Here is a 71,253-nt window from a genome sequence, read left to right as displayed (position 1 = left end):
CGAGGTAGCGGCCCAGGTGGGAGAGGAGGAACACGGCGCTGCCGTCCTCTCCAGTCTGCTCCAGGGTCCAGGTCTGCTTCTTCTTCAGGCTGCTGGCCGAAGCGTTGACTTTGAAGCCGAAAGTCTCCGCCGTCAGATATTTCCCCTCGCTATTGATGAGTCCCAGAGGGATCTGCAGCAGGTCCCCGTCGGCGCCGTTTGAGGACATGATTGCCGTTTGTCAAGAAGAGAAAATAAAAGAGATGTTGTGCCTGTTAAAGAGACGGATAGAGTGATTGTGGGGGTGTCTGACAGAGAGAGGCAGAGAGAGAGAGAGAGGACAGAGAGAGCTGCTTTGTGCTGACTGATGATGATGAGTGTCCCCTGACTGCAAATCCAGACTGCCTCGCTGGAGCTGCAGGAGTTGCAGGACTGGGAGTTTTGTTTTGCAGTACACGCCCCAGATACAGGCAGAGGAGCTGTAGGGGATTACTGCAATAGGGGCTACTGTCAAACTACCCCACCCCTGTTCATCTACAAACATATGTAGCCTAATCAGTATCATCCAAGCCTTTTGTAATATCTAATTTCCTTCACATCCATATTTCCCCCCCACGTTCCCTCTCTCTAATTGAGATCTGCTCACCCACAGTTCCACATGGATAGAGCCATTCATCAACTGACAGAACAGTGTTTGTCTTCAGGGCTGTGCTTGTTGGGTTGTCTAAAGATAGTGAGGTAAAGTTTATCAGAAGGACACGATCTAAGTAAAAGTACAGACTACAAAAGTATGCAAGTCTGTTCACTTATATACTTACTGACAATGAATGGAAATCTACTGTAATAGAGCATTATGATATTTCAGACCATAGTGTGCTTCCAATTGTGTGTCCAAGATTTTGGGTTGTGTTTTTTTTTCCTTTTTCAACATGACTGTTTCCAAACAAAAAGCCAGGTCAGACTCAGAGCCCTGACCTCAACCAAATCCAACACCTTTGGGATGAATTAAAATAGATATGCACCAAACTAAGCTCTCTGGACCTCTTGTCTCTTTCTCTCTTCTCTCTGCGCTGTAGGATGAGTGTATGTCTGTTATATCTCTCTCCTTTGTCAACATTTTATCATTGCATCATTAGCCCTGGAAATGAAACGCTATAGCCTACTTGGAAGGACTGTGTTGAATTCCTATCAGTGCAGGTAATGAATAATATTGTGTTTGGGAATACACACATAGAAATCTGATGTCGAGAACAAAGTTATGGTTAAGTATGGGTTTCTGTTTTCGGCTTCAGTTGTTTCCTGACTTTGTTCTCTTCCTTGTGTTTTCACACCTTTTCACTCACTCACTCAGCCCTGCCTGTCTCTTCCGTCCTACTCCCCAGGGCTCTGGTGTGCTTATATTTTCCTCAAACCTATACAATATTAGCAGGCTAATACAAAGACCAATGAGAAGCCAATTTATCCAGTTAAGCCTTTTGAGCCATTTGGTTTGTTTCTTCTCCTGCGGCAGTCTATAACTCTGAATCGGATTATGTTAATGTGCTGTTTTGACTGTGTATTGAAATATCGGTTGCAGATTAGTGTTTTACAGAGTTATCTGCCTCAGTGGAAGAATGCCAGTGGAGTGGTGCTTTACAGCCAGCACACTGTTGTGTCCTGTAATGTCCATCCTCCTCACCCACAAACACGTTATTTTTTGTGTTCTTTAGAGGGTCAGAACTCGTCTGTAAAACTTCAACATGTAATGTGAGGATGTATGACACACTTTTCACCCTGTTTCCCATTACTGAAAATTCTACAGGGAGGGTTCACGGGTAAGCAAATTTGCAGACCTGTACATGTTTTGTCAATGTTTATGCAAATGACTGTCCTGCAAAGCTGCGGGATACATGCGAGTGTGTGTTTGTATATGTGCACATGCCTCTGTGTGTTTGTGTGCATGATATAGTGCCAATCAACTGAAAATGAATCATTGACAGTTTTGATCATTTATTAAATGTTTAAAACACATATCCAGTAAAAATGTCAAACAATGATAGTAAGAGCTTGCAAAGTGTTGATGTATTCAGGTCAGTCTAACTTGAATACCTTTGGAGGTTTTGACTGCAATACAGACAAAATAAGAAATTCTACCATAATGCTTTGGGCTCTTGTAAGCTTGGGTATTTATCGTTAGTTTGGACATTGTACAGATAAAAGGATTAATTGATTAAATATTAATATTGTCACTTTGTAAAATACAATAACTGTCATTTGCAGCATTCACCTGGTACCCAGATAGCCTAAACAAGAAAGACAGGTAGCAACAGAGAAAAGCATCCATGGCCTAATTTGACCTAATCCTCAATTAAATGAATATTCACTGAATAGAAAAGGCAGGTGAAGAGCTGTGTCCAGAGGAAACTGTACTTTTGCTTAGTCTCTTGCTTCTCTCATGATTTATGTACGAGGTAATAGTTTTCTAAACGCTCTCTCTCATCTTTATAGATGAGTGTCTGGGTAAAATATCTGCAGAAGAGTTTGCCTGCAATTTGCCAGAGAAGTGATGGGAAAGGAGACACTGGGGATGGAAGATCAAGAGAAGTACAGAATAAACGTAACACATTTCTTACGAGACTGGGGGAGTAGGACTTCTCTGCTTGTCTGGTGGTGGACAGGACACAGAGACTCGACTGGGACTAATCCTGTGAAGGAAGTGAAGGGTTGTAAAAAGCATGGCTTGGGCCTGGGCTGCTTGATTCTGGATAACATTCAGCTCAGACCACATCACCCCCATCTGGGCATTCAGAGAACAACAGCAAGAACATGGGACAGACTAAATATGCCATGTGCAGCCTTAAGGGAGTGTCTCTTGTATGGCCATTCCTCAGGTTTCTTCCATTTCCAGTTAAAGAGTATTTTTCATCACTAGCTTGAGGAGAATCCTTGTCACACTCTGCCTTCCAGACCGGAGTTGGTTACTGGGTGCTACATGGGTGGTGCCCACTCCGAATATATTTTTAGGATGGTGCAAATGGAGAAAGTCAGTTTCCTTTCACAGGGATTAATAAACCTCAGCTTACTCTGGATGCAATCAATCTTTAATCTTTCACTTATCAAATATAATTTACAGAAAACATTTGGAAGCTCTCTGCTGTAGTTTGAAGATCATATATTTTATCTGGCTGATATCTTCCGCACAACATAGACATTTGTCACAGCAGACATTGTCACCGTAGGAAATGCACAGGTGTTACAAATTACATTAACAAAGGCTCTGTTAAATTCAAGTGTCCTGGTAAGACATGACTCTCTGACAGTGAGCCAGCATGCACAATACCAGGACCCTGAAACTAAAGCTACTTATTTTTACACCTGTGCTTTTCCTGCCAAGACATGTCAAAGTGTCTTCCAATACAAAAGGCCCATTCGTGGACCTCTACAGCGTCATTATTTTATAGATTTATAAAACAAACTGTGTTATATAAGTTTAACATATCTATATTATAAGACATTATATATTGTGATATAGTTAAATTAGTTTGTAATGCCAGATAAATAAACAATAAAACTGACAACAGTAAAATGGTCAGGAATACAAGTTTACACGTGCTTTTATTTATTTATTGCAAGTGGGTTGAAACAGCAAAAAAGTATGTTTCAAAATAAAAGCTTTTAATTCTACATCAGCATTCCTTTAAATTAAAAATGTCTATAGCCTATATGATTTCATATCATTACTTTGGCTATGATTTAAGTTAAAGTGTATTTGCAGATCCTAAGTTGCTCCATGGTGACATGCAGTGCAGTTTGACTAACACCAGGTGGCAGACATGCTATCTCAAGCAACATTTTACACACAATTGGTGCGTTTGACTTCATGCGACTTAACGTGATGCATGCTGGTTAGAAATTGGATGTTTCTCAAAACCAAGGATGCAAAGAACGGACTTTTGTTCTTAGGGAGAACGTTCTTCTTCATGTCACGAGCACACAAAACGCTGCTGACAGTTTGACACGATGCGTTCTTGCTGGTATTGCGCAATACCCCAAGCGCAGAGGTCGCCTTCATTGCACTAAATCGCTCTAATTATTATCACAGCCAGGCTTTATCCCCCAAAACAAAAAGCTCAGAGTCAGGTTAATTGTAGGTTAAATAAAAGGCTAATTCTGTGACCACAACTCTAACACTAACAATGTAATATCTAATATAATAGCATAATAATAATAATAATAATAATAATAAAGCAAAGAGTCCACTTTTATTCTGTTTCTGTTTATTTTTTCCTAAGTTTCACATGACCAGATTTTTCTGTACATTGCCATTTTTCTGTACATCATCCAGATGTCTCTTGATATAAATTAAAATCATACAAAATTACTCAGAATGTAATGACAGAATAACAGCGGTACGAACGTTAAAACTATCTTAACAGCTGTGGGTCTTTACTCTGCCGTTGTAGCTGTACTCTGCTGTGTTGGCTGCAGTGGTCTGCGTGACTGAGGGCTCTGTGAGCGGACTGGCAGGCCGGCTGGTTAGCTTCCCCTGCGGGCTGGTTCGTTAGCTCCCCCCGCTGACGGTTGCCGAGCATCAGAACTCCAAAAACGTTTGAGCACATTTTCGATTCGCCATCATTTTTAAAACCTCGCGGGAGCAAGGCGGCTGCAGGCACCGAGTCCGGCGGCCGCTTTTTCCAAGTATATCCAGCTGCAGCCTGCAGACCGTGACGGAAGTTGAACTTCCAAATATGGTTTGTCCCAGAAGACACTGCGCACGTGATGACGTTCATCTCGGCTTACGTACATGATAGATCCTGATGCAAAACGTTTTATTCTTTAGAAGCCAACAACAGAACTTTAAATACACTTCTGAGAAGTTTTTAGGCAAGAAATCAACTGTGTAGATTTCGGAGATCGGCAGTTTTTAGAAAATTGGCAGCGAATCGAAAATGTGTTCAAACGTTTTCGGAGTTGAGAAGCTCCGCAAGTGCCGACGGGTGTTATATAGCTGCAGTAACGTTACCGGAGGCTGCACAGCAACACAATGGTTGCAACCCTATCTGCTAGTGCCGTTGTAGGGTTAAACGGTCGACATGCATATAATCAATAACTTTAGGCACATACCCTGGTTGGGGTAAGAGGAATATACTTCTGGGGGCTGTCAGGAATAGGTAGCTAGCTACGGTCAGCTCCCCCAGGCCCAGTCACACAGGCCACTGCAGCCAACACAGCAGACGTGTCCAGCAAGAGCTGATAATGTTGTACCGCTGTTATTCTGTCAATACATTCTCAGTAATGTTAGTTTTAACCTAAATCGAGTCACATCTGGCTCGTAATGTAACATTACAGAATATTCTTGGTTTGTGAAACTTAAAATCACTTTGGAAGAAAAAAATATACAACAGTGGTATGAATTGAAACATTGCTTTATTATTATCATTAGGCTATTATAAATAAGTATTTGCAGGAATTATAGTATAAATATACTATATTAATATATAAGTATAGTATAGTAAACATTAACACATAACGTACAGTGATTACTATGTTGACACATGACACCTCTTTTTTAAACGTTTTTTTTAAATTTAACAAGTATGTGTGGACCGAGCGGTCGAGGTCATCAGGTTTTGTGCGCTGTGGCTTCTGGGACAACCCTTATGTGGAAGTTCAACTTCCTCAACTTTCATCACATTTGTCTGGTTTTTATATACAGTCTATGGTTTGTCTGCGGGCTGCAGCTGGACCCTTCTCGCTTTTTCCCCGACTGCACCAAGTTGGAACCACACTTTTGCCTGGTCTCGCGGTATTTTTCTTTGCAAATGCCGCGAGATTGGTCATTGATCTCAGCTCACAGTAAGCTGCTGCAGGTAGAATGTGTCCGACTTGACGGCGCTGTTTTTATACCCCGCCCCTGCAGTCACCTGCAGCTCACGTTAGAATAGCCTATCAAGTCGGCGAAAGTCAGCCGCCTCATCTCGAACGCATCCAGAACACAGCTACACAGAAAAACACACACACACAGACTCTTAGAGGAAGATGTTGTCTGTGTGGTTGTTTGAGGACCTAAACAAAATTAGGTTTGTCACACACAAATACAGGAACCGCATCCACAACACAATTGACACTGCACAGCACTTCCACATTATTAGGTGTTGATTTTACACTAACAACTAGAGACACAAGCGCTAACAAGTGTTGTTTGCTTACTCACACAGCCAATGTGGTGACTGTTCTTCAGTAGGTGTGGACCTCTTTAAAACACGTGTTGATTTTTACAGCAACACCAACAACTATGGCGTGCATGATAATGTTAATTTTGTTTTAAAAAAGTTATGTGATGAAATCATGTTTGTTTCCTATCATCTCTGCAGATGTGGTCAAAACAGATTATGCCTTTTGTTCTAGTGACTGAGACAAACTGGAGAGGGTCTGCAGATCTACCAGTTATTCTGGACACAGCCTGTGTTTTTACTTACATGTCTCACAAATGACATGAGCAAAGCTACAGCATCAAGTGCGCCAGTTTGTTAATTCACAGAGTCAGAAAGTAGTCACATCGACTTTTCTGGGCTCACAAAAAACATTTTGTTAAGCCAACTTTTTTTTTTTAAAGAAAACAGACAATTGTATGTCTTTGTCACGTTTGAGGGTGCAAAGCAGGTGAGAACCCAAATGCAAGACAGAGAACAGAGATGCAGTTCCAGGGAACTTAATCCAGAACAAGTCTTACAGATAGTGATGGCTGACAAGATCAAAAAAAACTGTACACATATCTCCAAAGCAGGCAAAACACTCTTCATACGACAATGACCGTACAGGGACTAAACAGAAACACCAAACATATATACACACAGGGACTAACACGCAGGGTGGGAGCAACGCAGGTGACAGGGATCAGGACTAACGAGGCACAGGCAGGCAGAGAGACAACAGGGGAAAACAGAGGGAGACAGTGAGGCAGAGGGATTACTGGGGGAACAGACAGAAAACATGTTACAAAATGTCAGACAAGAATCTAACCCCAGACAATAACAGAAACCCATGTAAACAGACAAACACCGACCAACTATAACACAGGGAACCTAAATGAGAACACAGAACTAGAACACAGGGAGTAGAAAACAACATAACGGGGCAAGGCAGGACTGAAATTAGGATAAGACAGAACACCAGACAATTACAGAAGAAGACAGGAACTAGATCAAAACCAAAAGACAGGCAACAGTAAATAACCTAACGCTGGGCAGACTGAACCCAAGACAGGACTGAACACCAAAACACAACAGACCTTAATGACAGATACAAAACTGACAAATAAACAAACTCACAGAGAAACTCAGGACAGGATCGTGACAGTCTTAAATGATATCTGCAATGGGTTTGTTTGCCCATGGACAAAAATATGTTGGTCTGCCTGGCTGTGTGGCTCTGGGGGTCCACCACCTGTATAAACAGAGTGGATGGGAATATGATACAGTTACACAAGGCCACTGTGTAGAGTTTGAGAGATGAGGAGAGTGTGAAGAACAATGCATTTTACATTAGAGAAAATAATAAGTTTAGATAAATTTCTATTCATCCACATGCCCACATGTATCCAGCAATGCAGGACCTTCCCTCTGCTTATTTCTCTTCTGGGAAAAGAAAGCTAATGTGCATCATCACCTGCTTTCATTTCTCTATACCTTTATTTAACTCCCTGTTTCTACATTAAAAGGTTGCTCCTATAGGTCTAATAGGTCAAGAGATGGCAGCGTCAATGCAGTCAAGATATACTCAGAGTAAAGTGAACATTTACCCTTTGTCAATCATTCCTTCAACTGTATCTTTCCTTTCAGGGGAACAAGATGAAAATGAAGTAATGGGGAAAGATGAAAAATGCAGCATGAATGTGGCAGGTTACAAGGAAAGCAAGATCCTTGGAATAAAAATAAATGAGAACTGAAGATTTAAAAAAAACAACTGATAATTAGGAGAGAGAGAAGAGAAAATTTACTCAAAAGGAACTATCCTGCTGGATGCTTTTGTAAATTTGGTTGTAAACACATTTTGCAGGAAAAATACAACTACTATCATTGTTACATTAGGTCAAAGAAGATTCTGTGTTTTGTGTATGTTTCAGAATACAGGTGCTGGTCATATAATTAGAATATCATCAAAAAGTTGATTTATTTCAGTAATTCCATTCAAAAAGTGAAACTTGTATAATATATACATTCATTCCACACAGACTGATATATTTCAAGTGTTCATTCCTTTTAATTTTGATGATTATAACTGACAACTAATGAAAACCCCAAAATCAGTGTCTCAGAAAATTAGAACATTGTGAAAAGGTTCAATATTGAAGACACCTGGTGCCACACTCTAATCAGCTAATTAACTCAAAACACCTGCAAAGGCCTTTAAATCTCTCAGTCTAGTTCTGTAGGCTACACAACCATGGGGAAGACTGCTGACTTGACAGCTGTCCAAAAGACGACCATTGACACCTTGCACAAGGAGGGCAAGACACAAAAGGTCATTGCTAAAGAGGCTAGCTGTTCACAGAGCTCTGTGTCCAAGCATATTAATAGAGAGGCGAAGGGAAGGAAAAAATGTGGTAGAAAAAAGGGTACAAGCAATAGGGATAACCACACCCCGGAGAGGATTGTGAAACAAAACCCATTCAAAAATGTGGGGGAGATTCACAAAGAGTGGACTGCAGCTGGAGTCAGTGCTTCAACCACCTGCAAACCACCACGCACAGACGTATGGAAAACACGGGTTTCAGCTGTCGCATTCCTTGTGTCAAGCCACTCTTGAACAAGACACAGCGTCAGAAGCGTCTCGCCTGGGCTAAAGACAAAAAGGACTGGACTTCTGCTGAGTGGTCCAAAGTTATGTTCTCTGATGAAAGTAAATTTTCATTGCAGACGTGAGAAGACGCTGGCGCTATTTATTCTCCGCTTTTTCATCTGCTATTCCTTCCTTTGCTCCTGTTTTGTTAGTGTTTGTGTTCACTGTACCCCTACCTCTGGACAGCCTTTCAGCTGGTTCCTGAAGCCGCTTGGGCATCTCGACCGGACTACTGCCTCGTCGGTTTGCCGCTAGCTAGCTGCTCGTGCTCATCCAACGCGTGGTGGCTAACTCTAGCTGCATCAGCGGCTAACCTGATTTCCTAGCCCTTCTCACAGGCAACCTCCACCAGATGCGAGCTGTGACCGAGACTTTCATCTCCTCCTGGCATGCCGTGGATCATTTTGGCACTTACATCAGTCATCCATCTCTGTGTCCCTAGTCCATTGCTAGCTGCTATCACGGAGCTCTCAGTGCCTCCGCCATGTTCAAATACTCAACTCTGCAACTGGTCGAATTAATCAACCACTCCATTTCATCCTGCATCCCAGTCATCAAACAGCTCGAACTTCTTCGATGACCCCGTTACATCCACAGAAGCTCTCGCCGCAAGTTTGTTTATCTTCATCACGGACAATCCATTCCATCCATCTGGTCCCCTGCACACTCTGTCGCACCTCTCCCACATCATCATAACGCTTCCCCCACTGCATCACATAGAGCTGAGCGCACCAACAGGCTGCACAAAAAACCCGGACTGGACTACAGCGCTATTCGCACTTCACCTATACCTATTTTCCAATCATTTGCAAAGTCCCTCGCTGTCCCTCCTCAACTGCATTACCCCCCCACACGCACTGTTAACTGGGGCAACCTCAGATCTTTCCAGCCTGCCCCCATCTCACCACCCTCTCACCATGCCAACTTTGCCCTCCTCAACAGCCGATCGATTAACAATAAAGCCCCTGCCCTCCATGAACTAATCCTCGACAACACACTGGATTTCCTTCTACTCACCGAAACCTGGCAACAACCCAATGACTTCTTCTCTCTCAACCAAGCATCCCCCACTGGCTACAATTACATCTGCAAACCCCGCCCCTCCGGTCGTGGTGGCGGCCTCGCCGTCATTTACAATCAGAACTTCCGGATCACTGAACTCACCCTCCCCTCATTATCTTCATTTGAATATCTCGCCTTCAAAGCTCTTTCCTCCATGACAGTCATCCTCATCTACCGGCCACCTAAACCAAACCCTTCCTTCCTCTCTGATTTTACAGAACTCCATCCATGCCTCTTTCCCCTCTCTGATCACAAACTGATACGGTTCACCATTCTATCTCCAACCGCACGCCCCCGCCTCCTTAGAGAAATCACCTTCCGCAACCTTAAATCCATTGATCCCCACCATCTCTCTGACCTGCTCTCCACCACTCTCCACCTGGACTCAACCCTCACCTCACCTGATGATCTCACAAACCACCTCAACTCCGCTTTGTCTTCCTCCCTTAACTCTCTGTTAACATCTCGTCACCCTGGTACACACCTGCACTCCGGAAAATGAAACAAACTGGCCGCCAACTTGAACGTCTGACAAAAAAATCATCTCTCACAGTCCACCATGAAGCCTATAAACTCCACCTTATTGCCTACAAAGATGCCGTCATTGCTGCCAAATCTGCCTACCTCTCCTCCATCTTGACCAACCCCTGTCATAACCCTAGAACCCTCTTCTCCACAATGAACAACCTCATCAAGCCTCAGACCAACACCCTCCCTACCTCTTCTCCGGATCTCTGCAACTCATTCCTTCACTTTTTCGCTGATAAAATCAACACCATTTATCAGTCTCTATCCCCTGCATCTGACCTCCCAGTATCTACTCCAGCACCTACCACGGACCCTCTTCCTCCTATCCTGCCTGACCTCCCTCCTCCTCCACACTGCCTTCTCTCCCAGTTTGACCTGGTCACCACCCCTGAAATCTCTAAACTCATCAGCTCTTCCAAACCCACTACCTGCTCACTTGACTCCCTCCCTACTCCGCTCATGAAGTCATGCCTCCCCGTCCTTTCCCCCTACCTCACTAACCTCTTCAACTCCTCACTGTCCCTTGGAACTGTCCCTTCTGCTTTCAAAACTGCTGCTGTCACCCCAGTCCTTAAAAAACCTGGTCTGGATCCCTCTTCCCTTAATAACTACCGTCCAATATCCAACCTCCCCTTTCTGTCTAAAACCCTCGAACGTATAGTCACCTCACAATTATAATCTCATCTCCATGCCAATAACCAATTTGAACCCTTCCAATCTGGTTTTCGCCCCCTCCACAGCACAGAAACTGCTCTACCTTTCCAACAGATCCCACTTCATCTCTCTTTATAACCACACCTCTGCTACAGTCACAGTCACCCAAGGCATTCCCCAAGGTCCCGTACTCGGCCCCCTTCTCTTCATCATCTACATCCTCCCCCTTGGTCAGATACTCCGCCACTTCAACCTGAACTTCCACTGTTATGCCGATGACACCCAGATCTACCTCAACACCAAATCCCCCCACAACCCCCCCCTCTCCCACATCAACTCCTGTCTGTTAGCGATTAAAACCTGGATGCAACACAACTTCCTCAAACTAAACAGCAATAAAACAGAATTCCTCCTCATAGGCTCCAAATCCACTCTCAGCAAAGCCAATAACCCCACTCTCACCATCGACGGCACCATTGTCTCCCCATCTCCCGAGGCCTTCAACCTCGGTGTGATTTTTGATTCAACCCTCTCCCTTGAGCCCTATATCCGTCATGTCATTAAAACCTCCTTCTTTCACCTTCGAAATATTGCCAAAATCAGACCCTCACTCACACCCTCTGCCGCTGAAAGACTCATTCACGCCTTCATCTCCTCATGGCTGGACTATTGCAACTCACTACTCCTTGGTATCAGCTCAATCTACATAAAAACACTCCAACTGGTCCAGAACTCAGCCGCACGACTCATCACCCGCTCCAAATCCTGGTACTACATCACTCCAGTCCTAAAACAACTACACTGGCTTCCCATTTCTCACCGGATCACATACAAAATCCTGGTCCTTAACTACAAAGCCATTCACCACCTGGCCCCTTCATACCTCACTGTCCTCCTTTCCCCCTACCAACCTTCGCGGTCCCTCAGATCCACCTCAGCCAGTCTCCTCTACGTCCCCAAGTCCAAGCTCAGCAGTTTTGGGGACAGAGCCTTTTCCAGGGCAGCTCCCAGGCTCTGGAACTCCCTCCCCCATGAGATCTGCAGATGAGAAGAGAGGAGAGGCACAGAATCCACGTTGCTTGAAGTCCAGTGTAATGTTTCCACAGTCAATGATGGTTTGGGGTGCCATGTCAACTGCTGGTGTTGGTCCACTGTGTTTTCTGAGGTCCAAGGTCAATGCGGTCGTCTACCAGGAAGTTTTAGAGCACTTCATGCTTCCTGCTGCTGACCAACTTTATGGAGATGCAGATTTCATTTCCCAACAGGACTTGGCACCTGCACACAGTGCCAAAGCTACCAGTACTTGGTTTAAGGACCATGGTATCCCTGTTCTTAATTGGCCAGCAAACTCACCTGATCATAACCCTACAGAAAATTTATGAGGTATTATGAAGAGGAAGATGCGATACGCCAGACCCAACAATGCAGAAGAGCTGAAGGCCACTATCAGAGCAACCTGGGCTCTCATAACACCTGAGCCGTGCCACAGACTGATCGACTCCATGCCACGCTGCATTGCTGCAGTAATTCAGGCAAAAGGAGCCCCAAATAAGTATTGAGTGATGTACATGCTCATACTTTTCATGTTTATACTTTTCAGTTGGCCAACATTTCTAAAAATAGTTTTTTTGTATTGGTCTTAAGTAATATTCAAATTTCCGGAGATACTGAATTTGGGATTTTCATTAGTTGTCAGTTTTAATCATCACAATTAAATGAAATAAACATTTGAAATATATCAGTCTGTGTGTAATGAATGAATACAATATCCAAGTTTCACTTTTTGAATGGAGTTACTGAAATAAATCAACTTTTTGATGATATTCTAATTATATGACCAGCACCTGTACATTAAGAAGTACTCCCATTAATGCAAAAATATAGAAAAAGAAATAATTTGCAGGAAGATGTACGTTTTAAAGCTATACAACCCCTGTGTGGCTTGAAGGTGTATGTGTTGTGTCAGTACTGCAGTGATGATCTATCCATGTGCCTTTCTGTTTACGGAGATGATTGCGTGATCCTACCTGCATCTGGAACACCTGGGCCCAGTTCTCCACCTGAGATAAAAGCCACACCTCATAGATTGGCTGTCTCTCTCTCATCTTCCCTGTCAGCTCTGCACCTTTTTGGTTTTAAGTGTTTGCTCTACTTTTTACACCACAATACTTGACACCATGTTTACACATCCACACCTACACTACTGATGCTGCTGACTAATACATCCCATAGTTGATGTGTTATTTTTGTTTATTTTGTGTTATAATAAACGCAGTGTATTTCAGGCATTGTGTCTTTCCCACTTTTGTCATGGCCTTTGAGCCAGGTTATGACAGCTACTACTAGGATATTGATGTTGTAAGTTGTTATCCATGTATAATAACTAAGTGTTTTTATATATGTTTCTATATGCAGTCATCTTCTGTATATGTAAAACGTTATGTACTATAAGACATGGGAATCCCATGGGTCCCTCCGTTTAGCACCCCTTCACCAATGGCCAACGTGAGGAAACGAGTCAGAAGCAAGGAAATACAGGGAAACTATTTACACAGCCCTGTGCAGTGGTCTTAGCCAGTACCACTGTCAAGCTAATCAAAGCTCAAAATACACAACAGAATTGAATTTTCACAAAAAACTTTTATTGAAATACATGTTGCCTTATTCTTCATAATATTACAGATATTTTCTCTATTTAAAAAAAAATATAATGATAAATCTATAGTAAATTAAAAAAATATTGTACTAACCGTAATTTGACACGTTTACGTCCGTTTATTTTGTTTATACTTTAACTTTGAAGGCATCCTCGCGTGGTTTCCGGACCAACTCTGCCTTTTTCTAGCTGGTTTGACGCAACTCATTAACAGCTGCCTGCCTGGTTGCTAGACGACTCGATCTGCAACACTGGTGTGGAAACAGTAACCTATAGCTACATGGAAAGGAAACAACATTTTAACGGATTTCAGGAAGCTATGATCAACAGTGTCTGTCACCTCATCACCGGCTTCTTACGTGGAGAATATACTGAGTTGCGAAAATCCCAGTTGTAGCATAGCTAACGCCTCTTTTGTTGCCCCATGTTTTTACTACTAGCAAGAGAGGGGCGACCTGAAGTGCGCTTTTTGACTTGGAAAAAATGAGAGGATTACACACAGAGAAAGTCAAGCTTTCCAACTTAACGTAACGTTTGCTTACCAGCTATGATTAGCGCAACTGCTAAGATGTCTCTGGAGGCGAGTGATGTTCAAACAGATGAAGACTGTGAGGAGCTGGTGAGTCCTTAGCTTTGGTTAGGTCAAGAATACAACTGACTTTCTCCCTCTGTCTGTAAATTAGTTGTTTCAGTAAGTGTGAAGTACCTATTGACACACCTGTGTCCGTATTGAGCCTGTAACTCAAAACAGCACGCAACACAGTAGTTTAAATGCCAGTTGTTCACAACACTTGTAGTTATGTCTACTTGTAATGCCTTAGTTGGGATGTGTGCTGAGAGAATTTTAACCACATCCTTCTTGTTTGTTTGTCAGTTGTCTCATATGAAGGACTTTTAGAGGTCTGTAGAGGTTAAAGTGTTGAGTTAAAAATTAAGAAAAATCTCAATCTTAATATAAATAGAATATTTTGTGTAACAGAAAATTTAATCATCTTAATCATACATACCTCAGGTTTATCATGGGACCACCTGTGTGTTCAGAAACTCAGGTTGGGAACTCTGGTTTATGAGAGTTTATGAGGCATAGCCAAATTAAACATAGGCTAAACATTTCAAATCCAAATGTGCATTATTTTTTTGGATTATTGGTAATTGTGGATTAATGTTTTCTCTCTCCCCCCTTTGTCTGTTCAAAACATCCCTTTCTCATTGACATACACTGCTGCCTCACTCTTCTGTCCAACCTAGGATGGCTTCTCCTTCTCTGCTGATATTTCAGAAAAGGTAAACAAATTAACTGTTAATGATGACTTTCTGTGGCACAACACTTCATGTAGTATATCTTTGCACATTTTTGTTTTTCTGCTTGGGTCAATGTCTTGCTTTAGACTTATGTTCTGCCTCACAGAGTTAAATTGATTAATACACCTTTCTTCTGCTTTAACGGCTTTTGTTTGTTAACCATCAGAGAACATCGAGGAAGCGATCTTCTGGCAAGCCTCCTCCTTCTCCAAGTAAGCACCTGCCCAGCTGTTATGTGGATACATTTTTGCAGATACTGTAAAAAAACCATTTTCCAAATTCCATGATTATTAATATGGAGTATGTATATGTGTAGGGTCTCCATACCTCTCCAGTCTGAATGTGAACCCCCGAAGAGCAGCAGTGGCGGCCTGGAGACTGCCGAGGGCCTCCCTGGGGGACACCAGAGGGGATACGCCTGGGGACATTGGCTCAGCTTGCCTCACATCCCTCAGCAACGGCCATGGTAGGCACCTTGAAAACATAACTGAAGCTCCACAGACTGTGCCGAGGCTCAGATGGAAAAAGAAATAGAAAGAGCGAGAGACTCAGTTTGTTCAGATGATAGGTGGTTTGAGACTTTGTAGGTATCCTGCTTTGGGAAACGGATGATTAGCAACTCTGCGAGACTTAAACAATATTCCATTTGACTTGATCTTTCTGGGAAGAAAAATTCAATTCAATTACATTATGCAAACTTGTTATTGGATCCATTGTTATATTGGAAAAATGGATCGTGGAGCTTGAGGGAGTGTTCAAACTACAAAGTGTTCTCTAAAGGTATTAAATGCATGAGGCAGATAGAGTTTTTACTTGTGTTGGGAAATATCTTGAACCTTTCTCTTTACGTCCTTTTCAGATGTGTCCCAGACGCTGAGATCAGAGAGCGACGTCACGCCAGAGCTTCTCCAACAGACCTTGAGCACGAGAAAACACAAACTTCTCCACTCTGGATCCAATGGTGAGAGAATGTGTAGGTGTGTCCGAATAAGAGATTACATGAGGAAAAGTAGACACAGTTGACGCTGAAGGTCAGGTTTTGTGCTGAGGATGGGAGACGGTATCAGAAAACAGACATAGTGAGGGTGGTATTATGATATCACCACCATCAGGTGTTTCATAACTGCAAAGTGAGAATATGTCTCAGTCTGTTTGAGGGATTATTTACCATCTCCCAATTTCTCCCTCTGTGTTGCAGGTTTCACCTTTGGCACAGGTGACCACAGAGAGAAGGAGGACATGTATGATGAGATTATTCGCCTCAAAAAGGTAAAGAGTTACAAAAATTAAAGTTGTGTATTCAGTTTGTTCTCAAATTCACGTTATGCATACAGGAAAAAACACACTGATAGAAAACATTGTGTATCAGGGTGGTGTGATTTAAAAAAAAACAAAAAAAAAAACAAAAAAAAAAAACTGCGGGCGAGTTCGGCGTCACACGTCAGTGTAACGTGACGTGTGCACTGTGCCTCTCTGGTCTGCCGAAATGCATTAAATGCCTTCTAGTTCCAGTGTGCTTTTCTGTAGCTAACTTACACATTTATTCCTGCAGAAGGGGAAAATGGGAGTTTAGACAACTTTATTTAGATTTGGCATCTCAGGATTTTCTCTATAGGATATGCTCTCTTTATATGTTGTAACTTTTCATTTTATGCATTTCTTAGTGTGTGATTAATCACTAGTGCTGTTCTCTGCAGAGTCTCCAGGCACAGAAGTCTGACAACCAGCAAATGAAAGCTAAACTTCGCCGCCTGGAGGAAGAAAATGCTAAAAGAGAGAAACAGATAGAAGAACTGTTGGATCCCACTAAAGTAGGATCACTAAATTGTTTCAGTGTGTTGTTTTGAACAACAGAAACATTTGGGGGAAAAAAAGTTAAAACATTTTTCTACTGTACAGGGATCTGAATATACTCGTAGTTTGGTGGATAAGAAAAAAGAAGGGAGTGTGGTGAGTACGTCCAGTCTGTTGATGAACATGTCATATATTATTTTCATATTGATTTTATACAGATTTTAAAAAATTGATTTTATCCATCAAGGTTCTAAATGGGCTGAAACAGAGAATCCTGAAGCTGGAGCAGCAGTGTAGAGAGAAAGAAAATGCCCTCAGGTACACTTTTCCACCTTTGCATAAGTCCACTTGGTTTATGTGTGCACCAGTGTAATGTTAGGTTCTTCACTTTATGCCCCCAGTAAACTACAAAGTGAGCTGAGGACCACCAACCTGGAGGAGCTGAAGATCACAGTAGAAACCTACTATGACGAGGTAACAACTATACCTCAAAATATAAAATGTCTGCTTTTTGTTGTTTTTCCACCTAAATGTTAAACTAAAAAATCTTTTGCCATGTTACCGCATACAGATTTTCCCAAAGCAGAAAACCTAATTCAACTATCAATGTAATGAGAGTCAGAATTTTACACTAAATATTGTGTTTGGATGAAAGAAGCGCTCCGCTCTGTGTTTGCATCACTTTTACTTTGGTTGCAGAGTGTGCGAACTCAGCTGTGGAAAAGGAAATCCCACCTAACGTGTTTGTGTGGCTCGCCTTTCAGATCCAGAGGCTGAGGGTGCTTCAAGAAGCTGCAGAGAAAAGGTATGCAACTGCTTAATTTCCATGTTTGTTTATGCTAGAGGACAAATTGTGACATAGAAAGTTGTAACAAAATATTTTTACCCGTTTCAGCTCAGGGCCGTGACCCTGAATTAAACTGTATTTGTATTGACCCGAATGTGTAAAGGTGGACCATCAGACTTGGATCTGGTCCAAACTGTAATCCTGTACTTGTTTTTGGCAGTGACTTCTTCCCCTCTACTGTTATTTATCTCTTGGGTACTTTGACATGATTGTAGATTTTTGGGTGAGTGCTGGTTGTTGCATTTACTTTTCATAAGGCTATCAAATAATCAAAAGAAATACTATAAACAAGTGTAAAGATTGATTGATAAGATTTCGCTTTTGCAGAACTGAAATTAGACAGTTGTGATTATTGAGTGATTTAGATCTTTGTCAAATATATGGTGAATGAGTGTGTAGTCAGAGATTTTAATCCTGGGTGTAAGGAATGTCCACACAGATTAGTCAAAGGAATTGGGTTGCAGGATTTGTAATAACTGTTTAAAAATACTGTCATACGTGCATTTATTATCCATATCTTTCTCATGAAATCCCTCCCTTCCTCTGTCTGTCTACAGTAGTCGAGCAGAGAGTAAATGCTCCCAGAAGCAGCAGAAAGCTTTAAGCGCCACGGTTCATCGTCTGTCTGAGAACCTGAAGCAGCTCCAACAGGAGAACACAGCGCTCAGAGAGGAGCTCAACACTGACAGTCCTACAGGAGGAATCAAAGGTCTTTTCTTACGCAACAAACCCACACAGACAGCCTTGTCCCTTAGACTTCTAAAACTTACCAGATTAAAAGATATTTATTTTTTTATTTATGCGTTTAATCAATTTCTAGGTTTCTTTTGCTGGATACAGGTCTAAATGTGACACCTTTTACTCTGCTCACTCCATCTTTCTTGGTTTACTTTCCTCCCTGTTCTGCTGTGCATGAGTGCTAGTGATCACAGTGTGTTAAGTCAGTGGAAACTTACTGTGTCGAAAATTTTGTGATGTGTCGAAACAATTATGAAAGCTGGAGGTGAATAATGACATTAACAAAACTGTATTCCATACAGAGGACTGTATACAATATCAGGGAAATAGAGAAATATACTCAAATGTATTTTCCACATTGATTGCATTAGTGGATAGACTTTTAGGCTCTTCATTTCTGCAGAAAACACAACCGTATAGGGAATCAGACTTGTTAAAACTTATATTATGGTTTATCATGAATCCATAATCCATAACCATTAATCAACAATTTAATTAATCAAGTTCTATAGAGTTAACTTTGTTGTTGAGACAGAATTCGGGAATCATTTATTTAAAATTGCATCAATTTCAAAACCTGCATTAAAAGATGAAAGATCATGGAGGTGTTGTATTCTGTTTTGTAATGCTTGTGTGTGTGTGTGTGTGTGTGTGTGTGTGTGTGTGTGTGTCCCTTAGGTTACAGAGAGTGGAGTAAACAGAGACTGTTGAGACGGCTGTTGGAAGTTGAGAAGGTGAGAGAAAACTGTAACTAGTTGTCCATGTAAACACAGGCAGTCATCTGTGTCAGGTGTCTTACATGGATAGCAGCTTCATCACACGCCAACCCTTCTCTCCTCCTATCAGAGGCTGGAGGACAGCAGAAGACATGCCCAGTCAGCACAGAGCAGCAACCGATTGGATCGGGAGGTCCAGGCCGTGCCCACTGAAATTTTGGGGTTTACCATGGCAACAGAGGCAGTGGTCTCAGTGGGAACTATCACTGACAAAGGGGAGGAGTTTTCTGATCTGCGAGAGGGCCTCAGCCAATTGGAGAAGGAGAAGGTGGAGCTTCAGCAGATTCTGTCAAGTAAAGAGTGAGTGAGACCTACTCAGTTTACCTGCAGCCTTTATATATATTTTCTAGTGTATCCATTTTAATAAATGTCTCATGACATACACCAAAGGGAAAAAACCTTGGTGTTTTACCAGAATTTAGGTGGAGCTGCATTGTTTTTATTATTACATCAGTGACTGTTGCTATGGGCATAAAGTCACTGGAATTTGTTCTTGAGACTGCTGTGTTTGTGTTTTCAGTGATGAACTGAGACAGTTGAGGACAGAAAGACAAGAATTGGAGAAAGAGACCGAAAGGTGGAAAGCTGAACAGACTAAAGAACGGGACAAAGAGAAACAACAGCATAAGTAAGTTTTTAGTTGTGTGAATGTGCCATTCAGATGATTAGATGATGTGTCATTTGATTCAACTTGCCATACTATGTAGGTAACATCAGTACATCTCTACTATATAGCTCTGCTTTTTTTTTTTTAAATTCAAAAATCAAAAGGCCTCCATATACATGTACATATTCTTTGAATGTGTGGTGGCATTTAAAAGAACTGTCACCCACTGCTGTTGGCACTGACTGCTGTTGGATTTACATCTGAAACAGTCATTTTATGTGGAAATCTACTGATTCACATCCTGCAGATCACAGCTGTTGCCTTTTTCACACAAATGCTTTGTAGTTACATCAAAAATGTCCCAGAGGACACAGTTGGCATCATCATAAAGATCCACAGGAGTATTGTCTGTATTCAAATGATGTCTAAATGTATAACAGCAAGGCAAGAAAGAGAGACGACTGAAAGAGATGTGGCAGTGTGGGTGATGGTCAAATCAATATTATAAAGACATTAAATTGGAAAGAAGAGTTGTTAGCTCTTACAGACTAACATCTTCACTGCCAGCTGGAAATAGTCACTTTTAAATAGGCAGCAATGAAACTGCCAGACATGCAATTGGCAGCCAATGCTATTGCTAACCTATACTAGATGTGTTGGCTGGTGTGTCTGATATGATCAGACAGTAATTGTCAGCTCACTTGCGTCACATTATATGTGCTTCCTACCATGCTGCAATTGCCTGAAATCAAATCTGATTCCATGTATGTGTGAAAAAACCTCTCAGAAAGTAAATTTATATTTACCTTTAAACCAAAGTCATAGGTTTAGAAATCCTAAGCTTGCTAATTGTTAGAGGACTTCCACTATGGCTGCTAGTTGCGTTTTGTCATTTGTTTTTTATTGTTATTATATTATTTATATGTTTGTGTTTCTCAGACAAGAGTTGGACCAATTGTGGGTGAGGATCCAAACTCTGGAGGACAGAAGTAAAGCACAATCTGAGCTCTCCCCTCTCTCTGCCACATTGCATGAGGACACACAGGCTGGAGCAGGCCTGGAAGAGGGAGAAGAGAGGGACACTGGAGGTCAAAAAAAGGAGGAGGAAGATGATGAAGAATTGGGTAAAGATGCAGAGAAGAAAGAAAGAGAGAAAGCAGCGTTTGTCATCCAGACAAACTGGAGGGAGCACAGAAATAGGGTATGTAACTATGTAATTATGTAAAAGAAGTGATTAATGTGTGAGAGAAATATTATATAAAAAATGTCCAGACCCTTTGTCCCAGATTTCTTTTTCTCTCTCTGTGTTCTATCTTAAGGACATGGTGGTGTTGCAGTCAGCATTACGAGGCCACCTCCTGAGAGAGTCACAGCTCAAGGACCTGCTGAAAGACGCTCAGAATAAGGTTTCACCCACACACAAACACTGTTGCCACATACACTGTTACTATATTCAAGTGTTTTTTTTTAAACTAATGGCCACTGTAATAACAAAACAATATTATTTTTTGTGGTGTAATTACAATATTGTTGTTTGTAATGTTAGGCATTTCTTAGCAATATTGTGAGTTGATATCAAGAATGAAGATATGGCTTTCCATTCTGCACAGCATACAGTACTCTCCATCCTTACACCCTCGATTTAGATATTTTGTTTTGTAGGACTTTATCAGTTGCTTCGACACTTCACCACTGCCAGTAGTAGATGTGTTAATTAGATTTTTGTGATTCACATACAGTATTTAGGGAAAAAGAACTTGTAATACAGCAGGGAAGAGAGATGTTGTAGACTGGGCTATCAGTGTGAAACTCTGCACTGTGTATTTCCACTGCTGGACATATTAACTATGCCACTGGGCTCTAAAGCCCTGCTCACTACAGTAACAAACCAGTCACTGGTTCATTGAAGTAGGCCTACTGTACATCTCATCACTAGCCCTCATGGGTAAATGACAGAGACAATTAATAGATATCAACTCATCTTTTTGGCAAGTGCGATTGTCCTTACTAGGTTTTTGTTTAGGAATGTAGCATTTACTGAAGTACAGTTCTTAAGCACAATTTTTAGTTACTTGTACTGGAATTGAATATTTCCATTTTCTGGTTTGTTCTACTTCGCAAACTACACAGCAGTAACTTTATCTAAAGTAATCAAAATTAGATCAACTTTTACCAGCTGCAACATTAAAGTGATAAACACATGAATGCTTCAGTAATTATAATCCTGTTACTAGCGTGCGTTGTTTAACCTGTCGGCAGGGGTAGATGAAGTTGGCTGGCACCGGCCAACCTGATTAGCGGCCCTACCTGACAGACGTGTCATCCTATCTGCAAAGTCAGACCAGTTAACACAAACCATCGTACCACAGAAAGCGAACTTAATTAAGACCTGAGAGCAGAGTAAAGGATGTGGAAATGAATCAGAATTCATGTATGTCATTGACTCAGTATAGGGCAAGTCTGCTAGACATCATTACAAACAGACTTGTGCTGAAAAAAACTCATGAGTTGCAGCTTAGTGAAATTACCACTAGATGGCTCTACAAATCATTTCCTCAAGCATTTTCTCCCTCTGTCTCACCCACTGAACATCCTATATCTCTCTTGTTCTCCTAATTATGTCTCCATGCTGCTCTGTCCCTTCCTCATATTTTCTTTTCAGGCTGTAGTAGCAACCAGGCGTACTGATGTTGCATCCTCCATTGAAGGAGAGCTGGATGTGGTTGCCTTGACGATGATACAGTCTGCATTCAGGGGACACCTGGCTCGGTGTAGTCTTGCAATAGAGAGGTAACTCATGTTTACACACTGAATTGTTAAAAGAAGAGACCCAGTAAAACCTACAGTGCATTTTGTGGCATTATGTGTGTGTTTGTGCATTAGCTCAGGGTTCTCTATGCCTTCAAACAATTTGCCCACGCTGGTACCAAGAAGAGCTCGCTCAACACACACATCCAGCAGAACAGGTGAGGTTCACACATACATTTTTATGATTGAGAAGTGCAAACAAACCAAAAACACATTCAGACTAACCATGTGGTACACAGCATTGCCCACAAAGAAAAAGGTCAATAATACCTGCTGTGTTCAAAGAATTTATTTGTTACATCTATGCCACTGTAAATGTTTGGTGTTGCAAATTAGCAACTGCTAAAAACACTATGGTACACACATTAGATTGCAGTTTTCAGTTTTTCTGTGTTAGATGTATCGGCCCCTAATAAAAATAAACCATAAATAAAAATAAATAATGTATGGTTTCCCTTTGCATTCATGATTGACAGTTTAGTGTCATGTGTGTTTTGGCTAATAATATGGGACTTCTCTCTGCTGGAAATATAGCAAGGCATGTGACATTGACAGAAACCACACCATCAATACAACCACTCAAGAGTGTCAGTCAGAGTTCAGGCTTGTTGTTTGTTGAGTATACAACACCATGGCATCGTCCTGTGCTCAAACTCAAAACCGCTCATCATATCCAACCTGACGTCTTTATGAGTAGTGAAGGATCTCGCTAGCACACTGATCTAATTACAGAGTGCCTGTGTTCTCTGCACCAGACAGCTCTTCTATAGCCTCCATTCAAGAACTGATGAGGATACTCAGCAGCCCTGTTTACCAGTAATGTTGCTACCTCACAGATCTAAAGTTACCAGTGTTTAAGAGCCCTTTTCTAGGCTGCTGCCTAACCTAAATTTACCCGGTTAAACTCCACCACCTTCCCCATCGCTTTCCCCTCCATCTCCCTGACTTTCACATAGCCTGACAGGAGATGGGCGCATAGAGCAGAGCAGCGATGTCAGCGGTTTTCTTTTCTTTTTTTCTTTTTTTCTGCATGCTTACAAATACTGCCCCTGCATTTGAAGTGCAGTGGGCTTCCCTGAGAATTTTTGGACTGTACCAGTTTCAGCTTGTGATCCTCATCTTATTTCTTTGACATTGGTTTGTCATAACTGTAGTTTTGCTGCAATTTTGGTCAAAACATGCAATCATTTGCATCGTCTATACATATATTTTTATGGATGTGTCTGAATTGTGCCTTACTGACTGGTTACTGAAGGTGTTATTTTGTTGCCAAGGTGCCGCATCCCTCCATAAAGACAATGAAAAGTATGGTGGGGAAGAAGACCCCTGGCTTGTCCCTAGCACTAATTCCTCCAGGATGACACCCACAACAGGTTAACAGAGAGAGGACATATCCTTTTTGGTGTTTTGACAGTTAAAAGATCCTTTGATCAGCATGTATATATCCTTAAACCTAATTAGATTTCTCAACATTGATGTAATGTTTGCTGGAGGAAAATATGTAGAAATGAGAGCCAAATCTTTATAAAATCATACATATTTAAATTGAAATATGCATATTGGAAACTGTTTACACCTTCTGTTGTGTGTTTTGTGTCTTTTGTGAGCTGTTTGGGTTAAACATAATTAACAAAATTATACCCAAGTGACTAAGCACAGTTTGTACCTTTTTTGTATCTCCTGCAGATCAAACAGCGCTTTGCACAGCCGAGTCTGGTGGAGCCACTGCAGTTGATTCTGATGATTCTGATGACATAATCGTGTCTCCGTCACGGCCTCTGAGAAGTAGAGAAGTCTTCATCTTATAGGCCTTTAGGGAGGTGTGTGTGTGTGTGTGTGTGTGTGTTGTGTGTGTGTGTGTGTGTGTGTGTGTGTGTGTGTGTGAGAGAGAGAGTACAAGCTGGAATAAATTACACCTGTGTTTCTACATAGAGCTTGTATGTCAGAGACCTCCACACTTTCATCATACTTACCAAAACATTTTGGTTTGGGTTCTTACTGAACCTGCAAATAATAACTGGGATATTCCAGCATTTGTCAGGATAGCATAGAACATATTCAATATTTGCTGTTGGCTGATTGTCATCTGTGTATGCGCTTTTTTCCCTACAGTAACAACCAGTTTTCTGGGAAGGTGACTGCAGAATCTTTTATGACGCACACTTAAGAGGTACATACCTCACTTTGATCATGGGCTTATTTCAGAAACCAAATACTATATGTCGATGCATCCCAGTGTTGACATGAGGCTATAGGATATTCTCTGTTAGTGTAGGAGAAAGCACTCACATGAAGATGAAATAAACAACTCCTTTCATTTTAATATGTTGTTTTTGGTTTATCATTTAAGCCACATGGGCCATTTGAAGTAGTCTTATATATTCTCAGTGATTGTTTTGTTTGCCAAAGTGCCTACTGCATGGATATTCAAATGAAAAATACAGTAATATGGTAAATGTATTAATTTCTCTTAACCTGACACCCCCATTTGAGCCACATAACTGTAAATTCCTCTGGATTTTGCTGGCCTGAAATTACTAGTGAATCATATTTTGACATGCTTGATGTATTAAACGTCAGGACACTAATCTATCATGTATGCTTAATAAATGATGTCTGATTCTGAGGTATGATTGAGGGATGATTCTCAACTGATGCACTATTGAGTCAAACTGTGAATAAATTATATATCAGTCTGCTGCAATACTAAACACACAGTTCGTACAGTGGAGGATACACAGGGAGTCTATCTAATGCCAATAATGTTTCTGCTCTGAAATAGATGAATGATTACATATAATGAGGTCAACAAAGAATGGATGAGTGCAGTTTTCCCCACATGATGTGTGTAACTTAATTTCTGAGCCCTTTTAATAAAATACTGTTTTTATAATAAAACATGCCTGATGTAGTTCTTGCTGGAAAGCAGTGGTAGAAAGTATCCAAGTACCTTTACTCTACTACTTAACTTGAGGAATTCTGTTTACGTCTTAATCCTTCTACTCTACTACATTTCAGAGGGAGATATTGTACTTGTTCCCCCACTACAATTCAGTTCCTTTGAAAACCGAGATTTTACATACAAAACAGAATGAGCCAACAATATAAAGTGCCAAATTAGGGCCACCTTGACCAGCTAAAACATAAAATGCTGCTAACACTTGTAATAATAATCCTATAATATATCAATTTGACAGGCTGTCCTGCCACCTAATGTGTACTTTTACTTTTGCTACTTTAAATACATTTTCATCATTTGATACTGGTATATTTACTTACAGAAAGTAAAACATCGCAACTACTTCTACCACTGGTAATACTGATGCAATAATGTGCAGGTAGCATTTTACTGCAGTAGCTGGCTGCAGTAACTTCTTTATACACAGTTAGGTAGTACAGTCCAGTGATTTCCAACATAGGGCCAGGCCCTCCTCCAAATCTGGACGGTCATGAGATAATTAATGTCATAGGATAGAAGAAAAAAAATAATTCAGTTAAACACATTTTAATTCCTTTCTGGGACATTTCTCAAGTGAATTTGTTAATAATTGGATATGTTTACCTATGGGTCTCAGTTAGGTTAGTGAAACCATCTCAGAAGTTTAGAGGTGAACTCTTTAGTTAAAGAACAAATAAATAGAAAGTAGAGAGTAAAAAATATTTCCTTCTGAAATGTGGACTAGTTGAGTAAAAGGTATAAAATATCATAAAATGAAAAGTACTTCAAAAATGTACGCTACTTACGTAAAGTACTTGAGAGAATGAACTAAGTTACATTCCACCACGGAGTGTTATAGCCTATAATGTAATACTGTATGGTAAAATCTGCTAAACAAATACTTTTACTTTTGATACTTTAAATACATTTTACTTCTGTACATTTACTTGGAATATGTTTAGTGTTGTAGGCCTACTGGTAATTTTACTGCAGTTAAAGGTCTTAATACTTATTCACCACTGCTTGAAAGTACAGTTTTCTATTGTACCATGTACTACCGTCATTTAAACGTTAGGGGGCGGCCTCTTTGCGCATTTGCCCTTTCCCTCCCTCCCTCAGTCTCTCTCTCTTTCTCTGTCTGACACACACACACACACACACACACACATACATTTGCAGAGCTGGAGCTGCCGCAAAGCCCCGTCCTCCAGGGCTTTTTAAACACCGTGTTTGCTTCACGCTCCAACAATATCATCCAATTGAAGAGCCGCGGCGCTAAATGCACTGAACCGAGGATCATCGTGGGAACAGCGCCGTTGAGCACAAACCGTTATGTTTTAGGAAAAGGGACAGCGACGGCATCGTCAAACTGTAAAAATAAAAATAAATAAAAGATATTGAATTGCGGGTCAACGGGTTTAACCCCTAATCTGTCTCAGCATTGTTGCTCTCGAGGGGAAGGTAGTGAAAAGAAGAACGCGCCTCGGTGAAATGTGACCGTTATTCCGTTATTTTCAATATGGTTAAGTCTGCAGCAGACTCGGTCGTTGCAGCTAACGTTAGCTCGGTACGGCCGCGTTGATGCAGCAGCGCACGGTTGTGGTGTTCAAATCCACCACCGGATCTGGGAAGACAATAGATGAAATATACGCCGGCCTGGACTCCCAAGACTACAGTAAACGAGAGTCTGCATCCGCTTTGGCTTCACAAGGTAGGTTGTAACAAGGCTCCCCAACACAGAGGCTTTGATGTCCACAGACATTCATGTAACCCTGAAGCGAATTCTTGCCTTTTCTCCTCCTGGCTGCCTCGGCGACTCTGTGAGACTGCGGTACTTTTAACGGACAAAGCAGGATAACGCTAGCTAATCCGGGTTTTGCTAACAAATTTATTGACTCTACGTTTAGGTTTGCGGTTTGAATATGTGAGGATACCCTCGACTGGGTTTGACCTACATGTGCTGGTACAGTAAAGTCAGTTAATAGAAAGAGTCGTGACTGTGTGAGGGGTTTGATTTAATGGGCTTTTCACCCTCCACAACACATTTATTTTTTACGAAGCCTGTGTTTTTGCCGTATGGGCGTAATTGGGTGATGCGAGGTATCTGTCAGCCATGCTATTGTCGTGCTATAATTTATGTACAGTATATTCAAATATAGTATGACCTCATTGATTTAATATTTGCTTAAAATGGGGTATTTAAATCTAAATTTTTATTTTATTTTATTCCCTTTAAGCTACATTTAATGGTTTGTGATTTTTGTTTGTGAGTGGTAATGACAAGTGAGCTGTTTTATGTCACTAATACGTTGTATTACAATAAGGCACTAACCCACAATACACCAGGAACTGTAAGGGAAAACGACAAAATCATCATATTTTTAACCTGCAGTTTCATAGAATTGAACTGTAATTAAGCGATGTGCCATTTTGCACTTTTAACCACACAGGCAGCAACATGTACAGGTGTGTAATTGATAGGTTAAGTCACACTACCAGTCCATAGTGAATTAGGGATATTCCTGTCTTTCACAATTTATATATTTTCAATCAGTGCAAATTGCTAAAGAAAGATATTTATAAGACATGATCTTTCTACAGTGCGCAAGTGTATCCTTGACAAATGGCAAAAGAGTGTGTGTTGTGTAATGTCAGTTATCATCAGTAATTGCAGGTAATGGAAGCAGGTTTTAAAGTTTTGGTGGTGAACAGTTTTAGCAGTAGGGACTGTGCATACTGAACCTTTATCTTGCTTAATATGTTTGGGGAAATGACATCAACATTAGCTACTTTCTAGCTCCGCCTGTCATGATAGGTGATGTGAATTGAGCATGAAGTCATTTATGTGCCCTGTTAACCAACAGCGGCCGTGAATTTGTCCACAGTGTCCCTGTGAGGAATCTGTTTAGAGTGAAGTGACAGGCGGCAGGTAACTGGATCAGGATGGCGGCCGTAGTGAACTACTCTCCGCCATGGTGGGTGAATCTGCTCCATCGGTTGCCTCATTTCAACATGGAATTTCAGCTTGTGAGCAGTGACTTCAGACCGGAGGATTCAGAGTACCAGAAGGTAAGACAAGTACGGGGGAATAATTACCTCCCACTCAGAATTCATCATGCAGCATCACCTTATCATCCTACCTCCTGCCACCTGCCCACACTGTAATTTCACAGCAGGGTGGCCAAGTGGTGACTGAGGCTGTCCTGCAACCACAGAGTTGTGGGTTCCCTCCCTGCATTGATCAATGCTGTGTGTTTGTGTGTGAGAGAGAGAGAGAGATGTCCTTGAATCAAGCCACTGACCCCTGGCTGCTCCATCATTGCTATGGATAAATGTAGTGCAGAAACTATTAGTCACTGAATCGATTAGTCTTGTTGCTCCCAATCTGGGGGTCGGGACCTCAAATGTTTGCAATATAAATCAGAAAAATTAACAGCAAGATAGGAAAGACAGCATTTCTGTTACACAAAATGATGTTTATTTTTTTGACATTACTCTACTACCTTTTTGAAATAATGGAGTCTTAACTCTTCAGGACATTGAAAATGTTTCAATAACACAATCTCAGAAGGGAACATAACCTTCTGGATGAACTGCTTGCAGCTCCTAGACTTATGAAATCTGTGATGAGGAATAGTGAGTTGGCATTGTTTGCCTGGCTCGCCAAAGGTCACGAGACAAAAAGCGTGGGAAACAAAGGTTTAATCAATGGACAGAAAATGGTCGCCAACAAGTTTGATTATCGATCAGCGGTTTTAAGTAATTTGTAAAGCCGAAATGCCTGGCTTTGGGAACTAATTATGGATATTTTTCATCATCTTCTGATATTTTATTGGATTAACGATTAATTGATAAAGTGAAATAATAATCAGGATTACTTTATAAAACTAATCACAGTCGCACTGTGACAAAACTGTGACACTGCCTTAGAGAGCAGCTTTATCTCCAAGAGGGGCTTTGGCCCCCTTTTTTTGCATTTCATTTGAATCTTCAAACAAGGTGACTTTCAGGTCTCTGCACCAGAAAACACAGCCTTATGAACCAAGACACATCCTTTAGAAACCCACATTTCATGCGCTGCTGTCACCCCTCAATGTAGTTTGCTGACATGTATGGGGAGAGGAGGAAGGGCGTGCAAGTTCAAGTGCTGAGCGTGGGAAGGCACCCACGGCCACAAGCAAGGGAGGGAGATGGGAACTGGAGAGAGAAGCAGGGAAAGAGGAGGAGGAGTGAGAAAGATAAAAAGAGACTGATTGGAAGCGAGAGGAGAGAGAGAAAGCTCGATGAGCCATGGGAGGTGCTTCTAAATTGCCAAATAGCCACTTCCTGCGAGCTATTCAGTGTTTAACTAAGGGCCTTTGTGTGTGTGTGTGTGTGTGTCAGTGTGTGTGACCACTGGAATTTTAAGGACCCCCTTTTTAGACTAATTACATCCTGACATATTTCAGCAGGCAGAGCTGTTTCTATGTCACTGAGCATTCTGCACTATGATCATATGTTCGTGTGTACGTTATTTATATGTACAGTGGTTGTGCATATCATGCTGTATACATCATATACAGCACATTCACTTTCTGTGTCAGTGCGTATTTAGCACTTGGTGTTGTTTGTCGAGGTGAGGTCACAGATCTCCCTCAGGGGTTGTGTATGTGTCTATGTGTTATTGTGTGTGTGAGTGAATATAGGGGTTCTATTCACAGTGAAATCATTAATTCTGGCTAGACGGGGGGAGCGAGAGGGAGGGATAGAGGGTGAGAAGAAGAAGAAGAAGAAGGAGGTTGAATTGGATTGGGAGAGCGAAGGAGGGAGGGAAGGAGGAGGAGGAGGGGGGGGCTGTAGGCTGTTGTGAAAGAATGCTCTCTTTCTTTCTTTCTTTCACTCTTTCACTGAAGCTTGTCTTTAGATTGGCTCAGTATATCTGTCTCAAAGGCTTTCATGCGTCCACTCATCCAGCTGAGAAATGCACAAACGCACACATACATACAAACAAGGTCCTACACAGTGTCTTTTAGTGCACTGAGTCCGTCACCACACCACGGCACAACACACACACACTCACACGCTCCCACACAATAGAGGGGGATTCTTCTGTGCAGTGTTTTTCTTTCTGATGTGATTTGGCACAGGCTCATTTATATTCAGCTCTTGAGCTCTGAAGCTGCTGAAAACTTTCTACTCACACAATGTCACTCACTCATGTACTCTTCTATGCAGATGTTTTTCTCTTAAACAAACAACTGTTGAACATTCATTCACAAGAGCAGTTGCTCTCCGATGACTTTGACTTTATTGGGGATGCTGACTCCATGGCTTTCTGCAAGAAAACTGTTTTATTTTTTTCCCCAGAGGAGCTGAAATAGGAGCTGTTATCCTGAGGTCCTGCAAGGCATTGGAATTGCTTGTGTGTGTGTGTGTGTGTGTGTGTGTGGTGTGTTAGTCTGTTTGTATTATGGTAGAATCGCAGAGTCAGCTACCAGCCACAGTAAAACAGCTGCAGAACATTACAGAGGAGTCATGTGACCTATAATAATACACACATACAGTATATTCCCAGCTGTGGAAAGTAAGTCTGTAATTGGTATTTTGAATAGTATGCTAGAGTTTGCACAGTGGAAGATGTTATCTCATAGCATTTTGAAAAGGATTAAAGTCGATCAAAGACAAACAAGAGTGGCACCACTCTTGTGTTTAAAGATCATCTGAATACTGACTTTGCTGTCAGCGTTTTGGTTGCTCTTTGACCCCGTAGTACAGGTGAATATTAGCAGAATGAACTTGAGGTCAGTTAGCGCCTCGGGAAAGGAGTTGAGAGGATAGTAGGCAAGGCCAGCCTACAGAGTACACACAGGCAGAGAGAGTGCAAGGACAGCTCACTCAAGTGGAAGTGATTGATCCTGTCAGCTCAAGCACTCTCACACACACATTCACAGGCGCGCACATACACACACTTAAATGGACAGATTGAAAGTAGATCACTGTGCCTGGGCGTTTAACATTTAGCCCCTCCTCCAGCCTGCAAGCCGATCTCCAGCAGCGTAGATGTGCACACACACTTCAATCTAAGTACACACATGCACAGCCAAGCTCACCATGCTTATTAGTAGCTAATTGATCCACGCTTAATCTGCTCTGATGGTTTGTCAGCCTGACAGTTAATCTAGCGGCCATCATACACAGTGGGAGCAGAGGGAAGTGGCCGCAGAGACCTGCTCCTTAGTCAGATTATAAATTTAACATTTAGCCCAAACTCCTGATCAAGAGTCCTACATCAGTTGTTGTTGCTTTAAATGATTAGTTGTTTGACAAATGTAGGGCCAGTTAGTTGTTAAAATTATTTTTCAAGCAAAAATGCCAGATATTTAGTGGTTCCAGCTTCTTAGACGTAAGCATTCATTGCTTTTCTTTGTTTTGTCATAGCAACTTGAGTACTTTTTAGACTGGTAATCTGTTAAAAAAAACAAGCAACTTGAAGAAATCTCCCATCACCATGGGCTTTTTGAATTTGTGAATTGCAGCTTTTGGGCTGCTGCTAACTTTTATTTTCATTGTTAATGAATCTGCTCATGATTTTCCCCAAAATCCATTTTTTCAATGTCAGAAAATAGAGAAAAAAGCAGATTTTAACATCCTAAAGCCAATGAGTATGTTTCTTTTATTCGAACAATTATCAAAATTGTTTTGAACAGATCTTCTGATCGCTTGACTAATTGTTTCAGCTCTACAGTTCATAATGAAACTAATACACTCTCTAGCACATCAATTTCCTCTATATCACAGTATCAGTGTCATCCAGTTGACATTCTTTTAGCCTGATTTATGATGGATGAATGTCATGATAACATCCATCGTTATGTAGTGCGAGGCATAATTTTCATTCTGCAAAGCTTAATGCGTGTTTACTCTATATGGTTAAAGCCCTAACAATAGTTTTTTTCAGTCACAAGAGATTAAACAATGCATTAGTGGGGCACAGTACGCCTTTACCAGAGCACAACGTCTCTAGCACTAAGCCTACACATAATAGTATAGGATAAAAAAAGCAGTCACCAGGAGTCTACAGAGCTTATCTCCCTCTCCTCTCCCACCAGGACCCTCTCCTCCTTTCATCCTCAGCTCATCTTCTTTAACCTGTTGGAGAAAAGCAGTCAGAGGAAAAGCAATCATCTGATTTCCTCTAACTCAGCCCTGCTTTCCCATGAGAACGCCATAGGCTACATTCAGACTGCAGGCCAAAGAGACCCACATCTTTTCCGGTTCAGATTTGGGCACTGGAAAATATCAGATTTCATGTGACCTGGACTGTTCACACTGTTAAAAAAATAATAACAAAATAATCAAATATGAATCACATATGAGAAAAATAACAGTTTTGGGTCACTTTGGCCAGCGGTCTGAAATAGCCATAATGTGGCAATGACAGAAACACAGAATTGACACATAAAAACATAAATACAGGTTGTTTCTTTCTCAGTATTGTGACACTCAAAGTTTAACTAACTCAAGTTGTAATGCGATAGAGCCACATTTGCTGTATAATACTTAAACTAAGATTGTCAACACAACCAGAGTAGTGTGAATATTTTAAGTTAATTTAATTCTTATCTATTAGCTGTAGGCTTACAGTTAAGAAACATGAATTCGAGTGTATTAATGCCTCAGCAGGGACTGATGGTTTTCGTTTGTACTACTGTTTGACAATTAGCCCACTTTTCTTCCTTCACTTTACAATACTGCAGGTCACATCCTATTATACATCATATTGTATCCCATCTACTGTTTTGTAGTGACCCATTAGCCTGGCCAGATTGGCTGTAGCTCTGCAGATTTGATACATTGCCCTTTGCTGACCTGGTTATACATCTGCCACAGTTCCTACTTTATTTTGAAATGCTGACCTTATCAGGCTGTGTTGTTTTTCTATGTGAAAAGAGATTTGTGCCTTTGAAAACAAGCTAGAGACAGCATATCAGATGGTTCTCGTGTGGTTTTTCTGAAGTTCAGTAATTTCCTGAGAAAAACAGAATATCAACTCAGACTACAGGGATAAGAAGACAGATCACATTATGCATTAACAATGCAATTAATTTTAATGCGGATATCATTTTTTTTAGCTAAGCTAGCGGCAAACCTCTTAAGATGGCTGTGTGGGTCAGTACGTTGGTCCGTCCACCAACATTTAGCAACACCCTCAGATTTATCTTGATACCTTTTGGAAGTCCGAACTTCAGTTTGGCCACCACTGCCCCAGAATATTATGCATTAGGTGGTGTTCCTGATATATTTAGAAACAATAAAAAGAAAAAAAATTTAATACATTTTTGAATGTCTCTCTTGGCACATATAGACAACAGTACACATGCATATTTATAGTAGAGGTGCATACATTCCTGTAGGGTGAGGAAATTGCTGGCTGGCAGTGAGGAAAAATTGAGGTCAGCAGAAAAACCAGCAGTTTAGAAGCCTGGGAAGGCAGGAAGTATGTGATGGGTCTTAGAGGTGGAGTCAGCTTTTGTTATCATCCGTGGAAGAGTCCCCACAATCACACTGCTTTGTCTACTGTAAGTAGTTTAGCAGGTGCACATTTTGGTTTTCCAGAAACGTGCTTTTGTCTCTCCATGATCCTGCAGTACAATGACTTTTCCAGAAACCCCTAGAGGGGGAAAGGAAAACATTGCAATGTGTGTGTGTGAAAAAATCTTTTCCAGGGAAATTTCTGTAACAGCCCTCATCTCTGTCTTTACCCATTTCTCCCTTTCAGTGTTCAGCTCAGTCATCTTCTTTCACATCTTCCTTTTCTGTCTCTCCAGTCTGTCTCTTTTTTTGTTCCAAATGTAGCCCCCCCCCCCACGTCTCCTTCTGTCTGCCCTCACCACCCCTTCCTTCTTTTACACTTCAAAGCTTTTAGACGGTGTGTGATCTGTGTGGTGGGTCTCTAGCGCACACAGCCCCCCAACAGCACTGCTTCCGCTCACTCTGTGGAGGTGTGCATGTTTGATGATGTGCAAATGTGTTTTTCATGGTATCCATCAAACAGCCACTATTTTCTTGCCTCAAATAGCTGGAGAGAGGAACATCATTGGTGCATCTGTGTGCGTCTGTCTACACAGGAAAGTGTAAATCACGTGGTCTGTCTGTGTATCTGGTTTCTTCTCATATCAGCTAATTAGCTTCCTGTATATTTATCCCACTTCCTAAATTGTCCCCTTCCCTGTGATAAGGACAACTTTCAAACACAGTGCATTTTTGTACTGAATGAATCAAGCTCAAAGTTTGACATAAACTGTGTTAAGAAATCATACATCTCTTTTTTTTCTTTTACATCCCTCTTCTCACCAGTCCATTTTGCTGCTTGGCGCTGTGGCGTTGCTGTGTCTGGGCCTGGACCTCATCTTCCTCCTCTTCTACTCATTCTGGCTTTGCTGCCGGCGACGCAAGAGTGACGAGTCCTCGCACTCCCATTCGCACTCCCAGCAGCCCAGCGCTGACTGCTGCTGCACCGCCTGGTGCGTCATCATTGCCACGCTCGTCTGCAGGTGAGAGGTTATCCCCAGGACACTTGATAAAGTCATGTATATGTTTAACCCCCTTTTCCCCTGCGGAAAAAAAATTGTTTTATCAAGAATGCTTAAGTGAGTAAGGGTTGATATATTTAATCATTCTCCCCAATTAAAGGAATTGCCCTGTAGCCTTAAGTGGAGACTCAGATCTTTTCCTTGTGGACTGAAAGAGGAGGCTTGACATCGATTTACTGGGCCTGTTGCTGCATAGACCAATATCTTTTATTCTAATATCTCAAAAAAACTTTTGTCTAAGGTTGAAAAGTTGGCATTTTGTTGCAGACAAAGCATTCATTTCCCTGTTGCATGCAGCAGTCCAGACAGGAGACATTGTTGTGTGTCACCCTGTCTCTTTCATCATAGCAGCTGATAAAATGACTGCGGCGTAAAGGTGGATTAAAACACAAATGCCATCCTAGCTTGGAAACAGCAATGAATTTCTATGATAAATTAGAATTACCAGATCTCAATTAATCATGCAATTTTGTCATGTCCTCTAGTTCATGGAAACACAGTCTGGGGAAACCCTTTGATAATGTCAAAAATGTATTCCAATCAAGCTGAAAACACGGCTGCTTTTTTCACTTCCTGAAAAGACAAGATTTTGTGCACGTTTTTCACTTGACAGCAGCCATAAGTACTGAACATTATGACTGTAAATCTACCTTCAGTCTACATTCAGTCTTTGTTTAAGCAAGAAAACCCTAACTGTGTGTAACTGGGAGCCAGCCAGGTGGTTACACTCCACTGTTTGTGTTTATCTGACTCTGAAAGCTGTGTGTACACTCTGAGGTCTTTCACCCAAGTGACCCAGCAGCAGGGTAGACTGTATTTCCACCACAGACACTGGGGCTGTGGACTCTGTTCTTCTTGGCGCACACAAACATACAAACTAGTTTTCTTTCATTTGCTCTCTCAACTCTTTTTTTTTTTCTGCTTCCCCTCTCCAGACATTCTCTCCCTCTCATCCCCTTTTCATCATCTCTGTTAGTCCCCCTTCGTTATTTATTATTTCTCTCTGTTCAGCCTTCTCCCTGGCCTAGAAAGGTTGCCATGGAGACAGAAGCAGATTTGCTGCAGAGACGGGAAATGAATTATACAGTTAGGAGGAGCTATGTCTGTATGTGTGTGTCTGTGTGTGTGTGTGTGTGTTCGCGTGACTCAGTGCTGAGTGTTTTTTGCAGGTTTTAATATTTTATGATTAGCTATAATATTTGTTATTGAATATTTGATATGGGGGTGTGTGTGTATGTGTGTGTGTGCGCGCGCGTGTGTGTGTGTGTGTGTGTATGTATGTGTGTGTGTGTGATCGTGATTCTTTGTCCACAATTTATTATGACATCATATTTTATTTTTGGAACAACGCTAGCCACATGTGGACTTCCTCCATTTGTGTGCAGGTGCAGTGTGTTTAGACAGAAGAAGCTGTGTGCTGTATTAGGCTTTTTACAATTGGCCTATATGGATTACAAGGATAAGTCGATTAATAGATTAGTCGATCAACAGAAAATCTATCAAAAAATTTGGATTATCAGAAGAATATGTCCCAAAACATTTGCTAGTTCCATCTTCTTTGGGCCTTTTCTCTCTTTTTTGGAAAATTTATAGATAGAATAGTTCCTTTAATACTCTAAAAAATGAAGAAACAACAGCAAAGTGTGAATAAATCAATCCAACTGTTTCTCTGTATAATACTGATTCCGATTAATCAACTCAGAGTTTCTGTCAGTACCAAAAACTTATTCGATGTCAGTGCTCACTTTTCCCCAAACTTAAAAAATATATACCAAACTGAACTCATTGTAGTCATGTTTATGTAAGGACTCTGTGGCTGGCTGTGACTGAATGAATGTGACAGTTCTAACACTGAATTTTATTATTACAATCATTGTAATAATAAAATTCAGTGTTAGAACTATACATGTAGAGGTTATACTATTGTGTAAATACATTGAATGGCTATTCATGCCAGCCATACTTATTATCAATGTTTTTTGATTTTATGAAAATGTTGAGATTATAACTTCAAGCGGTTATGAAATGGCTGACACCCAACAGGCTAATAAAAGTCAGAATATGCGCCAATACATAGGAGCTGATAATATTTTACAGTGTACGACTACAAACTACTTTTGTTGTCGTACACTGTTGTCACCGGTTTACATGGCAAAGTATAAAATTAAATTGATGTACCACTAATTGGATGCATTGATTTTGGATTCAGGAGAATCACTTTGGTTTGGAGTTGAACTCATCATGGACCCAATTTTGCATTTACAATCTCATCTACTGAGCTCCAGCTGAGTGCATTTTAGTGTGCTCATATAGGTACAGCAAAGCATTTTAGCATTATCGTGTCAGCTGAAAATGGACTGAAGCAGCACTTAGTATGTATGTGGTTTTACTGTGTGGACATAGTGTTACTATGTGTAGCTTTGTCATCAGAACTGCCTCACTGGACAATGATTGCTGTCTATAACTTGACTCCTTAACTTTTGCCTTACTGCAACACCCACCCCACCCCTCATATCTCCTATCCTAAGCTGTTGGTTAATGAAGTCATAAAAAGTATGAGCAGGTATCAAACCAGTGAGATAGAACTCTGGGAGTCAGGTGGACTGAGAAGATGATGGATGAAAGAAAGAAATTGGAGATAGAAAGGAGTGGGAGAGAGAACGGGTGGTAGAAGAGAAGAAGAGGATGAGTAAACAGGAGTGGAGGGAGATGATTTACTATTAAAACTGTGATGAGTAAGATGGTGGGAGGCAGGGATGGGTGGGGAAATGGACAGATAAAAAAGAAGATATTTACATTAACACACAAAGCACATTAATGTGCCTCCATGCCTGTCTTTATTTTGTTCGTCTTGTCAAGTCTGTTTCCCTCTGTAGTTGTTTTTTTATGTCACATGTTCACATAAAGTCCATCGTAAAGCTTTGAAACACGCACACACACACACACACACCTACACAATGGCATGTGTGTGTAAACCCGCTGTAACATGGGGCTACTCAAGATCTAATGGGCTAGAATGAATTGCCTTAACAATGGCAATAAATTTCCCTCTACAAAGCTGTCTGTTGTTAGTGTGCAGACAGAGACATTATCAATACAAAGAGTGCAGTCATACACACATGCGCACATGCACATACAGTACACAAAGAGAAAGGTGGGGGCTACAAGAGCTTTCCAGGGTGATTGAGAAAATAAGAGCACAGTGGGGAGGGGCTATGTAGGGAAAGAGTGTTAGACGGGGTGTGTAAAGGAGAATACTTTGGAAGTGGTGCTGGTGGTGTTGATGAGGTTGAGGGGTTAGTTGTGGGGTGAACACAGTTAAGGAATACTAGGGTTTGGAAGAAAGGGTGTTGGGGCCGGGAACCTCAGATATTGTAGCATGTGTCATGTGTGAATGTGGATGCATAGCTGCAGAAGGATCATATTATGTGCGGTCTGGTGACCCAATTGTGTAGGCTCTGTGTGTGTGAATCATTCCTGGTAGTCCTGTGCTTGTCCCAGGCCTGAGGGTGACACCAAAGCAAAGAACATAGAGCTCAGTGCTGCCTGTTGCTGGTTAACAGAGGAACTGCACTTAATAACCATCTTTGCTGCAGTTTTGGAAAAGGATGGGAGAAGAAAAACTATTATTGAACTTGTTCATCTTTATTGATTAATTTGGTGCCATCTCATGGGTGAATTTAGTCAACACTTTTCATGTCATGTTTTCTGTCCCCCAGCGCTGGCATTGCTGTAGGATTCTACGGAAATGGGGAGTCAAGTGATGGAGCCAATCGTTTGGCATACTCTCTCCGTCATGCCAACCGCACCGTATCCGGGGTGGAGAAACTGGTGAGTTATCTGCTGTATTGTTACACTTTTTCTCAACCCCCCCCAAAAGTGTCTAATGGCAGATTCTAGATGAAGTTCTTTCCTGTGAATGTCTAGGTGTCAGACAGTGCCCTAGCCTTAAACCAGACAGTGGAGGAGAGCTTGGTGCAGTTGGAGATAGCCTTCCATGACCAGACAGACTACGTGTCCATCGTCCAAAAGCTGCAGGGACAGCTGGACGAGCTGGTGAGGTTGATGGTGGATGTTCCCTTCTGGTCCAATACTGACATTTCCCTGGAAGACTTGGCCCGCAAGACAGAGGCTTTTGATTTTTACAGGTCAGTCAGTTGTAACAAGTAATGTTATGTGTTGTAATGCAAATACATACATACATTTATTCATTTGGCTGACGCTTTTTATCCAAAACCACTTACATTTGCTAAATATGTCGGAGGTTGCACGTCTCTGGAGCAACTACAAGACGAAGATGAAGATATACTTTATTTAATCCCGCGAGGGGAACTAGGGGTTAAGTGTCTTGCTCGGGGACACAATGGTGGACACGTCACAGTGGGGAATTGAACAGAGGTCTCTAATACCAAAGGCATGTTTCTTATCCACTGCTCCATCACCACCCCAAATGTATTAGCTGGATCAAAGTGACAACTGATTTGTCCAGAGGGCTTGGTGAATATTCCTTTCAGAAAGGCAAGGTCAAGTTAAAATAATTAAAATCAACCATTCCAACAAGGTCAGAAAGTTGTTAACCAACCATGACAACAATGCTGTAGCAGTAGAAAGCTATATAAGAAACATATTCAACGTGGTGTTTATTTGGTTGATCCAAACATCAACCAAATAAACTAATTTTGCAATAAAATATTTGTATACAACTATCCATTTCCACAAATTGACATATGAAAGTTAAGAAAAAACATGGCTTTGTTCTACCTCGGGTAGGAGTACTTCCAAAACTAAAGCCTTTTGGGTTCTTTTGCTCCTCTGCATTATAGAATGTCCTGTATTTGTATGAAACACTGTGGTAAATTTGGGTTTACAGGTGGTTGGGGTATCTTGGCCTGCTGCTGTTTGATGTACTCATATGTCTTCTGGTGCTCTTCGGCCTGATACGCAACTCTAGAGGCACTCTGATTGGGTACGTTGCTTCACATCATACCCCAAAAGCTGCTCCTATTGGATGAGTCAAATCCTTTCTAGACTCTGAATCTGTGTCTATTAAAACTGTGCAAATCATATCATGTTGTTAAACTGAATTTTGTGTATTTTTTTGTGCCCTTCAGAGTGTGTCTGCTGGGAGTTTTGACTCTGATAATAAGCTGGGGGTCTCTCGGCCTGGAACTGGCTGCTGCTGCTGTAAGTGTAGCCATGGCAACATCTCCGAGCTCTCTGACTCTGCAATGATGTAATCTTTTACCCAACTGCTTGAGCGAGTGTGTTCAGTGTGGATATTACTGTAGCTTGATGTGTCATGTGTGCTTTACACTCTCACAGTCAGCCAGCGACTTCTGTGTTTCCCCTGATACCTACATCACCAGGGTAACCAAGGAAAACGCCGTCATCAACCAAGGTTTGCAGACAAAAGCAGCCATTTTTAATACATTTTGTGCAAGATACAGTGTTTCCAAACCTTTAATCACAAAAAAAGCAGTGTCTACATGTAAACACTTGTCACAGGTTAAAAATGTCCCTTTGTTGTGAACAGTTCAGTCAAAGACCACATTTTCCTCTTCGGATTGTTTTATTAGAATATTTTTAAAGGACTAAAGAGGTAAACCAATCCAGTGTTTTCATTTGACAACATTTTATAATGCATGATTAATAGTATTAGTTGTAATGTGGGAATGAAGAAGGAAGGAATATTGGTCAATGGACTGCTCATAGGCCGATACTGTAGGTTGACAAATAAGCAGTAACATCTTCAATAAACTCCACACTGACAGTTGAATCTCACTCTGACATGTTGCTTCTATTTTAAGAAACAAGTGTGTGTGTGTGTGTATGAGTGTGTATCCAAGGGGATTGTGTTTGACTGACACTCTGGTATCTAAAAGCTTTTACTCTCTCTCGCTGACTGCAATGCATCAGCTATCCTGCACCCACCCAGCTCACTCTTTCTCCTGCCCAACCCAGATGTAAAAAAAAAAAAAACCTTCAGAGCACGTTTTTGCTATTTCACTTAGGATCATTATCTGATTTGTTTTCTCTCTCCATCCTTTTATATTCCTCTTTACCACGCAATTGCTCCCCTTCTTCCTCTCCCTCCTTCACTTCCCTCTTTGCACTCATTTAATGAGTTCTGTTGTCTGTCAGTTGTTTCCACGCCGTAGAGCACAGATGTTGCCTCTGTAACACACACACAAACACACAAAAATACATCCAAATACATACACACAATTGTGACTGAATAATCTCCCATAGAGAGATTCTGAGCATAGAAATATACATATGTATGTATGTATTATTATTCTATTGATATATTTTTAATGGTACATTCCCAGATATCTTGCAGTATTACCTGAGGTGCAGCTCTGGCCAAATTAACCCCTTCCAGCAGGTAACTTCACCCTCTTGTTATCTTGTTATTCTTTTGCTTTTTGTAGAATTCAATGCACATCAGTTCCTTCATTCAGGTGATTTACCTGCTTAAACCTGCAATTAAATAACCAAAAGATGTTTTTTTGTGTGTGTGTCTCTGTATGTTTTGTAGAGGCTGTCAGGGAGTCACAAAGCATTGGTGGAGATGCAGGATGATGTGGCAGAGTTACTGAGATCAGCAACACGTGATTATGCAAACACCAAGGTTTGTGTGCTTGTGTGTAATGATCTGTAGGTATTTTCTCGCATCAGTGGATTTGTGTTAGTGCGAGCGTGATGAAAGTGGCAGTTGCAAAAGTCTAAGCACACGCGTGTTCATCTGCTGTGTATGGATGAGCATGCATGTGTAACCTTTGCATTGTGTGTGCAGGGGAGTCTCGAGCAAATCCAGTCTGTGTTGAATTCCACTGAAGTTGGTCTTCACCAGCTGACTGCTCTGGTCGACTGTCGCAGCCTACACATGGTGAGCCATTTTGCGTGTTGTGTTCGAAGAGAAAAGTCCTCAAATCCAAGACTTGAGGTCAAACAACTGACTCCTCTCCTCTTTCTCTCCATGCAGGACTATGTTCAGGCATTGACTGGGCTGTGTTATGATGGGGTGGAGGGTCTCATCTACCTGGTTCTCTTCTCCTTTGTCACTGCTCTGATGTTCTCCTCCGTTGTGTGCAGTGTGCCACACACCTGGCCTGGCAAGAGGTAACACATACACATAGTCTCTCACAAACACATAAGACTTGCAAAAGCCTTCACATTCCTACATCTATGTCTTTAGTTAATCTACACTAACAGCTAACATGTTACTAGTTCTGACTTCTTAAGTGTCTAACTACATTCACCTTATGACCTGAAAACAGTGGAAAGACCCAAAAAGAATCTACTCGGTGCCCATGCATGTCATTCTTTTAAGTGTATTTGCCTCCTGAGCTGTTGTATCCAACATCTTCCTGCCTGTCATTGCATCCATCCAGTTTTCTCTGCAGTTTTGTTTATTTTATTGTTTGCTGTTAGCACTGCCAGTCTGGCTGATTGTTTGTTTCTATGTTTGTACATGTCTCTCATTTCTTTTTTTCCACTGTGAACTTGGAGCACCGGTTTTGTGTTAGATTGTGTATCACCACGTTTTTTTTTTTCTCTGCCCCACTTCCTCCTTCTGTTCTGTCCCTTGCTCCTCTCTCCCTGTCCTGATTTGGAAATGCTTTAGGCTTCAGTGAATGATAGTGGATAGTGAGAAAGTTAAACGACCCTATAAATGGCCAATACAAATACCCTATAAAGCAACCAAATCATTCTTTGGTAAAATCAATGCAAAGAGCTTTAGACTACACATGCTAAGATGGGTTTCACTCTGGTGAACGAATTTTGTGCCATAATAGTCGTGTTTTACGCTTGTTTGTTGGGTGTGAATTACCAGCAGTGCTAATGTGTATGGCCCAGCAGGTATTAGACAATAATCCATAATGTCCCAAAATTTTGCAAGAAAAACTGCTTATGGGGTTAGTTGCTTATTAGACTGACTGTGCTGCAACTGCTGAGTCTGTTTGATGGGCTGCACAATTTAGCTCTTTTTTTGGTTGCCTGAGTGAAACACCTCCATCTGGTGGCCAGTCAATACAGTAACTGCTTTTGTGCCTTTTGTCTCTGTTAACATAGAGCCCTGTTAAAATGTTCCTCATACAGTTTGCTCCCTCTTTACTTCTTTGAAGCATTAACAGCTTGATGGGACTTTGTTAGTTTGTTGACAGCTGGTATAGACATCCATAAAACAACATAGAAGAAAAAAAAAAAATAGTATCCACATACACACATGTACATGTATTTTGTGGTTGACCCGTATGTTGTAGAAGCCAGTACATTTCTGTAGCCAGAGATTCCAACTTCCAAATCAGCACATATCCTATTTGATGCCTCATTCTGTTACGTTGCTGGCCGTTTTACATTTTAGACCATTTTATGTCTGAAAATGGTTTGCCCAAACCAGCCATATTATCTCCTTTTTTCCTGATGTTTTTGCTTTACGTTTCATGGAGCACTCAGTGATGCATGAGGTACTTAAAAGAAAATGGATTTTTGAAATTTTATTCTGTTGGGACAATTTTAAATGGACAATAATTATCAGGAGCGATTCCTCCAAGTGCATAGAGTATGACTGCATGAAGAAAATGACTGCATGTTTCTACGTATTAAGAGAATTTGAGAATATCAATGAGTCTGTTGTCTTCATACAGTTTAATATCATGTTACTACACACAGCAACAAAAACAGCTTCATGGGTCCACTCTGGGCTGTGTAGTGATATTAGAGACCCCAGTGTACTTGTAGTGGTACTTTGTAGATGAATGCTGCCCATGTTCCTTTTTTTTTTGTTCAGCTGCTTTGGGGCTGAAGGCATGGCCTTACCCTGTATTTTGTATCAGGGGACTCCATATACTACAAGCACACCTTCCCTCACCTAACCTCCTCTTCAACCACTTGTTTACACTCTGTTGTCTCTCTCGGATCTCCCTCCCCTCTACCTTTTCCCCTCCTATCCATCATGCCCTCTCGTGCCCTGCCCTTACCCTGACCAATTGAAGGACGGATGAGGAAGACGGAGAGGACGAGTCGGGTGCCTCACGGGGCGGTGTGCACGATAACCTGTACCGCGTTCACATGCCCAGTCTCTACAGCTGTGGCTCCAGCTACGGTAGCGAAGCTAGCCTGCCCGCTACCGCCCACACTGTCAGCAATGCCCCCGTCACTGAATACATGTGAGTTAGCACCCACCGCTAGCTAGAGGCTAGCAGGATCAATACACTGCCTGCCATTGGTAGCCGATGCTTGCCCCCTCCGTGACCCACACTAGCAGCATAGCAACGCTCACTGCTTGCGATATGACAAGTTAGAATAGCTATTTTTTTTGCTATGTTTGGCTCGCATGTCCTTTGTGACACAATGTCAGCAATGTTTGTCACTCAGTGAGTTAGAACCCTTCACTAGTTTTCCCTTTGATGCTGACAGAAAAATTGCTGCCTGCTGTATCAGCCAGCCTGCCTATTTCAGTCCACAAAAAACTAATTAAAACATAATTCAGGTTTCCACTTGCTATAGTTTAAGTTAATAAATAAATTTCACCCTGTTTGCTACATGTTACAGTTTGCCACAGGACTGCTTGCTCTGAATACAACAAACAATACAGAAGAGAAATAAGCATATATCTCTTATCTACCACTGCTTGCTACTATTTTAGCTGTGAGCTAATCAAGTACTATGTGGTGTTTGCTGCTAAAGAAAGAACTCTGCAGCAAGAAATAATAAAATAAACAGTACCTGTATACTAAAAGTCATTATAGGACCATGTTTTTCATGTTTTGGGCCATTAACAAACCCTGTATGCTTAACAATACTGATGACTACATTTCAAAGCATGCAATAGGGTTTTAGAGAGATTTATTTCTTTCCACATAGCCAGAGAGTCTTGTTTTGGTCCATAACAGAATGGTACGAGACTGGACACTTGGTTTATTATATATATATATATATATTTATTATATTTGCTTATTAGTCAAAGTTAAGTTATTATTGCATGATTGTACATTTTTAGGCATACATTTTTCCTTGTCGTGCTTAAATCTGACATTCACGAATAAGAGTCTACCAGCTGCCAATAGAACAGATTCACATAATCCTAGGAAATTAGTTCAGTAATTTACAGTACACCTAAACTTTGGAGAATGGTGTGGCAGAAATGTAAACTATACTTTACAGTTAATGGACCAAAACATAGAAAACCACTTATTTGTCCATTATTACATTTTATTTTAAACTGAAACAGATCTTTAAATACTGAGCAATCTGTGTTGTTATATCACACGACATGGGTAAAAATACATTCAGCTAGTTTAAAAACTTTGAACTGTTTCATGTACTTTTGATTTATTTTCCTTGTGAGAACTGTGGTGTTCTCCCATACATATCATATCTCTTTGCATTAATACTGTTAGTTGAACTATGTTCCTTCAGTTTTTTCAGACATTTATAATATCTACCTAAAGGTTTATAGGTGTCTGACTGTTAACATCAGTGATCACTTGCGCTTACTGTTGTAGATAAAACACCAACGAAATACCTGTTATTTGGCTTCCTATTAAATTGTGCTTGCAAAGGGCATTTGGAGCTTACTGAACGGATATTTTATGTTAAAAGCCTTCTTTTTAATCCTTTAGTAGTTACTTTGCAAATTACCAATATATACTTACGACAAAATGTGCCTACGGCCAGTTTCCTGTGGGTCCCCACACTGATAAAAGTACTATTTTACTGAGCCAGTGTCTCACTGTAAGACTAAGTGTTTGTCTTTTGTGTATTGTTAAGAAAGTATGTTAACTATGTTGGACTGGCAGAGGTGTTTAACCTCTGGCCATATGGTACCACCAAGCTTAAGTCCCTGGCTTGTAATCATTACTGAGGCCATTTGTCAGAGAGTCATTAAGAAGTAGTCATGAGCAGACCACAGATCAAAAAGAGATCAACAGCTTAACAACTGAGCGCCAGTGGCAGGGTGACCACATGCAGTAACCTCTTATTCTATAATGCAGGAGCCAGAACGCAAACTTTCAGAACCCTCGGTGTGAGAACACCCCCCTGATTGGCAGGGAGTCCCCTCCACCCTCTGTAAGTGCACACTTTCTAGAACACACTCTCCCTCCACTATCTTCCAATACCCACAGTACAGCCTGGAAATATTCCAAACCGGAGAACCCACAGAGATGGCATTTTATAATTTCAGAATTGAATGATAGAAGCATGGTGTTGATAAATGTACTTGGACCCTATACCTGATGTTTTTCATTGCATGCTACTGTGGATATTGGAAGGTAGTCCCCTATCCCTACACCACTGCAAGTGTACTCTGTGCTCAAACTAGACCGTGATCATGGATCGCTTTTATGAAGGTCATTTTGGCAGCCTGGGATAACTGGAAGTTTGAAAAGAAGCCTGTTGTCAGTAGGATTTGCCCTTGCATCAAAAGAAAGGCTTGTCGCTTTATAGAAGTGTAATAGTTGGGTCATGTTAGACACAAAGTTGTCCTCTATTTCTGATGTAAAAAGTCTGGTTGGTTTCACTGTGGCTGTCAGTGCCATGCGAGGAGACCTTGGAGACCACGTAACAACAGATGGCCAGCTCAGAGACATCATTGAGAGAACCTCTTGGAGTTATTTAATATTTCAAGCTTTTTCTTCAATATCAAAATACATAATTCTGCCTGTCTCGCAGGTGTCTGAATTGCATCTGTTGTTTTAACAATTTGCCACAAACAGGTTGACTATTCTGGCTGTGACAAGGTGCTGCTGGGGCTGTAGTTGTGGATGTTGTTCCATGCAGTATCACCTGCATACAATGCATGCAACGGCTACAATGCCATGGACTGACAAAATTGAATCAACAAATGTAGCTCTATAACTTCTGAACACCTTTTAGGATACCTTCTTTGCTCCTTGTCACCTGGCCGTACCCTGCAGTGAAGCTGAAATATTTTTGACAGTAAACTGGAGCCAAAACCTCTAAAATTCCTGCTCCCCCCTATTCCCACAATGTGTCTATGTGTGCATTTTCTTGTCGAGGTGTATTTGTCCACTGTTTCTGTGCCCCCTCACGCTTCACCATTAAACAGTCACAGGAGCACATGTTTCCCACCTCCACTGTTGAACTGTAGCCGGCACCAAAAATGCCAATGATTCATCATTCTTAGGCAGGGCTGTCGACCGCGCTGCCATCCTGTGCCAGAGTGCTCACCCATCATCAGTGTCTGCAGTGATGTGGAAACCAGAGACCTCCGACAGTAACTAGCTAGCTGCTCACAAGAGACCACTAACTCATACCAGCCTAACCTACTACATCAGAACTAGAGCACTAACTACAAACCACTGACAAAATGGACCACATATGCTAATTTACAATAACATCATGCAGACCTAATCAGCTGTTATGTAACAAATGCCTGTTGTAATCAAACCCCCGGCTGTCCAAATGACTGGTCAGAGTATTTTTGCTGTACGTGTGTGTGATTGTTTGCCTCTCTCTCTCTCTCTCTCTCTCTCTCTCTCTCTCTCTCTCTCTCTCTCTCTCTCTCTCTCTCTCTCTCTCTCTCTCTCTCTCTCTCTCTCTCTCTCTCTCTCTCTCTCCCTCCTGATATTTTGTACATTATTTTACTGTGAATCTGTTTATACATTACTCCTTTTATTCTTCAGTGTAAATAAGGCTTGATCATAATGCACACATGTTTTCCTCTTCTTGTCTTGTTGTCTTTTATTCCTATTTTCTATTTTCCCTCCTGCTTATAATTGTTTCCCACTTCAATTTCTCCCTCTGGTTGTCTTTGTTCCCAACATATTTCCCTCTGTCACCCACCGCTCTTCACTCTTTCTCTACACCCCCTCCTCCCTTTTTTCCCTCACTGTCCTCCATCTCTTCAGTACACCTCCAGTATGAGAGCGAAGTACCTTGCCACCAACCGACCGGACCAGAACCGACGCTCTGTTCCCAACGACCAACTGGACCCGGCTAGCCGACCTAACCCCGCTGCCCGACCACAATCCTCAGTCCACTAGAGACCAGATCCGCACCAGTCCACCCTAGTACTGCCTGAATCCAGTTCTCACAGCCAATAACAAGATCCAACTCAACGCTGTCTAAAGCCCCAACAGGACACCTGACCGGTTCACCAGAAGCATCACAGCAAGCCAGAACTCGTCAACCAAACACCTCAGCAAAGGACTGCACTTTGAAGGTCAACCTTTACTTCTCATCCATAATTATCCAAAAAGTAAAAAGCAGAATACCCATCACAGAAGATTAAAACTTCTACTCCTCTTCTTAGTGGACACACACCCCCGAGCTGCTCGTTCCACCACTGCTGTGATGTATCAGCCCACATACCCACAATGCACAGCAGCTAAAGCGCCTTGGCTCCTCTCAAGTTTCTTCTTCTACTTTTCAATTCTCTCTTCCTCCTCTCGGATCCGTTCACTGCCCTCCAGTGGAGAAGGCTACGCCACTCCCACCACTTAATCCCCCGACACTTACACTCAGACCGCACACTCACACACAAACAAGTGCACACACACATGCACACAAACACACACACTGTACAGAGCTGTAAATAGTAAACATGTGCTTTACTCTGATTTCATGAAAAGTAGACTGTTGAATCATTACTGGTTATGTTGTGTGCAGCGTGTGTATCATGAATATTTTCACTGTCTCTCATGCACACACACACACACACACACACACACACACACACACACACACACACACACACACACACACACACACACACAAAATGGTGGACACATCTGTATAAATAATAAGCCAGTAAACCAGAAAGCCATGTTTAAATATAAACAGTACAACACATCCACATTCTCTTTAGCTTAACATTGTCATCTAACTAAGACTTGAATTGAGAGATTAAAAAGTGTGTCCATGTCTCTCTAAGTTTGTGTAAGTGCGCATACGTCGATTAATGCATTTTCAATATGAGCCAGGAATCTTGGTGTGGAATAACTGTTGAATTTTGGGACCTGGAGAGAGAGAGACAAGGGACATAAGAAGGCTCAACCTGTGCCAAAAAACTGAACAATTAGGGATGCCTGATTCTGTCCTCTTCTCCTACTGCCTCCAGATATCTCAAACAAGGGAAAAACCTCACGTGGAATGTTTTCCTTCCGACTGTAAATAATGAGGGAACGGGAAAGACTCTTGAAAAAGGAAAACAGTGGACATAAATGGAATAAGACTCACTGAAAATTGCGACTACACATTTGCCAGGTGCTATGTAAGCCAGTCAAGGTCCCAGAAGACGATCAGGACTGGGGGGGGACAGAAACCTTTATTGTCACTTTAATGTTTTGTTTTCATTCAGGGATGTGACCTGGAATATAAAAACCAGTAAAAAGTAAACTGCTTTTACTGAATGGAAGTTGTGTCCCAAAACCTGAAAAAAATCATGTCCCTGATAAACAATGTTATATATAAGTGTTTCAGATGAAAGAATGAGGGTGTTTTTTATGTTTTATCATAAGCTGAAATTTGGGATGTGATTACTGTGACCAACTGTAGTATTTTATGTTTCTTCTTTCTGTGCTTTTATTTTGCTAACTTGTGTCCTTGGTTGACCTTTAGCCACCAGTGTAGTGTTTCTCTTTCTTTTTTGTTTTCTTTTTTACCCACAAGCACAAATTCTCTTCAAGGTGACTTTGCGAGATGGAGAAGTAAAACGCACTGCCTGGGACACTGCCAGTGGTTTTTCCTCCTGATCTAAAACTCTTTGTACAGTGTATAAAAACTGTATTCGTGAACCCGTGTGTGTGACATCAATGCAGCGTGATTGGCTATTGCTCTATCTCAGTGTTACTGTGTGTAAGTACAGTGATCAGTGTGTCTGACTGGTAGCAAGCAAGGGCCGGCCTATCTAGCCTGTCATTTCTACACAAGACGCCGCGCATGCCCTCTTACACACACATTGAAATACACACACACACACACACACACACACACACACACACACACACACACACACACACACACACACACACACACACCACACACACCACACACACCACACACACACACCACTGTTTCTTATAAAAATCCATCTTTCCATACCTTTGTCCAGTTTACATTCACTCCTAGAGCTGTAATAACTACTAGCCCTCCCACAGCTATGACATCACACTGATAACCATTTGCATTATGGGTGAAGTAGTAAATGCATTTCAGAGAAACCTGGAATCTAGCAATTAGCTGGGTGAGCAGAGCCCTAACATTCAAATACCTTTCAACCACCATTCCTGTACAGCATTTTAATATGTTATTATTAATCAATGACCACTTCTCGTATTAGCGAGACAATCTTACATGTGTGATTTTACTAGAAAGAAAATGTCCATGTTATGGTAACAATGCTACCTATGGTCTAGTACTTTACAGTGTTTTCTGCACCATCGATGCAAACGATGTTAAGATCTGTGGGACTAGTCACTGATTAATGGCCTTTCATAATGTTTTTAAACTCTTACAACACTCTTCATATCACAACATGTTTTTTTTATTTTTCTCTGTCTTGTAAAAATCAAACTTTAAAGATAAAATAATAGCTAGCTGTTTTGTAGGAGAATAAAGGCAAGAGCAGCGTTTTTCCTCTCTTATTAATGGTGAATGACTCTCTGTCTTGCAATGTTTTAATAAAACTATTCCAGTGTAGTCTGCACACCTGATTTAAAGTTGTATTTGAATTCCTGTGCAATGCTCTCTGGGATTTAACTAATCTGATTAAGGTATGTCCTGATGGAAAAGAAGATCCATGCTCATGTTTAAGAGTGAGTAATGTTTGTGTGTATGTGTGGTATTTGCAGGACTTCAAATACACCTCTGTCCAGTTGTGAAAGACAATGTTTTCTATGGCTGTTTTTATTTTCTGATGGTTTAACTAAGATATTAATGATGTACATGTCAAAACTGTGGTAATGATATCATTCAGCCTGGAATAAATGTTTTAAAAAAACAAAATTAAAGCAACTTTAACGTACAGGTTCAGGACTGTGGGTTCTTTTTAAATGCATGAACAGAGATGTGTCCGTTTTTTGTTTGGCGTGTCAGTTTTAATAGCCACTAAACATAGTTTTCTACCTTATTGAATTATATATACATATAGGTGTGAATATATAACTTTATACATTGCTGATGATGAATTGAGTGGAAAACCCCTCCATAACCTTCCACTTTTTAGGGTTCCGTTTATTTTACTGCAGCTTTAGGATGTAGGAGTCCAAAATGTAACATACTGTAGACCTACAAAGAAATGTGTAAAAACGGCTATTAATTAACAAATAAACATCTAGAGAGCTAATGAAAAATAATACACTGATAAATAAAACACATCATTCTGACTTCCCAACAGGATATTTGTAGAAACACAAACTTTAGTCATTAGCCTCTGTCCTGTGTTTCACATAAATGCTGTATTAAATTTTTAAGCATATAAGCAACGTCTAGAGGGAAAGCATTCAAATCACCTTCTAGCTCATGAAAAGATACTAAATATCATCTGAAGACCAAACAGACCTGAAATATCTCCTTTGTGTATTTCTCTGTAAATTCATGTTTTCTTTTATAAAATATACTTACTGATGCCAGGTAGCTCTGTTAAGCCATACTAGGTGCGACATTGTACCTTCAAACTACACTGGACTTCTTGGACAATCTTGAGAAATTGTCTTTTGTTATCTCCACCTAGTGGTATTGTAGTGCAAGTATATCATTCAAGTACCAAATTCTACTTGTTCTATAATCTGGAAGGAATGTTTCAAACTTTATATGTGTGTATAGCCGTACACGACCCAAACAGGATCTGTGTGGTAACGAATATGTGAATCCAGTCGTATGATTTCCCCAGACAGACAGTAATTACACACACAAGATGTCTGAAAATAGGAGTGTTATCTCTGAACATCCAACAACACAACAGTGAACACTGGTCAGACACCAAATCTGTCACCTGAACATTTGACCTACCAAATACACGTCTTTTTCATTTCAACCCGTCAATGGGTAAAAAGGTTGAACATCAGTGTTTCAAGTAAATAAATCATGTATTCTTTCAGCCTACTTATTCAGATTACTTTTTCAGAAGAAGAAATCACCTCCATGACTTAACATTTACGATTATTCCTAACTAATATCAAAGTCCATAACACGTCCATCTAAAAACTACACTTCAAGCTTTTCTCAAAGAAACCCTGTTAATTGAGAACAAATATAATAGCAGTAGACCCTACAGACATGGTGTAAGGTTTAGCCCCATGGTGGAAGGAGGAGACATGGACAGTTCTTCACCTGGTGCTTCAATTTATTTTTATACCAGATGCGTGGAAAGTGCAGTTGTGCAAGTGAGGTATTGTAAAAATATATCAAAAATTAACAAAAACAAACAACGAGGAAACTAAGTATTTACTATTCAAATTATCATTAAAAACTGAGATTACACAACACAAAAACCTGTATCAGCCCTGACTATTGGGCTCCAGCACATGTGCCCTTCCAGGACAAAGCTGTTCTCCCCAGGGGAGCCTCTGCCTCCTTCCTTTATACCCGAAGCCCCTCCTACAAGACAAACCAAAGTTAATTGACAATCAATTAAACACCATTATGTTATCTCAACAATCAAACACATCTCTGGCTACATCACCACACAACACATCAACTAGAAAACCAGAAATGAAATGTTACCGGCTAAACAAAACAGCAACTTTAAGGTACTCCCGTACACCCCTCTGTACTGGCTCACACTTGGACCATTCCAGGTCTTCCCCCTATAAATAACTCCACACTCCATCACTTCCTGTTTGCCCCTTCGGCCCCGATCACTGCTTGAAGATGAGAACAGGTGAATAAAACACAAACACTTGAATGACCTTGGGTAAATCCCATAAGCTAAAATAAATTACTTGAAATGAACTGTGTATGTGTTGTATTTATCCAACCATGATTTCAACTCTTCCAACCAGTACTTAAATGAACTGACATGAAATGACAGGCCATGTGTCCATTGATGCTAGCCCATATGCTAAGGGTAACCGTCCTATGCTAATGCTCAGCTAAGGTTAGCTTAGCATGCCAAGACCAACACTGCTGGCTTCAATGAAGGCATGGGGTAGCCCCATGACACATGGTTTTTGTATAAATTAAGGACAATGAGAATTTGTAAATATTATTTTTGGGTTACAGATCAATGTGTTGTATATAAGAGAACTGGAAACAGACTCAGGCAACACCCTGATGAAGGCAAGATGGCCAAAATATTTGTTGTGAATATAGCATCGTGTACTGGAGAAGAGTTGTCTTGTGCAAACATTGTGGATCTGTGACACTTGAAACTGACACCAGAGCTTTATAGATATCTTTTCCAGTAATGAAAGTGTGCAGGTTGTCCTCAGCGTTCAATCTAAAAACTGTTCAGTAGAATAAAGATTGTTGTGAAGGGTGGTTTGTCCTGAGTTGTTGAACACATCTAGATGTGAATACCAGGAAATGAGAGCTGAAATTCTGAACTCTTGTCTCATACTCATCTTTTGATCTTAAACCCAAATGTCTTCAGTGAACAACAAAAACAAAGGAATCTGCCTTACTGTTCCATTACTTTTGGTGGGTACTGTATTATCACTGGAAAGCTCTTAAAACTGATCGTGCTGCCAACTGCAAGAAAAACACAATCACAATCATCTTTATTGCCAAGCAGGTTTACACATACAAGGAATTTGCTTTGTTGTTTTTTGTGCATAACATTAAACATTGTAGGTAGAAAATATAAGAAGAATAAAGCGAGTACTGCAGGTCAACGATCATAAATAAACTTGACAATAAGATATTAATAAATATAAAAGAATGATAAAGAATATGTACAATATTGCTGTTATTTAAAATACAATTTGTGTAGGGATGTGCAAAATATTTATTTTTTTAATTTGAGATCATTTGCTCTTTGTTGTAGCTGTCAAAAGATCAGCTGCACCTCATGTGGCACATGCTTTATGCTGTTTAAAGGCAATAAACAGAATGTGACTGATTCAGACACTCACAGCAGCTGTCTGGAGAAAACTCCCACACAGAGCAAATGGGCTCAGTCAAAAAAAAGATGTTCAACTATTGCAACTCTTCATATTCAGGGTTGGTTTTCTTGTGCACCATGAGTCAGCATACAAATCTCTTCATGCCTGTTGTGGTATTTCTGGTGGTGGTAACCTACTTTTGATATACAGAAACAACTTCAGGAAAAAGACGGCAGGTGGTTAAACAATCTATGATCCACAGTTCAACCAAGTTCAACTAGAATTGCGCTGGCCTATGGCTAAAAGTGAAAAACAAGAAGACAAATGGAAATGTGGAAACTTAACCTCACATATTTTAGAAGTTAGGGATGTTGGCTCCCACAGGTCTGATGATGCACTTGCCATTTCTGTTTTTCATTTGGTTTATTGATAGTTTTAATATATATATATATATATATATATATATAAAAATAAAAAACACACAATACATCCAACTTTGTTAGAAAAAGAATTGGGCTTACATCCATCTTTGTCCCTGGTGTTTCCACAGTCCACATTTACAAATGTCTGATCTGAGATAAAATTTGAAATACCTTCAAACAAGTATTAACATAGGGTTGTAAGTTTGTCAACAGTTTACGTATACAGCTAAATATAAAAATAGTTCAGGGTAGGCAGCAGAGAGCCATTTTTAATAAACAATCCTAGATTTTACTCTTTGCAGTAACACATACAGCCAGCAGGTGTCACAGTCCTCTCACGGGTATATTAAACCTAAGAATAACTTCACAAATTTACTACTGTGTATCACTGTTTGTGCAAGTGCTCCCCATGGTCCACACAATGCGACATCTCTTGAGTTCACAGTGGAAGAGACACACCACACACACCACACACACCACACACACGCAGTCCGCTGATGTTTTGCCTCCATCTCTCCAGGGCCATGTGTATGGCTTGATCAGATAAGAGGCCCACTGTTGTTTCTTGATGTTTGTGGGGAATTCTGTGGGGTTACGGGTACAGAGGAGGGGTCTCCAGACAGAAACCCAACAGCTCATAAAAAAGGTCAGAGGTAAAAGGTCGAAGCAGTGTCCCTTTCAAGTATACTGAAAGGGACACACAACTGTTTTTATTGACTTTCATGTCTACATACAGTCCAGATACTGGAGTGAGCATGTACACTTCAGTTGTTCATCATATACATTCATTTAACAAGGGACAGAATTTAACTTAATGACTTTCATTCAGTTGTAACAACTGCTTTCAATGCACAGAAAGATAGAAGACGACCCAACATGAGTCATTTGTCGATAAAACCACAAAGGGGATAGCTTTGTTATCTGCTACAGTATAATGTTTTAAAAGCAGTGTGACATCATTAATAATCATTATGCACCCAAGACAGGTGAGATCCACCTTTTTAGAATATAAAAGAATATTTTGTAACAGAGGCCTCACTGGATGAGTTCCAAATATAAAATTAGACAAAATAGTTTGCAGTTAACCTAGCCTACCATAAAGACTAGTGACAAGAAGAAACAGCCAGCCTGGTTTTGTCTATGGGTTATCTGCTTACCAGCCATACCAACATATCTTGCTTGTTTTGTGCTTTTACAGGGGATTATATTGGACAGAGCCAGGCTAGTGGTTTCCGGTTAGCTAAGCTAACTGGTAGCTTTATATTTAGTGTACATACACCAAAGTGGAATCAATCTTCTCTTAACCCTCGTTAAGAAAACAAATGAGCGTACTATAAAATTCTTCTCTAATATCCTTTTATCTTATGATGAACGGCAAACAGCAGAAATAAAACAGCAAAGTGCTCAGTCATTATGATATACTTCAGAGAAAAGATAATACTGAACACTGACAACATAAAACTTCAGATACGGAGTCTGGATTCTATAACACCATCAAAATCCCCTACATGTTTTTTGCTCCAACATGCTAAAAAATGATGAACTGAACCTTATGCATTTCTGTGTTAATTACTTCACTTCATCTATTCAGTGTAACAGTGTCACGTATTGAATCCAAACTGGTTAACACTGCAGCATGTAGGGGCGCAGGGTGGCGACTAAGTAACATATTCACATACCTTCAAAAGATTGATCTTTCAGAGCTGAGAAAGTGGAGAGAAGACACTGGAAATGTAGGACAATGCAAGCAAAAGACGAGCAAGCTACATTAGACAGAAGAGATTTTGAGTGGACAAAACTCCTATACTATTGTCATGGGACGGTAAGTGATGGTGAAAGAGTGGGACAGTCCAGCAACAAAGATTCATTTAAATCAAGTCTCATCTTTAGTCATGATGGACGCCTGGCATGGCTCCAGGGATGATGGTCTCAATCTGTCGGTTCGTCTGTTGATCCAACACTTTGGTTCAGAGTGAAATATCTCTTTTTACTAACTATTGGGTGGATTGCCAATACGTTTATAGGATGAATGCTTTGGGGACTTTGGTGATTCTCTGACTTTTCAAGGAGCACCAACAAAATTTCCACTTACCCAACGTTGAGATGTACAGTAAAAGAATAATGCTGGTTTATTACTACTTGGGTCTTTCATAGTTTTGGCAATCGTTTCTCTCGTCAGAAAAACATCGTACTCACCAAAGTAATTTCTAAGATCTAGTAATCGTTAAAAAGAAGTTCTGGTCCAAAGGTAACAAAATCTGCCTTCCAGCACTTCCAAAACTCACTAACATAAAAACAATTAAAGCAACAATCTGATCTGATCCCAGATCTCAGCAATTAATAAAGAAATAAGCAACAGTAGCATTAAACTCAATGCAGAGTATGCAGAGTACAGCTGAAGCTAACAAACAATAGCCAAAACTGACAGGACTGCTGAGCGTGGCGAGGTGCATCTGAAGCTGATTCATGTTGAGATTAGACAGACGTTTGACAGGCTCACCTCTACGTTTGGAGCTGAGATGTCCACCGTACAGAGGATACACCCTTTTGATTTAGGTAACAACATGGCTTGTCCTCCCGTGCCACCCTCGGGTCAAACTTTACATTTTCTTTTCTTCAGGGTCAAGGAATAACAAAGTTGTGGCTCAATTTTTCATCCTTCCAAACATCCATCACTACTTTTCTACTCTTGTTCCAATTTTGGGCCTTTTGAATCGGGTGATAGAGTTCAGATGTCAAACTAGTAAAATGGCAGTCCTTCCTAAAAACACAGTCTACTACTCAGATTGCTGTGGGACATAAGGAAAACGTTTATGTCCAAATGTTTCTGAGATTCTTCAGTATTCAGGAGCCAGCGGAGGGCAGCAGTGTGACTCCTTCATGTTATTCCTGGATGTCTGTAATGATTTCCTCCTCCATCAGAGAAAATTGAGTTTAGGCAGACATTTACTTATTCATTCAGTCTGTGTCTCTGGAAGGGTGTTAAAGTTGCCGGGAGCTGGGGCACCAAGGAGTGTCTGGATACAGCAGACAATGGACCGACCTGAACCTGAGAAAGAGAGGGAAATGAGTGTCACAATGCCTGGAAGCTGCCAACTGGGGATTTCAAAATAAGACCGTGAATACAATAAGTCATGTGTACAAACACACATACACACAATGAACAAAGCCAGGAAACTTGTCATAGTAGTAAAACATACACAACAAGAAGCGCTTACATAAAGGAGAATAGTAAGACACATGTTTTAAAACTAGAGCTCTCTCTGAAATAGACTGCCTGAGCAGTTGCAGGACTGCATCAGAAATATACAAAAATACAATATAAACAATGTATTATTGATTGTGCGAAAAGATTTTTAATCTTTTTCAATTAACCCATCCGCCAATAGGTCAGCAAGCTTATCTGATTACCTCAAGCCCTCCCTCACACCCTCTTGGCACACTGCCATCAGTGTCTACTGAAGACTGACAACTAGAGGACAAAGAAAAAGAACAGGCAAACAAAACAATACAAAGGATAAAACAAAACCTGATCTCAGTATTCCTGACATTAAGGGGGATTTTTTTTTTTATTTGTCCGGGAAGGGGGACAAATGTATTGTTTTGTTTGCCTGTAACATCAGTATGAATGTTGGTCCTCTTTGTGATGTGTTATTGCCCCTCTACTGTAAATGTTCACAGAGAAGGCCATCTTTTGTGTTTGTGACTGAGCATCACAGACTGGATCAAAAAAAACAAACAAGGCTGCCCTTTTCAGCGCCTGCATTCACAGGATAAATCAATTTAGCACCAGCCTATTTAATAAAAGTTGGACACTTACATGGGAGAATAAACATAAAAAATACAACTAACTTATTAATTGGTTGGTTCATCAACAGCTATGAAATGCCAAACATTTTCTAATTCCAGCTTCTCAATTGATTTGATGCTCTTCTTTGTCTTATGTGTGATGTCTTAATAAAGGTCTTTGTGTTTCGGATTGTTGGTCAAATAATCTATTGGAAATATTGAATTTCTCACAGTACACATTATGGACCAATCGATTAATCATTAAATAACTGTTAGTTGTAGCCCCAGATGTTTCACTGTTGTGTACTGTGTTCCTTTGTGCATTTTGGAAAAACAAAATTAACTCAAATGTCATAAACCTTCCCTACCTTGTGGGATCTTCACTTTTTAAAAATGGTCCTTTCAGGTTGACAGTGTTTCTGTTGTTTTCCATTGTGCCGTAGCTGAGAGTCACCTACAAGTGGGGACAACAAAAACACAAGCTGTTTAGACAGCTGGCAGATCATTAAGTCTGTTTGTGTGAGCGTGTGTGTACCTGGCTGTGTATGTCTGACACCAGTCCCAGGTTCTCCAGGTGGGAGTGGAACAATGCAGAGCGGATGAGGCTCACGCTAAGTAGCGCTTCGACGATGTAACCGACTGTGCAGTCGTCTGGGAGGCGAATGTGCTCAGCTGTCGCCATGAAAGTGCCACCACTAGACAGAGGCAGAAGTAGAGAGCATAAGAAAGAGGAGATTTGATAATATAGCTGACACAGCGGCAAAAAGTCTCATGATTTATCCAAGTGAAGATTTACCTCGCCCAGGGCTTCATCTTCAGAGCAAGGCCATGGCTCAGACAGAATCCTGCTCCTCCTGTAGCGAACCAGAAGCGCACCTGCTTCTGCGCACACGCACGCACACACACACACGCGCGCACACACAATGAATGAAGGTGGTGTAATCATACAGTGCTTTATGTGCAGCCTTGGGATCAGTGAAGGGTAATCCAATGTAGCGCTCCCTCTGTGGTTAGCTGAGCCCAGGAGAAAACTAGGGTAAACTGATGTTTCTTTAATCACTTTTTACTTCTTGCAACTTAAAAGAATGTTTTTAAAAAGCGTGAGACTACCAAGGGACCTAGATCTAGATGCATATTTTAGTTATGGAGCAGGGAGTTAGGATGTGAAGCTACAACATGAGTACAGAACATACAGCTTCTTTAACTATTCTAAGTCAAGTTTAAGGTGACGCTCTCTGAGCCTCTGCAAGACGAATCATATCAAGTTTTGGGAGTTTACCATTTCGGTGGTGCAGAGCCTCTCTGTGGCCTCTATTGGTCGCTCGAGGCTGGGCCGGCCGATGTAAATATCCTGCGTGTGACTGTACTGAGACAAGAGTTTCAGGAGCGAGCCGACGTTCAGGTAGTTATCATCATCAACGTGACAGAACCACCTGCAACGGGTGACGCTGAGAGTTAGGAAACTACTCTTTTTGTACATTTATGACAAATGTGTGTTACTGTGTGCGGGGAGTACATCTTACTTCTTGCCGGATTTAATAAAAGTGTCATATTCCAGAGCCATTTTACAGGAGAGGGCCTGACGATTGTGTGCCGCTGAACAGTTGGTGTTGATCAGGTGAGCTCCTGATAAACAATAACAAACAAAAAATCAATAACCAACCCCGACACAGTAATTATTGTATAATTAGAAGTCAACCAAAATAAAATGTGAAGAATATTTTGAAGTTAAAAAGTGTAAGTTTAATGAAATGAACAAAACAAAATGCAAATTGGATAAAGAAATGTAATGGGAAAGAAGTAAAGAAATACATTTATTTGTTGAAGCCATTTTTATTAAATATTTGTTTCAGAAGCAAGAAAGCAGTCTGAAAAGGTTATCTCATTACAACCCAACTGCTTGAAAACACCATAATGAAATATCATTAATAATCATTACACATTTTTCAGCATTGGGTTGTACAATGTCTCCGATAGTGAGAAGAATATCTCATTGAAAGTAAAACAATTCCATGAGTAATAAGAGGAACGGCCTGTGATTAAACTAAAGTGACTTCCTGCACTTAATGGAAACACAGTATTGCCCAGTCAGCAGCCTGGTTCCTGCTTTCCTGCTCACAGAGTGCAGATAACACTGCTGCTACTCAGCAAAACTGCTCTCAGTGTGTGTGTGTGTTTGTGTGCAGCTCACCCATCCTTGTCCTCAACTTCTCGTCCTCTCCATCAGTGAAAACGTACGTCTGTGGAAAAAACAAAACACAAACACACACAGTTCATGTTATTCCAGCCACCTTTAGTGACCATGAGGGAACCAAAAACACCATTATACAGAAGCTCTAACTGCTCCACTATCATTGTTCCGGGATGATTGTTTATGATCTCAGGTGAGACTCAACCTGTTTCCTCTGTCTCACACACACACACACACACACACACACACACATGCACACGCACACGCACACGCACACGCACACGCACACGCTGCAGCAGCAAGCAACGCTGATATTGGATTGAGGCCAAGACAAAGGTTAACCTCTTGTCTATCAACAGCAGAACAGCTGGTCTGCACCCTGTAGCTTTGTGTGTGTGTGTGTGTTTATGTGATGAGTGAAAGGGTTGAGGGTCATTGTCTACTCATGGAGCCATGCAGGCCCCTCAACTTTCCACAGGAAGTAAACACACACTGTGGGTGCACATGCAGAGCAATTTGTAAATATCCTCTAGGCTCTAGGATAGGATAGATTTGAAGTGAAAATCTGCTGAACCCGATGCTTTAATATTAGGCTGTTTACATTCCTATTGGGTGAAAAGGATATTCATTTTTTTGTCACCACATGTTAGGACAATGCAGCAGGTCAACGATATACTGAACATCTAGACAAGGTAACCAAAGAGCTTTTATGGCCAAACAGTGTGATGTTCTTGTCCAAGTCAATCACATGAACTCAGCCCAATTAAGAAGCAGCTTCACTTGCCACATGCTGAAGACCTGAAGGCAAAAAGTCCCCCAAAACAAGCAGCAAGAGGTAATGATGCCTAATAAGCACAATTGCGATGCAGGGTTCCTACACCTTCATAAGCTTCAAATTCAAAGACTTTCAAGTCCCAATTACCTCAAATTTAAGGACCCAACACAATATACTTTAAACCAGTAATTAATTACCACTAGGCTTTACAGAAACTCACAGACAACAATTAGAAAGAGCCTTGAGAACACTTCTCAATTGTGCTGTGTTAGTAAAGTAAAAAAAAAATTCAAAAGAACTTCAATTCCTATTCTTGCACAAAATATATAAATTCAAGCACTTTTAAATGGCCCTATTTGTGTCCATTTTCAAAAACGTTCAAGGCCTTGAATTTTATCCAATTTAGCTTTTGGCTTGTTAACATTTGCTGTGAAGAGACCACATTCAAAAAAAATCATCCTCTGGGGGACAATGAATGTGTTTACAAAGTTTCACGGCAATCCAATGTCCAATACTTGGCAAAATATTTCAGTTTGGACTAAAGTAGTGAACCAACCAACCCACAGACACTGTCAGCCAAAGGGCCACGCTGCTAACATGGCTAAAAACATTAAGGTCTAAGTTAAAACTGGAATAAATTTGATTGTAAAGACCTGCTTAACAATAAAACATAGTCATTTAAATGGCTGTGTATGTCCTTTCACTTTGATGCCAAGGCCTGCAAACCAACTGATCAATACTTAATGGGTTTCTGCAGTGTAAGTCTAGCAGAACATCAGCAGGAAAGATGCCAAAAGTCTGCTTGTGTGTGCCTTTAGACATTAATTGGCTGCAACTGACTTTACACCAAATAATAAATGACTTTTATGTTCTAATGTTTGTGTTTTACTTTCTGCTTCCTAAAAGATCTATAATTCATACTTTGTTCATCTGATGCATTTGTGAATATCCTCAATGTTTAGCTAAAAGTCAGACCTTTTTGACTGTTTAATTTAAAATCCTGTATGCTGAAGTAAAGGGACAATAACACAAAACCTGCCCTAATGCCGCCAGTTAAAAAGACCAGGCTCAGACAGATTCCACTTTGCAACCTTCCTGCCATGCAGCACAAATTCAATAATAAATCTTTGGTGTAAGTACTGCGTCATCATATCACTGCCTGTGGTAGAGAGAAACAGATATTGGGGGGGGGGGGGGGGGGGGAACAGAGAGTCCAGCCAGCTGTGAGTTTTTGTCAGGCTTTTTTTCCCTACTGTGAGCCTCTTAAGCTTCTAGAGAGGAGTCAGCTTCTGTGTCATACCAGTGTATGCTTGGGGCCAAGCTAGGAGGAGAGTGAGGTGGGGGTGGGGTTTGGAGGGTCAGTTGTTCTCCAGGAGTTGAGCTTTACAACACAGGAAACAGCGGCAACAGCAAATGAAGCAGGAGAAGTGGTGTCCGTGTTTACTCTTGTGATCAGACACATTTTTAACTTCCCATGAGAAATCTGGTGAGTTCCCAGGGCATTTGTGTTTGTGATGGTAACACTGTGAGAATGTGTGTGTGTGTGTGTGTGTGTGTGTGTGTGTGTGTGTGTGTGTGTGTGCCACTGTATTTCCATTACTCAGCAATCTTATAGTATAGAGGTGTGTCTGGGAAACAGGTAGAGTTACACACACCTGACCGTGAGAGCAGATGTAGGAATGCATCACACACACACACTCACACACCCCAACTGAATTCCCCAACATAAACTCTATTTACATGTCAACAGTCTCAGTGCAGCAGGACATGAGACTTGAGCGAGTCCTTCCTCAAACACTGAGGTTTAATTGGAAATCACAGCGACCGCTACGGTCCACAGTCATGTCTGCATTCGATTACGAGCTTTGAAGCCGCTGGGTGCAGTTTACCACAGTCCCATGTGTTTTATAGCAACAGATTCATCTTTGACTCACTCACCACTATGATTCAGACTAAAAAGCTGTCTGTTCGTACCGTTTGATCTCAAATATTTATCTGTGAGACACTACCGATTCAGTAGTCATGTTATAACTCCTCCAGATCACAGGACTGGTGGTTTGATGACTAGGGAAAGATGGTTTCTAATATCAGTGGTGGAAGAAGAATTTCCCATTTAGAGCTGCAACGATGAGTCAATTATCAAAAGTTAACTGAAAAACAATTTTGATAAAACCGTTTAGGTAATTTTTCCACACAAAAGTGTCAAGATTTCCAGCTTCTCAAATGTTGGCTGGATAAGAAAGACACAACTCAAGACAGCACCTTGGAGTCAGGGAGCTTGTTGACGGGCATTTTTCGCAATTTTAAGCAACTAATCAAGTAAATAATCAGTATATTGTTCAAAAATGAAAATCATCAGTAGTTGCGGCTCTATTCAGATTTATTTAAGTAAAACAGTGATACAAAAATACTAAATTACAAGCCAGTGTTTTCAGTGTTAAATGTCTGGTTTAGGGTTAGAATTAAGAGGTATTTTAATGTTGAACCTGATCCATGTGGACTATTATCTCAATGTATAGATCTGCTATTGGGTAAATTCCAATCATTAAATCACATTTATGATGATTTATGAACAGCAGATGTTTTCCATGTAAAATCTTTATCGGAAAACAACCCATTAACTGTCTCATAAATCTGGCGTTGTTCAGTACCTTAAACTTGTATTTTGTTACTGAAACTGCAAAGTGCATGGAAAGTGCTTTGAAATTTAACCATGAGCCACGACTTCTCAGTTTTAATGATGTTTGAAGCTGGCTTTCATAGTGCCGACAATAGTAAGTCCCTGCATGTTGACTGCAGTCTGAACTACAACTGAACAATGGTTTTGTTGTATTTGCAGTCTTGAAAGAAACCTGCATCACAATGAAACGACTTGACAAAATCCAGGGTTCATTATCCACCAGATTTCTCCAGTGTAGTCTTTCCTCTTTATGACCCCTGCCTGTATTATGTCAACACATTAGCAGCAGTGTGGTTGGCCTGTTAAACCTCAGATCTCCCTCTCATACATAACAAAAGGCCTCTATCTCTGTTTTACAATTCACTGGCAGGCGGGATCAAAGAGCCAGTGGTCCCAATCACATTTCTGGGGGTTTATAACTTTCTTGCAGTAGCAGCAGGCGATTACTATACACAACATTCCTTGATATGAGGACTGTTTACAGGGGATCACACTTTGAGCTCTGGTCTTAAATTATCAGCACTAATCTGACATGAAAAGGTACAAAACAGGAATTTCCCTTTTTGTGACCCTTCACTAGCCTATAAATCACATAAACACTAGGCACAAGAGCTCAACATTTACAAGCAAATTCAAAGTAGCCTATACTGTCTGGTAGCCTGTTTATTCTCCTCTTGTGCAACTATGATTTGCACAATATAACATAATGTAAAGGCTAATGATAATTCTTCTATTCTTCTAGCCTATTCTTTCTGAATGGATTGGACCTACATTAACACTCCAAATTGAAACATGCAGTAGTCTCCTCCAGCTGCAGTTGTCATGTTTTTATTTTTTATTATTAAGTAAAAATCCAATTTCTATTATTTTAACTTTATAAAAGAGCTGGCTGTGTCGCCTGATCTAAGACAGTTTCCTGTAAGAAATTCAGGTGAGCTGTTTCCAAGGTTTCCATGGATCAGGTATCTTCTAACAGGTAGCACGCCGCTGGCTTACCTGTTGCACGTTTCTGGAGATCCAGGTGTCCAACAGGAGCTCCAGTCTCTGTCGGTGATATCTTCCGGTTGTTTTCACCGCTATGAACAGGTCGGCCGGGGAGAGATGCTCCACCGGCCCGCGCGGAGCGCTTTTCCGCGGGGGGGCGCTTATTGCCCTTCTCTCCCGGGTCAGTTTCTTGAAATACGCCGAGAAAACTTTTCCGCTCGTCGCTGCAGCTGGAGGCTCCACCGGGTCTCCGCTGCTCGGGTGTCCGAGAGTGACGACCAGCATCCCGGTCACGAGCAGACAGGTGACCGCGGCGGCAGCAGCGCGGAGTCCTGTTGCCGAGTTGAAGGTGTTTTTTGACCCACCGGAGGATTTCCACATTGTGACGGAGTGGATAGTTTTACCGCTTCATTCATGGACAGAGGGAACTCTAATGAAACTATTTTCTTCAGTTTAAAACATGTCCACGGTACCAAAAGTGACAGCCACCACGTAGGTCTCCCTCACTGGATGACCTTCCAACTGTCTGAATGACTCGCTGCTTTGCTTTACAGTGAAGTTATAAATTCCACCAGTGGAGAAGACGGCGCCTCGTTGAACCAATGGCCGGTTTGAGCGCTCTGTGTGGGCGGGGTTAAGCAGCAAAGAGGCGGCGAGGCCTCTGGATGAACATCCACATGGCGATAGACTGGAAGCAAACAAGCAAATTTCATATAGCCTACTGTAATTTACAAAAGCAATTTACAAAACTGCTTTTTAGAGATGTGTTTTCTTTTCTGGTTTGGCCAAGTGTCTCAGTAAGGGGTTAGTCTACCAAACACCTCCAGCCCAGCTTCAGTACTCCTTTGCATAGATTCTCCATGTCTCTTGTACTGAGGGATGAACACCATTCTTCCACACAAAACTCCCACATTTGGTGTTCTGATGGCGGTGATTCATAGGTTTTTAGTTTGTTTGAGATCTGTGAAGGCCAGAGTTTATGATTCACATCGTTTTCATATTCATCAAACCATTCAGTGAGCCCTGTTTGGAGGCATCTGCATTTGTTATGTTTCTCGATTCATTTATTCAAGATTTTTCCCTTTAATTTAGCACCTGTCTGTATTTGTGTGTCATTCACAGAAAACTGTGGCTCTTAAAAGGAACACAGGGCTTATTAGCCTATACATTGCTTGCTAGTTATCAACCTTAATGATACTAGGATTAAAATATGTACGACTGTTATTGCAGGTTTTTCATATGCAAAGTAATATGTATTAACTCAGCACACTGCAGGTGTTTGGAGCTGCTGAGGATGAAAACAGCAGTTTTCTTGGTTGGAAAGCAACGTGCCTGGAGTTCCTCTGTGTGGAAGCCTGGCGGGTCATTCTCTAAGAGGACAGATGTTGAAGACGACCGTGACATCGAAGTGTGTGTAGTGCTGCCAACTGCACTCACACACACACACACACACACACACACACAAACTCTCTCACACTCACACACACAGAAGACAGACGTGCCAAGCAGCCAGGTTGCCAGATCCACCAACCATTTGAGGAATGTTTCCTCTCTAATAATGTGCAGTTTGTCTGTGCTGCATAATCTGTGCTGATCCCTCAAGAAAAGTCAGTATAGTGTTACATTTTAGAAAATATGCAAAAGACACATCCCGGAGAGTCCAGTCAGGACTTCTAGAGAAAGGAAAAAATTGAGAATAGTGCCATGAAGTATGATCAGGTTGATAAGGAGTAACTTAACACCAGGCTGAAAAGCAATGTATTGCTGTCCTCTGTGGTTGAAAGTTTCTGAACTATAATGACCTGTTTGAATTCAAAACGGTTTGGCGTAGTTTCCCTTGTGGTCCAGCAGAGGGCTTTCTTAAAATGTACTATGATTTGGACCAATTGCATGCCCTTTTAATTATAATAAAAATTATCAGTAAACTAAGGTAATACATAAAAGTGGAGGAGGCTACTAGCAAGAAACGCCATGCTGACTGGATAATCACACAATGTGGACTTACTGTATATTAGGTTCTACACTAGAGATGGCAAATACACATACAAAGATGAGGATGTTTGCCAATTTAGTAAAAATCAGTTTGTTTCTGTCCGGTTTGAATGTGGTGTGTTTAACAATGGAGCAACGGAAAATTATTATATTTTTTCAATGGTGGCAAGCAAGAGTGATGATTCAGAGTGAAGGTTCATTTGGGGCCAAAGTCTGTGGGGGATTGGCTTGGAAACAAGAGGGTCACCTCTTCGAGTCCAGCATGGATCAGTCAAATGGAGTGTGGACTGGTTGCTGGAGAGGTGAGCAAACTCCATGTGCTGATGTAAAATGGTTAAACACTATGAAAAATGTTGAGTTTGAATTTTCACCTTACATTTTTACCTTACATTTGTGCAACGTATCGGAAAATTATGTGGGTAATTTTGTCAGGCGAACTTTGCGATCACATTATCTCACACAATCTAGTCATCAGTTCAACTGAAACATTAGTCATCCTGTTGATCAAGGAAAATAATCTAAAAACACATTAAAGAAGGCATGTGTGCTGTGGGCATGGTGCTGATTTCTTCTTCCTCCTGGCTCCTGCTTACCTGCTGATTACACACGCCTGCCTCTCATCAAGCTCATCCTGTTGCAGTATGTCAACCCCGGTTCTTCAGCCACTCCAGACTGTTTGTTAATGTCTTGGCTACCAGCTACTGTGGTACTATGTGCTTCAGGCTTCTCTCATGACTTTGTGATTCCGTATTTCCTTGTGATTTTGTCTCTGTGTGATTCTCCCGCCTAATAATGTTTTTCCTTGTGCTTCAGGACCACACTCTGCCTGCTTACTGTCAACCAGCTTACCACCAGCCATCTCCAGCAAGCTTTTTTTCTGTTTTCCACATATATACAGTATCACATGCTTGTTCTCCATCTTGGTTTATTGCGTAGCATTACAACACTAATAAGTGCTTCTCACAAAGTATAGGTGATGCGGATGGGAATGTCACTAGTTTCACTGGTATATTTTTATCAATTGAATTGTTCATTTGACCTAATGATGGTTCTAGATTAAAAGTTAAGGGATGACTAAAGTTTTTAGTCAAGTAATTCTTCCTGGGGAGGACATGATAGTCTGTACCGAATTTCATGGCAATCCTTCCAAAAGTTGTTTAGATATTTCAGTCTATCCTGTACTGTCTCCTCTACTACAGCTTACTGTCTTCACTTTCATCCTACTGGAGATGTAAATGTATAGCCCATTTCCTGTCCTCCAACCACTCAAAGCACTTTACACTACCTGTCACATTCACCCCATTCATATGCTGATGGGTGAGGCTACCATGCAGGGTGACTGTGGAACTGCTCATCAGAAACTAATCATTCACATGCACTCACAACAATTCAGTATGTGATTCAGTATCTAGCTGGTGACCCGCTCTACCTCCTGAACCACAACCATGTAGAGCACAATGGCTGAACTGCACATGCACTTAAATACTTGCACACAAGTTCCCCTCTCCATGATGGCATTTATCTCCTCTCAAACCATATCAGTGCAGCCACAGTGTGAGCTGAAGCCTTGTTGGTGTGTACCTGGAGAATGTTGTGGTTGTTCAACAGTTGTGGATTGAAGAATCTCTATTTATAGTCTTATCAAAAGCTGTGTCTGCTGCATCTCCCTACTTTTTGTCTGTGTTCTCTTTGGCTCTGTGTGTGTGATATATGCAACAGTAACAAATACGGACAGTTGAGCTTCATACTGTTCCACCATCCCTTCTCTTTCATCTGTAGAAATCCCCTTTTTTTCTGTAGCTTAATCCCTCTCTCTTTGATATTTGCTTTTCAAACATCCCTCTTCTCCCCCGTCATTTTTGTTTTCTCTCCATCCTTGCCCCCCCCCCTTGTTTCAATTTCTCGTCAATATGTTGCAGGATTCAGAGTGCAAGGTCACAGTTTTCCAATCCTCAAGTTGGGACTTTTACCCCTGTTTCCTCTCTCTCTCCGAACTACACAAACAGAAAGTCCCTTTCATCGCCACATTTAAACTAATCGAAGATCATCTGCTGCTTAAATGTGGTTATTCCTGTGAAAAAAGAAACTGTAGAGCTGTATGATTGCAAGCGGGAAGGACTAAAAACAACACAGATGTTTTCTTCCTTTCTTATTGCCAGAGCGCGGCATTGCTCTCAGACCACATCTAGAGGAGAAGAGGATGGAGTGGTGATGGGGGGGGGGATTCGTCACAGGTCGCAGTCTGGGACGGAGCTTTGTGGCTATAGTGGCGTCAGTCACTGTATCAGGGGATTCTAGTCCACAATGTGATATTGATTAAAACCTTTCTCTATGAACTTTCTTCTGCTTGCGTAGTTATGTGTGTGTGTGTGTTTAAATACTTCAACCAAAATCTGTATTTAGACTTGAAAGCTGACTTTTTAGCATGTCATACTGTAAACTTGGATTCACAGCAGCTTAACAATGGATTCTAGACCCAGAGCAACGTCAATAAAAACTTCTCATCCTGCTCCTGCAACAGAATCCAGTGCTCTGCTCTTGATCCATGGGTTCAGTACGCAAGGCTGAAATACCAGCCAGGTAGAGTGGGCAACTGCCTGGAACCAGTAAGTTGGTTGGTTTTTACCTAAGTTAGCTGTTGGTTTTCACAAGAAATATTGGACGGATTGGCATGAAACTTGGTACAGACGTTCATGATCCCCTGAGATCCTTCTCATCAAGCACTTCCACAACATTCACATCTGTGGCTTTGAGTAAAACCTCTCAGCAACTACTGTCTTGTCTCCAGTACTTTGGTTTCTGACCAAACAGACATTCATCCGGCTCAGCTGTACTTTGTGTTTGGTGCTAATTAGCAATTGTGAGCATGCTAACACTCTAAGATGGGGAACATGGTAAACATGCTAAACAACACCGTGTTAACATTTTACTGCTACTGCTCCTAAAGCCATTTGCAAGAATCTACTGCACCCACAATTTTTTTCCACTGGGGCCCCATAACAACTTGATAGGGCCATGTCAGTTCCAAACAAGCATCAGTTTGACAATAAACTTTTCCAAGCCGCCTTTCAGCCAAAAGTGTCATCCTATTTAAAATATCGATTTTTGTTGCAGTGTTCACTTGCAATGTGGCTTCTTTAGATATTTAGATTTAGTGCACTATCATGAAAAGAAGCAGCTTTGATGGAGCCGAACAGATACCCACACACATCACTGAGATCAGTAATGTTTTATTGATGATGGAAAAACCTGCACAGCCTTTATGTACTGTGTGTGTGTTTGTGAGACGGAGAGTGAGAGAGAGAAAGAGAATAAGATGAACATTCAGCAGGAGGCAGTGTTTTTTCAGCCTCAAGGACAGACAATTAGAAACAGATCTTTTATAGAGAACAATCTGGATGGAGCACTCGTTTCTCTATTTTTATCCATTCTGCTCTTCTTTCTTGATTTTCTACATCCACTTACTTTTTTTCAGCACATTGATTGCCTCATCTTGTGTCTGTGCTTCACCATCTACCTCGATTCTGTGCCATGGTAGGTACTTTCCACTGTGAACCACTGAACAGAGGACGGATCTAGACGTCTGTGTGGTCATGCCAAAGGTCATTTGCCTGTTTTCATACTGTGATGCAATTAAAACCACATTAAGAGTGAAATATGTGTGTGTTTTTAATCTATCGGAGACCTTCTGTTTCTTCTCCTGAATAACTGAAACCACAGACAAGAGACATTTTCTTTCACTGTATGGGATGTTTGACAATTCCCAGTATGTGTGTGGGGGTGTCTGCGCATGCTGTGTGTGTGTTCAGCTACAACAAGAGGTCTTGTCATCTTAACCAGGATTGTACAGTCATGTGCTTCTCATTAAAATACTTCCTTCAGTTTAGGATGAAAAGACTGATACTTGCACAGGCAATATGTTAATGAAAACTAGTGTTGTGTGTGTGTGTGTGTATTTACATTTACTTATTTAGCTGATGCTTTTATCTAAAGCAACTTACTATTGCTTTATAAGTCAGAGGTTGCCGGCCTCTGGAGCAACTAGGGGTTTAGTGTCTTGCTCAGGGACACATTGGTGGAAATGTCACAGTGGGAATTGAACATCAGTCTTTCACACCAAATGCATGTGTTTTATCCACTGTGCCATGGCCATGTGTGTGTTTGTATCATCCTACTGTTAGTGTTGGTTAACGTCCTAATGAAGAGTCTGACTAGTTTTTCAGCTCAGCTAGAATAATGAACTGTTTCAATAATACTTAAGCCCAATATGGTGTATATGGTAAATAATAGTGTGGTAAGGCCTTTGCTGCTGCTGCTGCTGCTGAT

General features: G+C 41.1%; 4 protein-coding genes across 11 annotated transcripts in view; 2 read left to right on the top strand and 2 right to left on the bottom strand.

Moving 5' to 3' along the window:
• LOC123970245 (fascin-like) overlaps positions 1–381 on the bottom strand; it is a 6,428-nt gene extending 6,047 nt beyond the window's left edge. Inside the window, exon 1 of the mRNA XM_046048217.1 lies at positions 1–381. This exon is cut by the window's left edge and continues 624 nt beyond it. Coding sequence (XP_045904173.1) covers positions 1–208 — 208 coding nt within the window. The 5' untranslated portion in view covers positions 209–381.
• A 13,523-nt stretch (positions 382–13,904) lies between these two features.
• iqce (IQ motif containing E) lies at positions 13,905–25,469 on the top strand. Of its 3 annotated transcripts, none has more exons than XM_046047768.1 (22): positions 13,905–14,318; positions 14,948–14,983; positions 15,168–15,213; positions 15,318–15,467; positions 15,861–15,962; positions 16,200–16,270; positions 16,699–16,812; positions 16,901–16,951; positions 17,043–17,113; positions 17,197–17,269; positions 17,560–17,600; positions 18,200–18,351; positions 19,059–19,114; positions 19,227–19,456; positions 19,677–19,784; positions 20,703–20,964; positions 21,083–21,169; positions 22,426–22,553; positions 22,647–22,729; positions 23,846–23,944; positions 24,258–24,391; positions 24,684–25,469. In XM_046047768.1, the coding sequence occupies exons 1-21, from the start codon at positions 14,247–14,249 to the stop codon at positions 24,377–24,379; spliced, it is 2,154 nt and encodes a 717-aa protein (XP_045903724.1). In that variant the 5' UTR covers positions 13,905–14,246; the 3' UTR covers positions 24,380–24,391; positions 24,684–25,469. The 3 variants fall into 3 exon arrangements, with proteins under 3 accessions (XP_045903724.1, XP_045903722.1, XP_045903721.1); XM_046047766.1 differs by having other exon boundaries at positions 24,423–25,469; XM_046047765.1 differs by having other exon boundaries at positions 24,258–25,469.
• A 1,190-nt stretch (positions 25,470–26,659) lies between these two features.
• LOC123969793 (protein tweety homolog 3-like) lies at positions 26,660–51,075 on the top strand. 4 transcript variants are annotated; one of them, XR_006824794.1, is made up of 16 exons: positions 26,660–27,220; positions 28,395–28,578; positions 34,846–35,042; positions 38,801–38,912; positions 39,009–39,229; positions 39,952–40,047; positions 40,193–40,265; positions 40,404–40,479; positions 41,411–41,466; positions 41,620–41,712; positions 41,878–41,970; positions 42,067–42,203; positions 44,081–44,254; positions 46,082–46,157; positions 47,960–48,273; positions 49,171–51,075. XR_006824794.1 is itself a non-coding variant. In XM_046047477.1 (15 exons), the coding sequence occupies exons 2-15, from the start codon at positions 28,453–28,455 to the stop codon at positions 48,092–48,094; spliced, it is 1,665 nt and encodes a 554-aa protein (XP_045903433.1). In that variant the 5' UTR covers positions 26,660–27,220; positions 28,395–28,452; the 3' UTR covers positions 48,095–51,075. The 4 variants fall into 4 exon arrangements, 2 of the variants coding, with proteins under 2 accessions (XP_045903433.1, XP_045903434.1); XR_006824793.1 differs by having other exon boundaries at positions 48,364–51,075; XM_046047477.1 differs by having other exon boundaries at positions 47,960–51,075.
• A 4,097-nt stretch (positions 51,076–55,172) lies between these two features.
• LOC123970313 (beta-1,3-N-acetylglucosaminyltransferase lunatic fringe-like) lies at positions 55,173–65,474 on the bottom strand. 3 transcript variants are annotated; one of them, XM_046048304.1, is made up of 8 exons: positions 64,948–65,474; positions 60,497–60,545; positions 59,829–59,931; positions 59,585–59,738; positions 59,102–59,184; positions 58,841–59,000; positions 58,674–58,759; positions 55,173–57,565 (listed from the first exon to the last, which is right to left on the bottom strand). In XM_046048304.1, the coding sequence occupies exons 1-8, from the start codon at positions 65,314–65,316 to the stop codon at positions 57,499–57,501; spliced, it is 1,071 nt and encodes a 356-aa protein (XP_045904260.1). In that variant the 5' UTR covers positions 65,317–65,474; the 3' UTR covers positions 55,173–57,498. The 3 variants fall into 3 exon arrangements, with proteins under 3 accessions (XP_045904260.1, XP_045904261.1, XP_045904259.1); XM_046048305.1 differs by having other exon boundaries at positions 59,102–59,181; XM_046048303.1 differs by having other exon boundaries at positions 59,102–59,187; positions 64,948–65,473.
• Between the last annotated feature and the right edge of the window lie 5,779 nt (positions 65,475–71,253).

This window comes from Micropterus dolomieu, linkage group LG04 (genome assembly GCF_021292245.1).
Source record: "Micropterus dolomieu isolate WLL.071019.BEF.003 ecotype Adirondacks linkage group LG04, ASM2129224v1, whole genome shotgun sequence".
Classification (NCBI taxonomy): domain Eukaryota; kingdom Metazoa; phylum Chordata; class Actinopteri; order Centrarchiformes; family Centrarchidae; genus Micropterus; species Micropterus dolomieu.
Note: the sequence above shows the minus strand (reverse complement) of the source record. Positions and strands in the feature narration are given on the sequence as shown.

Coding starts and splice junctions, on each gene's coding strand:
- iqce (XM_046047768.1), top strand. CDS start 14,247: ATGATTAGCGCAACTGCTAAGATGTCTCTGGAGGCGAGTGATGTTCAA. Junction 19,785..20,702: donor AAAGAGAAACAACAGCATAA/GTAAGTTTTTAG, acceptor TGTGTTTCTCAG/ACAAGAGTTGGACCAATTGT. Junction 21,170..22,425: donor TGAAAGACGCTCAGAATAAG/GTTTCACCCACA, acceptor TTTTCTTTTCAG/GCTGTAGTAGCAACCAGGCG.
- LOC123969793 (XM_046047477.1), top strand. CDS start 28,453: ATGGCGGCCGTAGTGAACTACTCTCCGCCATGGTGGGTGAATCTGCTC. Junction 41,467..41,619: donor AAATTAACCCCTTCCAGCAG/GTAACTTCACCC, acceptor TATGTTTTGTAG/AGGCTGTCAGGGAGTCACAA. Junction 41,713..41,877: donor GTGATTATGCAAACACCAAG/GTTTGTGTGCTT, acceptor TTGTGTGTGCAG/GGGAGTCTCGAGCAAATCCA.
- LOC123970313 (XM_046048303.1), bottom strand. CDS start 65,316: ATGTGGAAATCCTCCGGTGGGTCAAAAAACACCTTCAACTCGGCAACA. Junction 59,001..59,101: donor AAGATGAAGCCCTGGGCGAG/GTAAATCTTCAC, acceptor GCCTCTGTCTAG/TGGTGGCACTTTCATGGCGA. Junction 57,566..58,673: donor AAAAGTGAAGATCCCACAAG/GTAGGGAAGGTT, acceptor TCTCTTTCTCAG/GTTCAGGTCGGTCCATTGTC.